Source organism: Rhinoderma darwinii, chromosome 4 (assembly GCF_050947455.1).
Source record: "Rhinoderma darwinii isolate aRhiDar2 chromosome 4, aRhiDar2.hap1, whole genome shotgun sequence".
Lineage (NCBI taxonomy): Eukaryota > Metazoa > Chordata > Amphibia > Anura > Rhinodermatidae > Rhinoderma > Rhinoderma darwinii.
The window spans coordinates 95,266,296-95,338,384 of record NC_134690.1 but is presented as its reverse complement, the minus strand read 5'-3'; the positions used below and the strand labels follow the sequence as shown (position 1 = coordinate 95,338,384).

At 44.1% G+C, this 72,089-nt stretch overlaps 3 long non-coding RNA genes across 5 annotated transcripts; all 3 read left to right on the top strand.

The window, feature by feature from the left end:
• Positions 1-12,309: 12,309 nt before the first annotated feature.
• LOC142760788 (uncharacterized) lies at positions 12,310-15,509 on the top strand. The gene is made up of 4 exons (XR_012883402.1): positions 12,310-12,483; positions 13,345-13,473; positions 14,563-14,629; positions 15,445-15,509. It is a non-coding gene; the product is annotated as an uncharacterized LOC142760788 (long non-coding RNA).
• Positions 15,510-16,115: 606 nt separating this feature from the next.
• Positions 16,116-18,156, top strand: LOC142760787 (uncharacterized). Of its 3 annotated transcripts, none has more exons than XR_012883400.1 (4): positions 16,116-16,242; positions 17,044-17,110; positions 17,309-17,373; positions 17,904-18,156. It is a non-coding gene; the product is annotated as an uncharacterized LOC142760787 (long non-coding RNA). The 3 variants fall into 3 exon arrangements; XR_012883401.1 differs by having other exon boundaries at positions 17,290-17,373; XR_012883399.1 differs by having other exon boundaries at positions 17,309-18,156.
• Positions 18,157-37,778: 19,622 nt separating this feature from the next.
• On the top strand, positions 37,779-45,103 carry LOC142760786 (uncharacterized). Its single transcript, XR_012883398.1, has 6 exons — positions 37,779-37,845; positions 41,269-41,332; positions 41,934-42,065; positions 43,548-43,614; positions 43,813-43,877; positions 44,409-45,103. It is a non-coding gene; the product is annotated as an uncharacterized LOC142760786 (long non-coding RNA).
• Positions 45,104-72,089: the final 26,986 nt, after the last annotated feature.

Below are 72,089 nucleotides of genomic sequence, written 5' to 3'. Positions count from 1 at the left end.
TCAATACAAGGACATCTCTCTTGTCCTTGTACTTGACACACAATATGTTGCTGCTAGAATGTGCCCTGCTCTCACCCCTTCTGAGTGTTTACCCAAGCAGAGTCTTAGGGAGGCCTCTCAGATTTTTTTCTAGCAGTGCCGCATGCCACAGTACTTCTGGAAGCGAGGCACTTGAAGAGTGGGACGCTGGTATAAAAATTATCCAGGTAGTGGTGGTAACCCTGGTCCAGCAGTGGGTGCACCAAATCCCACACAATTTTTGCATTAATTCCAAGCAGGGGAGGGCATTCTAGGTTCTGAATACTGCTGTCCTTCCCTTCATATATCCTAAATTTGTACGTATACCCTGATGCACTCTCGCACAGCTTATATAGCTTCATGCCATACCTTGCCCTCTTACTCGGCAGGTACTGGCGGAATTGAAGCCTCCCTTTAAAATGTACCAGGGACTCATCAATAGAAATACACTTCTCGGGGGTGTATTCTTGGGCAAACCGGGCACTGAAATGGTCTAATAGGGGTCTCAGTTTGTACAAACTGTCAAAACTGGGGTCATCACGGGGTGGGCACTGCTCATTATCCATATAATGTAAGAAGCAAAGTATTGCCTCATAACGCATCCTGGACATGGCCATACGGTACATCGGGGTGTGGTATAAGATGTCCGTGCTCTAGTAGGTCCTAATGGACGGCTTTTTCAGAAGCCCCATGTTCAAGTGAAGTCCCCAGAACTTTCCCAACTCTGCTGCATCTACAGGGGTCCACCTGTGGGATTGGGCATAAAATGATGTGGGGTTCTTAGTAATATACTGTTGGGCATTAAAATTTGTCTGGGAAACCATAAGATCTATAAAGTCATCAGTGAAGAAGAACTTGAAAAAGTCAATTCACTGAGCCCTGCCGTATTAAATTTTATCCCTGAGCTACCCGTGTACTCTGGTATTTGGGGCTCATAAATGTCTGGTGTGGGGGTCCAAATGGGGGCTTGAACTGCGGCGGAGTCATTTCGCTCGGGGGCTTCAACTGCAGTGGTGGTCCTCGTGGTCCTGGGGCGTCTCCTAGGGGGTTCCTCTTCTTCATCACTGGATGAGGAGGCAGATAAATAAAACAGAGTCTCACCATCTCAGTGTCGGAGGCAAGAAATCAATATGCCTCTTCGGCACTAAATGTCCGTTGGGACATGTTTGATTGCTTCTCTAACTAGGAGGAATAGGCTGCTACCTAAACCAGCCCAAGAAATTTGTGTTTTTATAGAACGAGTGGGCTTCCCTGAGACTAAACCTAACTAGGGCGAGGGTTCCTAACACTAAACCTAACTAGATTTTATTTGAACTTCCCTGAGACTAAATCTAACTACGGCGACTATTCCCTGACACTAAACCTAACTAGATTATTCCGAGCTTCCCTAACACTAAACCTAACTACGGTGACGGGTGCCTGACACTAAACCTATCTAGATTATTCCGAGCTTCCCTGACGCTAAACCTATCTACGGTGATGGACCCCTAACACTAGATCTAACTACGGTGATGGATTACTGACGCTAAATTCCCTGACGCTATACCTAACTACGCTTTTTGACGGTTCCCTGACACTAACTAACACTAATACTAAACTAACTAGTTAAATTGTCTAAATGAACAGTTTTCTTTTAATTGTTTTTTTATTTTTATATATTTTTTTATTTTATATGTTTTATAAAGAAAAAAAAGAAAAAATTAATCCCCAGGGACCAAGAAATTGGTCCTGAAGACCATGAAGTGGTCAGTGATAAGAGATCACTGACCAAAAACGTGGGGGGAAGAAAAGGAAGAAGGGTACAGGACTGGGTAGTGGATTGGGGAGGTGGGAATCAGAAAAAAGTTTTTTTTTAACTTTTCTTTTCACTTTTTTTCACTCTTTTTCTTCTCTCCCTCTTCTCACAACCGCTCTGAACGCCTCGCTATCTCCAACAGAGGCGTTCAGGGCGGGTGCGGCAGTATGTGATGTCAGGGAGAGGAAGTGAAGAGACCGATCGCCACTATTGGACAGTTACTCATTGACTGACCTATAGGGGCGATCGTGGAGGCGGGACCATCGCGATAGGTCCCGGCATATTGAGCTGTGATAGCCTGCTCTCGGAAACAGGAGCTGTCACAGCTCGTGCACGCGCCGGTGGAAAATGGCGATGCATTTTCCCTGCGACGTAATATTCCGTTGCTGAGCGCGAATGGGGCGGTCAGCGCGACGGAATATTACGTCGCTGAGCGCGAAGGGGTTAAATACATTGAATACACAGTGTCAAGAAACTTTAATTTCACTTTTTCAATGGTTTTCAATGACTTAAGTGATAAGTTATCACGCTGCAGCAAGTTATCAGAGTCAGGATAAGGATTGCTACATCTGTACATGACACCAAACAAAGAAACAAGAAGTTCATCTGCTCACCAGGACGTCCATGTGTCCAATAAACTCGGTGCGCGGATAATAGTCTGGTAACTTTATGGAGCATTAAAATGGAGACGATCCAGAACTTAGGCTACATTCACACGACAGTGAAAAAAAAATGGCCATTAAAAACTGATCAACTGTCAGTTTTTCATGGCCGTTTTGCATCAGTGTGTCTCCAAATTTTTATACATTTCCAGTCCGCCTGTTCGTTTTTAATGGCCGTTTGACATCCATTTTGCATCCGCTTTTCATGGCCGTTAAAAAAACTGATGAATTTCATTTGTCAGTCTTCTTTTGTCCCAACCCCCTGAAAACACCCAAAGGAAGGTCATTGTCATGATTGTTTCACAGCCTCTGTAATGACGGGGGTGGTGAGACAGACAAGTGAGCCCTAATCTACCTGCCACTCAGTCCCTGCCTACTTGCAACGACCCGCCCTAGGCGACGGGGTACAACTGGGCGATGGTCCCTACGCTCAATAAGTGCACGACAGACAAACAGACAAGGGTACACAGAGCTAGGGGGAGAAAGGGGCAGTTTCCCACGGCAACACCGTGAGCAACAAGAGAAGAGAACAAGCCGAGTCAAACCAGGAGAGTACGAGGTACCAAACGCAGAGCAGGAGAGTAGTCAGCAAGCCGGGGTCAATATGAAGCAAGGACAATGGTACAAGAAGCTGCAGCAGGGCCAGGAAACCACACGAGAAGAATCACAAGCAAAGGAGGAACAGGAAAGGCAGGTATAAATAGACAGAGGGCGGGAGCTAGCTCCGTCTGGCCAGGCTGAGATAGGTTCTCCCACTTCTAAGCCTGCCACCCTGAGTGGTGCAAGATGGAGTCAGTCTCACAGACATAGAAGCAGGTGCAGACTGATTATCTATGGGCGTTAACCCCGAAGCTGTGCCTGGCAGATCCTTTACAGCCCCCCTGTAGATAATGGAACACACACCCCCTGTATATGATGCCACACAGACCCCCTGTAGATGGTGCCACACAGACCCCCTGTAGATGATGGCACACAGCCCCCCTGTAGATGATGGCACACAGCCCCCCTGTAGACGATGGCCCACAGCCCCCCTGTAGATGATGGCACACCGCCCCCTGTAGATGATGGCACACAGCCCCCTTGTAGAAGATGGCACACAGCCCCCTGTAGACGATGGCACACAGCCCCCTGTAGATGATGACACAGACACCTCTCCGGAGAAAGCACCACGACCCCCCCTCCCTGTGGTAATCTTTTCCGGGACTCTCTCTGTAAATTCAGGACAGTCCCGAAAAATTTGCTACAGTGACAACAATGCCCCCTGTACTAGCGCCATGCTACCCTTGTAGTGAGCGCAACAATACCCAACATTTTTGTCCGCCTGAATGCCCCACATACTCACCGATGCATGACCGTCTACATCACGAGTGATCTCTAGTCTCACCGGGTCTGCGAATACGACGCGATGACGTAATCTCGTCGCCTTCACAGAACCCATGAGACTAGAGACCACACCTGTAGAGGACGGCGCTGCATCGGTGAGTATGTGTCATTGCGCCGCCGATAGCCAGCAAGGGAGCCAATAGTTCCCTTACCTCTTGAATCCCCATATCACAGAACCGTTTTTAATGGCTGTTACATGTATTGACAGCCGTTAAATATTGATCCATTGACTTCTATGGGGGCCGTCTGGCCGTGAAAGCAGCCAAAAATAGGACATGTCCTATTTTTTGAGGGCCAATATTCACGGGTGGTTAAAAAAAAGGCTGTGTGAATACACCCATAGAACATCATTGTTCTGAAAGCGGATGTTTTTTTACTGTCGTGTGAATGTAGCCTAAAACGAAATTCAATAAAATGTATCCTTTATTAGTTTAGATGTTGCCGTCTTTACCTTGACTTTTAACGCATTAAATAAACAATCCCTTATCTTGACCTTTTCAATGGCTTTTGTTGTGCGATATCACACTGCAACAAAAGATATTGTATTTCACATATAGCGAAAAGTAGTAATCCAAAAATAGGTTTTTAACTTTCGGTCTATACATTCAACCTTCTTTAGACACGGATTACGACCGAGGATACGGATATGTGGCGCTTGTGACATCGGTCGCTGTTGGATAATGGTGCCATTATTTTTGGATTACTACTTTTCGCTATATGTGAAATAAAATATCACTTATTGCATAATACCTTACAGTGTTGAGTTCCCATTTTTTATACATTGGCGTGGAAGCCTACTCAAGCACCCTTGAAACACGGAGTGCTGTGGGATCAAGAAAGTATCACACTGCAACAAGATATCAGAGTCAAGTTAAAGATGGCTACATCTGTATAACAGTATAAAATCCATCTAGTAAGGCCCCATGCACACGACCATATTTTTGTCCACCCGTAAATACGGGCGTAAATACGGGTCCTTGGTCACGCGTATTCGACCCGTATTGCACCAGTATTTACTGACCCGTGCCCGTAAATACGGGTCCGGAGTCACCCGTATTTACGGGCACGTTTTCGCTGCAAAATTACACTGCACTAATCGGCAGCCCCTTCTCTCTATCAGTGCAGGATGGAGAGAAGGGACAGCCCTTTCCGTAATAAAAGTAAAAGAAATGCATACTTACCCGGCCGTTGTCTTGGTGACGCGTCCCTCTCTTGACATCCAGTCTGACCTCCCTGGATGACGCGCAGTCCATGTGACCGCTGCAGCCAGTGATTGGCCTGTGATTGGCTGCAGCGGTCACATGGGCTGTAACGTCATCCCAGGAGGCCGGACTGGAGGAAGAAGCAGGGAGTTCTGGGTAAGTATGAACGGTTTTTTTTTTTTTACAGCTTTATCTATATTGTGATCGGTAGCCACTGTCCTAGGTGCTGAAAGAGTTACTGCCCATCGTTTAACTCTTTCAGCACCCTGGACAGTGACTATACACTGACGTCGCCTAGCAACGCTCCCGTAATTACGTGTGCACACACGTAGTCACCCGTAATTATGGGAGCCCCATAGACTTCTATGGGCTGCACGTGCCGTAATTACGGCCTGAAATAGGACATGTTCTATATTTTTCAACGGCACGGGCACCTTCCCGTAAGCATACGGGGAGGTACCCGTGGCCAATAGAAGTCTATGGGCCCGTAATTACGGGCCGTAATTACGGCCCGTGATTACGGGCATTTTTACGATCGTGTACATGGTGCCTAACAGATTACACGTTTCATACATTACATGTTCTTAGTCGTAGCCCCTATAATCACACATGTGTCTTTCTTCCATGTTTATAAAACAGCAGCCCCATGTAACGCCTATATCCAGTGTATACACAGACAGTCTATCCAAGCAGTAGGAGATAATCGATCATGTAACTGATACTTTAGCCGCTTGTGATGTCACTGATGATGTCATAGACAGTACTAGTCGTTAGGTTCTATGTGCAGCTGGATTACACTCACTTTGCACTTGATATTCGATCAGTGTGTATCCTACAGATCACGATTTTCTTGACTTCTTCTACAATTTCTGGCAATGACATCTGGACCAGGACTGTGATTGACTGTGTGATTGACAGGTAAGATGCAGCATTTTATCATTCATTCTACATGTTACTGGACACATGAAATATATACGCTCTAGAATTCTCATATAAGGCCAGATTCACACTGGACATTACTGCAGCAATTTCTAACCACACCAACACCTCACCACAACTACATGGTTGTAGAAGGATTTTTTTTTCTGGTGATTGTCGGGGGTTGTTTTTTTTTTAGACAAACAGTTCAAGTTCCAGTAAAATGTTTCTATTAATGCAAGTAACAACTGAACATTTTACATTCAGATTTCAATGTTTCATATTTTCTCATTAAAGTTACAACTTAGTACAACAGAATATCTTCACACAGCCTATTTTCAGCCGTTTTCCTGGCCGTAAACACCCCGAAAAACAGCTGAAAATACGGAGGCGGAACGCCTCCAAACATCTGCCCATTGATTTCAATGGGAAAAACGGGGGTTTGTTCGGATGGTGCGTTTTACGTGGGCGTTTGATAAAGCGGCGCATAAAAAAACGCCCTGTAGAAAGTTTACATGCATGTCACTTCTTGGGCCGTTTTTGGAGCCGTTTTTCATTGTCTCAATAGAAAAACAGCTCCAAGAACGTCGGTAAAAACGCCTCAAAAAACGTTTGTGGTTTAAAAAACGGCTGAAAATCAGAGGCTGTTTTCCCTTGAAAACAGCTCCATATTTTAGAGCCGTTTTTTGTTAAGTGTGTGAACATACCCTTACCATTGTCTGAGAATTGCAGCTGTCAGTAATGTCCGGAAAACAAACATGTCCGGAGAGATATCAGATACTCTATAATTTTATACTTTTTCAGTTTTCAATATGACGTCTAATTTTTCTGCTAAGTCTTTGTTTACATCTGTGTTGCAGGCTCTGTTAGTGGTTCTGCTACTATGATAAAGGAGTACAGCGAAAATAGCAACGCACATGTGAACAGAGCCTTTGTTGCTAGAGGGAACTCATTTATTGTATCTTCACTGTTTACATATTTTATTATATCCTAATTAAAATTAGATATTATTTGTATTTTCTCAGTTACAATGGAGAATTTGGGGAGAGGTGATTCTTCTGACTGTCTTCCATCTAGATAATTGTAGCTTATCAAACAAGTTTACATGTGTGTACAAAAAGCTGATCTCTAATATATAAAACTATTATTAGACTTATATATCACCTATAAAGAATATCATTTTTCCATATAAAAAAACATATCTTTGTTAAAAGTATACAAATATCAATATCGATGGAACAAACCGGATTCAAGCCGGCATCAGCTGATCACATAAATACACACTCATAAATGTGACTCATGCAAAATCCTCTATAATAGCTAGGGGAGAAAAATAGGAACAAATATTTACCAGATGGCTGTGAATAGTCTTAAAAAGCTACCGTATATTATCCTAATAAGGCTCAGCAGTAGACAGGGCCGGCCTTAGGGGTGTGTGACCTGTGCCATTACATAGAGCACATCCCTCCAGCAGGTGGAACGGGGCGCTGGCTCCCTTCCACTGCTTGTGTTTTAGAAGCGGCCGGGAAACTCAGCAGCTGCCTTTCCGCCTGGGTGCTTCTCTCACTGGCGTGGCGTCTCTAGCAGCGACACCGGGCATGAGGGTGCCCACCATGGCCGGCGGGGCCGTTAGCAGCCGATGTGGCTGCTACAGTGGTAGTGACGCCACATTTAATAGTATCTGCATCTTTAAGACGCAGATACTATTGAACACTATAGCAGAGCAGGGAGTATCTACCTGCTCTGCTATCTACCAGGCCAGTGATTGCCAACAAGGGGTGCTATGAGAACACTCCAGGAGTGCCGCGACACACAACTCCCTTGTAGGTAGTGCCACACACCCCCTTGTACTCCTGAAGCGCAATTCCCATTCATAGCATTGCCTGCGCGGTGGGCGGTGATTCGGCTCCAGGAGAAGCCCCTGACGTCACTGTCCATAAATAGACAGAGACGTCAGGGGCTTCTCCTGGAGTGGATTCCCCGGTCACAGCGTCGGCAATGCTATAGGCGGGGGGGGATTCCGCTATAGGAGTTGCCCCTGATGTCACTGACCATATATGAACAGAGACATCAAGCGCTCTGTCCAGGAGCAGAATCCCCGGCCACAAGGGGGCTGTGTGCCACTACGTACAAGTGGGTGTGTGGCACAACATACAAGGGGGCTGTGTGGCACTATGTACAAGGGGGCTGTGTGGCACTACCTACAAGGGGGCAGTGTGGCACTACCTACAAGAGGGCTGTGTGGCACTACCTACAAGGAGGCTCTGTGGCACTACCTACAGGGGGTTGTGTTGCACTACCTACAAGGGGGCTGTGTGGCACTACCTACAAGTGGGCTGTATTTAACTACCTACAAGGGGGCTGTGTGGCACTACCTACAAGGGGCTGTGTGGCACAAAAAAGGGGGCATCTGTGAGTGATGGGCTGATGGTCATTTTAGTGAGAGTTGGGGGCTGATTGTCATTTTACTGTGAGTGGGGGGCTGATGGTTATATTACTGTGAGTGGGGGGCAGATGGTCTTCAAGTGGTTTCCACATCTGACCTCCAATTGAAATTAATAGGAGGCAGAATATACCTGTGGCGCTCGTTTGGAGCTTTTTTGCCTGCGTCTTTTGCATTACACCGCATTCCAAATTATTATGCAAATGTTATTTTTCGCTGATTTTCCTAAATAGTCGCTGCAAATGACAGTCAGTCTGATCTTCAAGCCTTCAACCGTTGGAGATCAAAACATTTTAAAGGTTGTAAAGAGAACTAAAATGGTAATTTGTTGAATTTGCAGCATCAGGAGGTCATATTTACAGAAATCAAAAGCTCTTTCAATCAAAAAAAACTTAACAGGCCAAGTTACATGTTAACATAGGACCCCTTCTTTGATATCACCTTCACAATTCTTGCATCCATTGAATTTGTGAGTATTTGGACAGTTTCTGCTTGAATATCTTTGCAGGATGTCAGACTAGCCTCCCAGAGCTTCTGTTTTGATGTGAACTGCCTCCCACCCTCATAGATATTTTGCTTGAGGCTGCTCCAAAGGTTCTCAATAGGGTTGAGGTCAGGGGAACATGGGGGCCACACCATGAGTTTCTCTCCTTTTATGCCCATAGCAGCCAATGACAGAGGTATTCTTTGCAGCATGAGATGGTGCATTGTCATGCATGAAGATAATTTTGCTACGGACGGCACAGTTCTTCTTTTTGTACCATGGAAGAAAATGGTCAGTCATAATCTCTACGTACTTTGCAGAGGTCATTTTCACACCGTCAGGAACCCTAAAGGGGCCTACCAGCTCTCTCCCCATGATTCCAGCCCAAAACATGACTCTGCCACCTACTTGCTGATGTCGCAGCCTTGTTGGTACATGGTAGCCATTCACCAACCATCCACTACTCCATCCATCTGGACCATCCAGGGTTGCACGGCACTCGTCAGTAAACACGGTTTGAAAATTAGTCTTCATGTATTTCTGAGCCCACTGCAACCGTTTCTGCTTGTGAGCATCGTTTAGGGGTGGCCGAATAATAGGTTTATGCACACTTGCAAACCTCTGGAGGATCCTACACCTTGAGGTTCGCGGGACTCCAAAGGCACCAGCGGCTTCAAATACCTGTTTGCTGCTTTGCAATGGCATTTTAGCAGCTGCTCTCCTAATCCTATTCTGCCTTACAAAAAAAAGTTGTTTTTAGCCATTTTCTGTCTTTCTATAAACAATCTTTGGTAGGGGTGCCCTGAGAAATTTTTATTTTTCAAGGGGTGCCTCGAGTCCGAAAAGTTTGGGAAACTCTGTACTGGGCTATCAGGCACAGGGACGGGATCCCTGCGCAGGCCGTCGTGGTAACATCACTGGATCACCTTGGCCTACGCAAGGATCCTGTCGTCGGCGTTGTGGATCAGCTCCATTCATCGAGGGAGCGGGCGCTGTATGGCACTGTCAACAAGGCGGTGGTGGGGGCTCTATGGCACTGTCTACAAGGGGGAGGTGGGGGGGCACTGTGTACAAGAGGGAGGTGGGGGCTGTATGGCACTGTCTACAAGGGAGAGGTGGGGGCTGTATGGCACTGTCTACAAGGGGGAGGTGGGGGCTGTATGGCACTGTCTACAAGGGAGAGGTGGGGGCTTGATGACACTGTCTACAAGGGGGAGGTGGTGGACACTGTATACAAGAGGGAGGTGGGGGGCTGTATGGCACTGTCTACAAGGAGGAGGTGGGAAATTATGGATGTATGGGATAACTAAAGGGGCGGCCAGTGGCATTATACTGTGTGAGTGGGGCACTATACTGTGACCCTGCACTATATAGGGCATTATACTGTGGGGGGCATTATACTTTTTTATGGGGCAATTTTTTTAATATGGGGTGGGGTGACTAAAGATTATTTCGCACGGGGCAAATTCTATCCTAAGGTCGGCCCTGGCAGTAGCCATTAGTAACCTCATACATAACCATGATCCGGTGATGTGAGTACAGTACTATTCTCCAAAGGAAAAACAAGTCTTTCCGGTATAAACATCAACAGTAGTAAAAATAACCAGTTACTTCACCTATGACAGTGAAAGATATGTCCACTTAGGATCTGATATTGATGGCCTTCGCTAAGGATTGGCCATCAGTATCAATGTCCCGGAAAATCCCTTCAGTGTTCATGTTTCCCATTTGCCAGATTACAGAGGTATTTTCTCATCTTTGCTTCTGCTTCCTTATGTTCACTATAGTTTGATTCATGAACTCATTGAGTGAATATGTGATGGTGAAAGTAGCGACTCCCCATACTCCCCGACAAAAGTTCCAACTCTTACATATGGCTTATTCCGTTCCTTTATATGATTGAGGCAGATAGGTAACTTCTAATACTTGGAGTCAGTCATAGTTATCAGTCTAAAGGGAAAACCAAGTATCTCACCTTTAAGGATTAAGGTAGGATGATATAGTCCTCCTAGAGTCCATTCAGGTGGTTCTGTGACTGCCTGTACAAGGTAGAGAAATTCTTTAATAAATAAATTACATTTCCGCTTTGGTGTAACTTCTTGTAACGTGACAACTACTCTTGTATCTACCCTGTGATTAGAGGTTTTATATTTTATCTTGGATTTTGTCTGAACAGAGCCCTCGATTTATACCAGAACTGCTGCTGCCGGGGAAGCCTCCCGAATACAGACTCAGGCTTGATCTATCTTTACATTAATTTATCTTTCATTTATACTGATGTGTCTTTCCCTAACTTGTCTCTAAACCCGACATATCCTGAAATGTATGGCACGAGATGTTAAGCAGAGTATACCTCCGACAGATGCCACCTATCAGCCTCCGTCACACATATACTCCCATGTTAAAAAAAATTGTATAGATTCAACATACTGTACATGTTTTCTGACTGGATGGCTGTGACGGACGCCTCTGATAGATGTCATATGTTGGTCATTTGTCACCCATAGACTCCAATCTTAAAGAGGCTCTGTCACCACATTATAAGTGCCCTATATTGTACATGATGTGATCGGCACTGTAATGTAGATTACAGCAGTGTTTTTTATTTAGAAAAAAAATCATTTTTGACAGAGTTATGACCTATTTTTAGCTTTATGCTAATGAGTTTCTTAATGGACAACTAGGCGTGTTTTACTTTTTGCCCAAGTGGGCGTTGTGGAGAGAAGTGTATGACTCTGACCAATCAGTGACCAATTAGCGTCATACACTTCTCTCCACTCATTTACACAGCACATAGCGATATAGTTATATCGCTATGTGCAGCCACATACACAAACACTAACATTACTGCAGTGTCCTGACAATGAATATACATTACCTCTAGCCAGGACGTGATGTCTATTCAGAATCCTCACACTTCGCTAACACAATCCTGACACTACAGCACAGAAAGCGTAATCTTGTTTTAAATGACAGTTTACAGCGTAATCTCACGAGATTACACTTGCTGTGCTGTTGTGTCGGGATTGTGTTAGCGAAGTGTCAGGATTCTGGATAGACATCATGTCCTGGCTGGAGGTAATGTATATTCATTGTCAGGACACTGCAGTAATGTTAGTGTTTGTGTATGTGGCTCCACATAGCGATATAGCTATATCTCTATGTGCTGTGTAAATGAATGGGGAGAAGTGTATGACGCTGATTGGTCACTGATTGGTCAGCGTCATACACTCCTCTGTACAACGCCCACTCCATTAAGAAATTCATTAGCATAAAGCTAAAATAGGTCATAACTCCGTCAAAAATGATTGTTTTTCTAAATAAAAAACACTGCTGTAATCTACATTACAGCGCCGATCACATCATGTACAATATAGGCCACTTATAATGTGGTGACAGAGCCTCTTTAAAAAATGTATACGTTTAATATATAAATTTATAAGTGTAACTTGTTGTGACATGACAACTACGCTTGTATCTATCCTGTGATCAGAGGTTTTGTATTTTATTTTGAACAGATCTCTTAATTTGTCCCAGAACTGCTGCTGCCGGGGCAGAGTCCTGAGTACAGCGCTCTGGTATTGATCTATCTTTCCTTTCATTCACCTTTCCTGCATATTACCCACACACATCACAAATTATCTTGTCAGAAAACAGACGGCACTGTTGTGTATGAGTGACCCCATTGCTTCATGTCACATAGGCAGTCATGACACTTGGAGAAAGTCATAGTTATCATGAATACTCTTAGTCTTTTGACACCAAAAAGTTCACCAAACAGTCACATAATCTTACTCATGGATTCAGAGCCATACATAGAAGATAGGGGTCCTCATAACAAAGATCAAACTGGGCCCTCCATTATGATGCGCCAATGTAGCTACTGAGGACAGACGGGCCAGATGTTTGTTTGCCTCTCCATTTTCTTCCCATGACCTTTGGGCCAATTCTCCGCCACCTTGCCTGCTAACAATGTAGTTCCTCTGGAGAGAGTAGTCCTGCGCAGGTTGTCACCACCCAGCCGCAAAGAGGATAGGACCAACCAGGCCCATAGAAGCCGCATGGTCTATCTCTATGTATGACCGGCCTTGGTTAACTATCCTTTATTGAAACATATAATACGAGGAATTTTCAGGCAGATAAGTTGTCACCTATATCAGTATCTGTCACTTAAAAAACTCCTTAAGCAACATTCACCTGATACGGTTCATTTCTATTTTTTTGTGAAAATTAAGGCAAGATACATGAATTGACCATGTTTCACCGTGCGTTTTGGCACAAAGTATTGCCGTTTTTTATGCATTTTTACCATACAACAATTATAGGCCATGTCCCTAAACATTCTGAAACTATCAGCACTGATTGTATAATATCAGACCATGGATATGGACAAAAGGAAATAGCAGCACCCGGTTGTCAATTTCTGCTTACATTTCCAGGAGTAATAAAAGAGGAACGGGCACAATGAAGAGCTCTATCATGATCTCAGGTCCAGGTGTAGGGGGGCTGCTCAAAGAATAAGGAGAGCGCCCAACTAATGCCCAGCATATAAAGTAGGAGAGTCCAAGGTAAGTGCCGAATATTTCTTGTATCTCTACACAAGTTATATCACATATTTACTGGCTGGATGCTTTTTAGTAATCATGGATATTTTCTCTGGTACCGAAATCCAAGAAGCCAATTTCAGTTTTTTCAAATTGTCCCTCAGAAAATAAGGTTGTACTTCCTAATATTCCTCGCTTCAATGCTGGGGGTGGTAGATGGAAGAATAGAAAAAATGTCCCTCACAAGATGTACTGAGCGCTTATTACTGACAATCTACAAACCTGTAATATATTAGGAAAAGGGACCAAGAGCCTGGAAACCCGATGTGGTCAACTATGGATCCAGACTAAGCTGCCACCTAAACTAATTTGTTGTCAGCAAACTTGGTGCATGCCCAGTATATTCATTACATGTATCCACATTATATGTGTCCAGAGACGCCACAAAACAAAAAGAGAACGTCAGAAACTCCACATTTCTCCATGGTTTCCCTTTAAGGTTTGGTTTATATAGAGACATAACTTTTAGCTCCTTGGCCTTGATGTCAAATCTATACCAGGTCCTGCCAATCACCATATACCATATATAATCTGGACACCACAGACACAAAAGGCTGGTTTTATGGAAAATGTGGTCCTAGGCAACAAGCAAATTAGACTCGCACCCACCCCCATCCCACCACAAAATCTTTTTATACAGTTTTTTTTTCAAATTTATCTGGTGGTCTAGGGCAGTGATAGGGTTCAGTGTAAATTCACTGGTGGTTTAAGGATGTTAAGGGATTATTTTTACATTATCTGGTTGTCTAGGGCAGTCAAGGGGGTCAAAAGTAAAATCAGGATTCCTCTAGGAGATGGGGGCATTGGGGATTAGCATTTGTAAATTGCCCAGATTGTGACCCCCCTAATGCCAGTCATGGACACCAGGGCCTGGGTGTGACTGAAACCTCTTCACCCCTATAATTATGTTCTCTGGGTTTACACTAACATTACAAAATGTGTTCAATGTCTGACTCGTCCTGTGATAGAAAATGAAATGTGTGAAAGTAAATATATTATTATTCATTCTAGATATGGGGTTATTTTATGTTTATTCCATTATGTATTTTACAGACATTTATAACATCTGATTATGTGGCACCAGTGACAGCCGACATGCTAGAAGATCCACTGTAGATGTGTAAGTATTAGAGCAAATAACAACCTATATAAATTCTATAAACTGATGTCATCCAGAATGTTCCTATAGAGACACATGACAAGATTGTGGGAACAAATTCCCCAATGTTGTTAAACCAGGGCCGGTCTTAGGGGTGTGCGACCTGTGCGGTTACACTGGGTGCATCACCTGTCACTACTGAATGGGGCGCCACTGGTCTTGATGTCTGAGGCACCCATTGCTTGAACTCTCAATCCCACTCTTCATGTAAAAAAAAGTAAAGGGCACTGCTCAGGGTGCAGATACATTCCCTTGATAATGGATTACATGACAGTATGGCAGACAATATCTGTCTGGCGGTGTTATTTGGGCACTGTATGATTGCATTATTTGAGTACTATATTCTACGCCATAAAGCTGAATTCACACTCTGCAGATTTGCTGCGCGTCAAAATTCACAAGTGTTACAGGTGAATAGTTACAGTTTCAAAACCTCATCCACATGTAGCAAAAGTAAACGCTGGGAATTTTGCTGCTGCTCTATATTATTATTATTATAGACATGCTACATAAAGAGGATATTATGATATTAGTAATATATAAGGGACTTGTTATTTATGTAATTTCCTAATACATTGTTGGACTATGGAGGCAGTACACAGCGCACACAGAGTCTACATTACCGGTACTGCAGTCTGTGCACCACATACAGGTCTGTCCACATGAAATTGCTGTGTACATGAGCCCCAGTGTATATTTCCTTCATTGTTGGGTTGTCTATACTGAGCACACGTCAGTCTGGAGAAATAAAACTACACAATTATTGTTTTTTCCAGAACACCTTAAGATCGGCTGCCTGCTGCCAGGGGGACTCTCTGAGCCAATATTTCATCTATGCAAGGTGCGTCTATTATTAGTTACTATATGCCGTGTCCACAAATACCCTCCACAGATACAATGACACTTTTTGTATGTCCTGGGTCAGAATGCCCCTTTTGTATGGCCCCACAGTAATGAAGCCCCCTTTTGTAAGCCCCGACTCAGTCCTTTTATTCCTCATATTAATAGTGCCCCCTTTGCGCCTATAAAATAAAAAATTATACTCACCTAATAGACGACCAACCGGGTCAGACATTCTGCTTCCTACAAAATCAGTGGCCTGGCGCAGACGGCGTGAATCAGTGACGTCATCATGCTGGGCCGCTGATATCATTATTATACTCCGGGTGCCTCGTTGGCTACAGGTCTGAACTAGGCCATGGCCTACGAAATCATACGGCAGGGCAGGAAACCAATGGCTCACTGCGCCGTTATTGTTTGTCCAATTTCAGGGGCGTATGGAGCCCCAGAGCTGTGGGCCACCCCAAATCCCTGGACCCCAGGCGATCACCCTATTTACCCCTTTGGTAATCTTACACTGGTTGGGGACTGGACGCTGTTCTAGATGAAAATGTTGCCATTGATTGAGATTTGTCCTAATACATTGTCTTTCCTTCTACTAGAATTAATTCCTGATAAGAGTTAATGATAACCACACGTCCCAGGAGGCCAGATCAAAGATTAAGCAGAGCCCTCCACCTCACCTCACATAACGTTCTACATTCAGCCAGATGTATTCAGTAGGAGAGTCCAAGGTCAGTGTATTTTATTAACTGCATCTTTAAATGATTGCATAGGGCGTATTACTGGTCAATACTGAAGAGGGCACTACCACCATAGATGGCCTGAGCACCCTCAACTTACACTCCCGATCCGGCATTTAGGGCCCAAAACCTATAATATAAAAAAACAGAAAGATTCAATCCCTAGTTTATTGACTGGGTGATGTTATTTGGGCACTATATGATTAAATTATTTGGACACTACATAGTGCATCATAAGGGGGAGGACGTCACAGATACTGCACATGGATGTGACACAATAGCTGCCACGTGACATGCCATCCACACTGACATGACCGCTGTGGCCTAGCAAGTAATAACAACCACCAGCGCAGGAGCAACAGGGAATTTTAAAAATTAGTAGGGACTATTTGTTCTTTTTAGCCATATGTGGCTCATACTAAGGTTTATGAAACTGTCAGAAAACCCCTTTAATAATTATTTTGTCTGTTGAATCCAGAAACCCAATTTAACATTTTCTGCTCTCTCTACTCCAGTCCAAAAGACTCCACAAAAGACAAATTAGAAGTTTTCCATTAAAAATAAGATTATATAGGAGAATAACGATAAGCTCCTGGTCCCTGATACAAAATCTATACCAGGGTCCTTCAACTATCATGTGCCATTATACTGCTGGTGTTATTTGTGTGGCAGAGGGGCATTGGAATCGCCCTGTGATAGAAAATGAAATGTGTGAAAGTAAATATATTATTATTCATTATAGATATGGGGTTATTTTATGTATGTGCATTAAATCCATTATGTATTTTACAGACATTTATAACATCTGAATATGTGGCACCAGTGACAGCCGACATGCTAGAAGATCCACTGTATATATGTAAGTATTATAGCAAATGACAACCTATAGAAATTCTATAATCTGATGTCATCCAGAATGTTCCTATAGAGACACATGACAAGACTGTGGGAACAAATTCCCCAATGTTGTCAATAGGCTGAACATATATTTGTTGATATGATGAACCATACTAAGCGCTTGTCATAATATCTTCACAGTTTATACTTTTTGTTCCAGAATTTCTTGAGATCGGCTGCCTGCTGCCAGGGGGACTCTCTGAAGTAATATTTCATCTATATGCGGTATGTCCATCATTAGTTACTATATACTGTACCCACCAGTAGCTCTCTACACTGAAAAAGTGATGAGCAGGCAAAATGCCAAGAAAGGCGTAGCAGTGGGGAACCTTGGATAGTTGGTAGGAATAGGCATAATGTAAGTTAGGAGTATCTTTGTCCAAAATGCTGGCCACATGGCTCGGTTTGGGACTGAACGTAGGTGTAAGGTAATTGGGTGAGGGAGTGTAGGGGGATTTTAGACAGCTTTGGTCTGCCAAGAACATTTGCGATGTGTCAAGGCCAGGTTAAAGTATCTACAATGGCTTCAGGAACGGAGCGTGGTAACTAGGGGGCCCGTCAATGCCCTCAATTTCATGGTGCCACAGGCTGGACGTTCAATAGGCCTAATTTAGGCCTAATATTTTGGTGTGAAACTGGAGGCGGTCATACCACTACGATGCAATAGACAAGGACTTAAGTGAGTTACATTACATAGTCATAATCTGCGGGCATAGGTGATAATGGACACCGGCAGAATGTTTTTATATTTACAGCACTCAAGCGGAAAGCAATGGAAGGTGCTGGGATATTGCCACGTATAGAGCCCCCACAAGTCATGCGGCACAAGAACCTGGACTTGGGGTATACTGGATTGTTTGGAGCCGATGGCTGGAAGTAAGAAGTGTCCTGGCATCAAGGAAGCAAGGCAGGTATCCTCAATGGTATCATTCTAGCAAAAATTTGAGGGAACATGGCACGATGATGGGCCAAGTGCCAGGGTCCTTGCGCAGGGTTCCAGGGTCGGTGAAGGCAGCATTATCCCAGGAGGGCCTCATAATCTCAACATGGGAGAGGGACACCTTGGGGGGGTTGCCAAAATGATTATAACACGGGGTACTGGCACAATGTTTGTTATTACAGGAGCAGCGCATCTGGATGTAAAGAGAAGGAAAAGAAGGCAATGGCAGCTGATTGAGTCTGATTCTGATCTGTCAGATGATAATAAGTGGTCTGATGTTGGGGATAGATGGGCTGATGGGCAAGACGTTTAAGGTGCTGAAAAAAATGTTTAAGCAGGATAAAGTAAAAAGGTAAAATCGAGGAGGCGTGATACCGAAAGCCAATCCTTTACTGGAAAGAGGGGGTAAAGTTTGGGGCCAGGAAACATGTTTGTTGATTTCCACCTGCACACACTTGTCCCAGGAAATGTTGGGAAAGATAAGGGAGGAAAGGCTTGTCTAGTTTTTGTGATGTCTATGGAAGATTTTGTTTAGTATTGCAGTGTTATGGTGGTGGAGCAGGACTTCCTTACTGATCAGGTGCCAATCAAAAGGGATGGTGCCTGTGAAGCAGGCTGGTAAGTATAAAAAAAATACATCTGTCGCATCTAAAAGAGGCATCAGTAAACGATGCAATAGACAAGGAGTTGAGTGAGTTGCATCATTAAAGCAGAATCTGCAGGCATGGGTAAACAATGGATACTGGCGGAATGTTTTTGTGCCTACAGGACTCAAGCGAGAAGCAGTGGAAAGGACACGGATATCGCCACGGATAGAGCGTCCACAAGTCATGCAGCACAAGTAACTGGACTTCTGATGTAATTGACTGTTTGGAGGAGATGGCGTACATTTGCGAAGAACGTAGTTGGCTTTCGAAGCGCGTAAGCAGTCTTGTATCATCACTTCAACATGCCATGTCGTTTATAAAATGTTTTTCTAATAAAGTCATCACATTGTCATGAGGATTGCTGGACCGTATTTTCTTCTGTTTACTGTACATTTGTTGGACAGTGTGGTCAGGGGATCATGAAGATTGGTCAGGGTGATCTATGGCTACCTGGGTAGGGGGACAGTTGGATGCAGGCAGCCACGGCTGGCCCTAGAATTGGGATTGGTTACCTGATGGTGCAGAACAAGGATGGGTTTGAGAAGGGTGGTGAGCAGTGAGACTTGTATAACACACCATGGCAAATTATCCAGCTAGTGAAGACAACTTCTAAATACAAAAGTTTAGTGTACAAATACAATATCAGAATCAAGCGTATAGATATGTATAGCATAGAGACGGGGCTAGATATAAGGTCAGTACATATATACAACACCAAAAAAATCTCAGTGTTATGGCTGCGGACCTTTGTCGCTCACCCTTTGATGAACGGCCGAGACCACAACTTCCTGGCCGCCTCTCCAGAGACCCCGGCTGCAGCGACCTTCCCTTCCTGGAGTGTGCGAGGAGTATCTTAAAGTGCCAGCGTGTGCACTTCCTAAAAGTTTTCTATCCTACCCCAGTGCACCCTGGATTATAAAAAGGGCTCTGCCCTCCCACTCCTTGATTGAGCGTTGTTTGTACTTTTCTTATGTTTGTATTGCAAATGGTCCCTTAGTATTTTCCTGCTTGCTCTCAGTGTCCCCGTTCCCTGCATCCTATCTCCTGTATCCCGTGCTCTTTCCTAACTGTGCCTGCGTTTTATCAGAGTCGTGTGGTACCGCCGGCTGGATATGCCACGTCTGTGTGTCATCTGCCATCCCTGGTGCCATCCGCTTCATCTGGCGCAACTTGCCACACCTAGCCCTATCTGTGTCAGAGCCCGCTACGGTGGAGCGGCCTAGTGGGTCCACATACGGATGTAGCCATCTTTAACTTGACTCTGATAACTTGCTGCAGCGTGACGCAACAATAACCATTGAAAAGTCATTGAAAAAGTCAAGATAAGGGATCTTTCCACTGGGTATTTATTGTGTTATAAGTCAAGCTAAAGTCGGCTACATATGTTCCCTAGATCATGACAGTACGCTCAGGCAATGGAACCTGCTGGCCAGCCTAAGACCACAGTTCAGGTCATACAGATGGATATGCGTGACCTATATGCACGCCAGGATCAACTCCTCGTGGCTGTAAATGCCATCAACGCCCGACTGGATCAACTCCCTGTTCCTTCCCCAGAGACTGCTGCCGTTCCACTGCCCATTACTCGTACTGTGTGCTTTCCAGAACCACAGTTGCACTGCCTCTTCCTCCTCGCTATGACTGCATGCTCACCATTTCTCCTCTGATGAGGCCAAGGTAGCATTCATTATTTCCCTCCTCGGTGGCAAGTCCCCTGCATGGGCGAACCCCATCCTGGAATGACAGGGGCCAGAATTTTCGGACTTAGCCCTGTTCTTACAGACTTTTCGTGACGTGTTCGACGAGCCGGGTCGAACATCCTCAGCAGCAGTCACTCTGCTAACCCTCAAGCAAGGGGTTCCACAGTAGGAGAGTATGCCATCTCCTTCCGTACCCTGGCAGCAGAGTTTGCATGGAACAATGAAGCATTGGTGGCGACCTATGGCATGGACTTGTCCTCACACACCATAGACGAGCTGGCAGCCCGCGACCTTCCACCTACCTTGGATGCCCTTATCCTGTTACCTGGGTCAACATGAGGATCCAGGAACGCGTTTAGGAGGTTCGGGGGAGAGACGTTTTCACAGATTGGCACCCTCATTCCAGAGACCACTACTGCCCCCTCCTGTTGCTCTACCTAAGGAACCAATGCAGGTAGACAGAGTCAAGTTATCAGAGCAGGAGAAACAGCGCTGACGCTCTTCAGGTCTGTGTTTGTATTGCTTTAAGTCCATTTCGTGCGCCAATGTCCACAAAAGCCGGGAAACTCTCATCTCGGGAGAAACATCACAATTCTCCTCTGCCTATCTTGACTCCAGGCCAGCTGCAGATTTCATCCAGCAGGATTTAGTGGACTGTCTACATCTACCCACAGTTCTTCTAGAGACACCCCTTGCTGTTGCTTCTGTAAATGGACTACCATTGCCCGATCCTATTGTGGCTATCGTGAAACCACTGACGTTACAAATCGAAGTCTTTCACTCAGAACAGATCAACTTCCTCGTCCTGCCTAAAGCCATCAACCCGGTTCTGCTGGGTCTGCCTTGGCTTCTTCTACACGCGCTGGTCCTTCACTGGAGTTCTGGAGAGGTCCCCCAATGGGGGCCCAGATGCCTTAGCCGCTGCCTGCAACAGGTCCGCCCTGTTTTGCCTCCACTGCCTCAGTCACTCTCCGATCTACCATCTCATTAAGCTAGTTTTGAGGACATCTTCAGTAAGAGCAGGTAGATAAAAACAGTGGGAACCAGGTGGGATCCACTGTAAAATGGAGACACCATGCAGGCGCAATACTTCAGGGAGTCCAACACGTTTTTGAGAAAAAAATATATATAATTCAATGTCTAAAACAATAGATCATAATAAAACATACATAAAAAAGAGAGATAGCACTATGCACTTTATAAATAAGATGTATCCGTATTGTTATGGGCATGTGTTCACCCTGTGTATTTCACTCCGGAGATGTTGCTATATCTATTGTGTGACTATTTTTATTCATTTGTCCTCTATATTTGATAAAGCTTTTTGATACTTTTCAAAAGCATCAATATTGGTGCTTTGTGCCATTATTGTTTAGGTCAGGTTCGCCCCCTGCCGCTAAGGGCTGTGGGGTAACACAGGAGGAGGCATGTGTAGATGCCTGAGGGACTCAGTGGGGTGCCTGCTGAACATGGTGGGGCGGTTCCCTGGTGAAGGTCCTGTAAAGTCTGGGTAGGAAGGCGGTTTTCCACATTTTCCCTTGTTAACTCTCTTCTGGTGAGTCATGAGGCGGTTGCAGTCTCCTCAGTCCAGACTGAGACACCTAATGAGGTAAATGGGGATCAGTTGGCTGTGTATGTCTGCTTCAAGGGATCGGTGCCCATCTTAAGCAGAAGGTCAGCAAACGTATAGGGAAGGATGAGTATGTGGAGATGTTCTCCCTCCTCCCCTTGGAGAAGTTCTATCTGGATCAGGGGAAGAGGGACTAGAGCAAAAAAGGAGGAGGAGAAAAGGCATTATCTTCTGATTCCACAAACTTTTACCAATTGGTTAATATGGTAAACGTTTGCATTTGCGATTCTAGCTAGTACGATTTGCGAAAAGACGCCGGAGCACTGCTCGGTCCTTTTATGTTTTATGGATTCTATTGGGTAAGCACATAGGGTGTATGAGGGCCTGGTATGGCTCCGTTATGATAAAGAAGTCACAGTACAGACAACGCAGCTGACACTAAGCTTTATGCAGAACATAGTGGAATGTCAAAAACAGCAAGAAAAATCAAGAGAATCAAAAGAAATTTAATAAAACAACACCAGTCCCAAGTGAATATAATTCGTAATGTTGTAATGTTGTAGGGGGGGGTAAGGGAATAATAATGCTGGGAACTCTCTCTGTTATACTCTACTTAAACCCTGCCCACCACTGCGGGATAGCTGCTCTGATAACAGCAATCCAACACTCGAGCCTACAGTACCTATTATACGCTAGATCCACCCAGATAATTATTAGTGGGACCAAAGAAATGGTGACCAAAAACGTCCACTTCCAATGCCATTCCCTATGTCTGAAGGTTTTAGTTCGTTAGGGAAGCAAATATAGTTACTGGCCATATTAATGTGTCAGTATAAGACAGCACATAGTGAACAACGCAGTGTCACTATGTGCTGACTAAATGAATGGGAAGAAGTGTATGACGCTGATTGGTCACTGATTGGTCAGCGTCATACACTCCTCTGTACAACACCCACTTGGTCTAAAGTAAAAACACGCCCAGTTGGGCATTAAGAAAGTCATTAGCATAAAGCTAAAATCGCTCCTAACATGGTAAAAATAGATTGTTTTTCTAAATAAAAAGCACTGCTGTCACCTATATTATAGCGCCGATCTCCTTATGTAGGAGATAGGGCACTTATAATGTGGTGACAGAGTCTCTTTAAGCCCGCCTGAATGCTCTACATACTCACCGATGCATTACCGTCTACGTCACGTGTGGTCTCTAGTCTTACCGGTTCTGCGAAGGCGGCGCGATGACGTCATCTCGTCGCCTTCGCAGAACCCATGAGACCACACCTGTAGAGGATGGCGCTGCATCGGTGAGTATGTGTCATAGTTCCCTTGCCTCTTGATGGACATGTGTCTTTTTTCAGCCGTACTAACTATGTAACTATGTAACTATGTAACTATGAATCCCCATATCACAGATCTGTTTTTAGCGGTTGTTACATGTATTGACAGCCGTTAAAAATGGATCCATTGACTTCTATGGGGGCCAAATGGCAGTGAAAACGGCCAAAAATAGGACATGTCCTATATTTTGAGGGCCAATATTCACGAGCCGTTAAAAAAAAGGCTGTGTGAATACACCCATAGAACATCTTTGTTCTGAAAACGGACGTTTTCACTGTCTTGTGAATGTAGCCCAAAACGAAATTCAATAAAATGTATCCTTTATTAGTTCAGATGTAGCCGTCTTTACATTGACTTTTAACGCATTAAATAAACAATCCCTTATCTTGACTTTTTCTGTTTCAATATGTCTTTATTAAACAGTTGAGACATCAGAAAATATATGTGTATAACAGTTCTACTCGCAGGTAGAAGTAAATAGTTAGTCTCAAATAATAATTAACCTATAAGTTTTAACATTTTGAGAAAATGGGATTCAAAATAATATGGATAATAAAAGAAAGGTAAATAAAATAAATGTTGTGAAGAACGTATATAGGTCATCATAAAGAAAAAATAAAATGTATACAATAGACAACGTATGAGCTCCCACTAGAAAGGGAGAGGTACGGCATATACAGAGTTATTCCAGCACATCCAATCTTTACAGAACCGGTCATGTCTTTGTATGCTACAGGCATAAATATATTCATATTGATAGTTTGTATTGACTTTTTTTAATGATGTCTGTGATGGTCGGGACGTTACATATTTTCCATCTGAACGCTATAGCTGATGTGGCAGATATTAAAATATGACATATTACAATTTGGAATTGTTTGGGAATAACATCAATTCCAAGCCGTAATAACCCAAGTTCCGGCGTGAGGTTGATATTTTGAGTTGTAATCTCATTTAGTAGTGCGCTATCTTGACTTTTTCAATGACTTTTCAATGGCTTTTGTTGTGTGATATCACGCTGCAACAAATGATATTTTATTTCACATATAGCAAAAGGTAGTAATCCAAAAATAGGTTTTTAACGTTTCGGTCTATACATTCGACCTTCTTCAGACACAGATTATGACCGTGGATAAGGATATGTGGCGCTTGTGACCTCAGTCGCTGTAAGGTAATTGTCCCATTACTTTTGGATTACTACTTTTCGCTATATGTGAAATAAAATATCACTTATTGCATAATACCTTGGAGCATTGAGTTCCCATTTTTTATACATTGGCGTGGAAGCCTACTTACGCACACTTGAAACACGGAGTGCTGTGGGATCAAGAAAGTATCACGCTGCAACAAGATATCAGAGTCAAGTTAAAGATGGCTACATCTGTATAACAGTATAAAATCCATCTAGTAACAGATTACACGTTTCATACAATACATGTTCTTAGTCCTAGCCCCCATAATCACACATGTATCTTTCTTCCATGTTTATAAAAAAGCAGCCCCATGTAACGCCTATATCCAGTGTATACACAGAAAGTCTATTCAAGCAGTAGGAGATAATCGATGATGTAACTGATACTGCAGCCGTTTGTGATGTCACTGATGATGTCATAGACAGTACTAGTCATTAGGTTCTATGTGCAGCTGGATTACACTCACTTTGCACTTGTTATTGGATCAGTGTGTATCCTACAACTCACGATTTTTTGACTTTTTCTACAATTTCTGGCAATCACATCTGGACCAGCACTGTGATTGACTGTGTGATTGACAGGTAAGATGCAGTATTTTATCATTAATTCTACATGTTACTGGATACATGAAATATATACGCTCTAGTATTCTCATATAAGACCAGATTCACACTGGACATTACTGCAGCAATTTCTAACCACACCAACACCTCACCACAACTATATGATTGTAGAAGGATTTTTTTCTGGTGATTGTCAGGAGTTGGGGTTGTTTTTTTAGACAAAGTTCGAGTTCCAGTAAAATGTTTCTATTAATGCAAGTAACAACATTTTACATTCAGATTTCAATGTTTCATATTTTCTCATTAAAGTTACAACTTAGTACAACAGAGTATGTTCACACAGCCTATTATAAGCCGTTTTCCAGGCCGTAAACACCCCGAAAAACAGCCGAAAATACGGAGGCTGAACGCCTCCAAACATCTGCCCATTTATTTCAATGGGAAAAACGGGGGTTTGTTCCAATGGTGCGTTTTACGTGGGTGTTTGATAAAACGGCGCATAAAAAATGCCCCGTAAAAAGAAGTGCATGTCACTTCTTGGGCCGTTTTTGGAGCCGTTTTTCATTGTCTCAATAGAAAAACAGCTCCAAGAACGTCGGTAAAAACGCCTCAAAAAACGTTTGTGGTTTAAAAAATGTCTGAAAATCAGAGGCTGTTTTCCCTTGAAAACAGCTCTGTATTTTACAGCCGATTTTTGTTAAGCGTGTGAACATACCCTTACCATTGTCTGAGAATTGCAGCTGTTATTAATGTGGAATGTGACTTCTCAAGTATTTTCTAGAACAGACATGTCCGGAGAGATGTCAGATCCTCTATAATTTTATACTTTTTCAGTTTTCAATATGACGTCTAATTTTTCTGCTGTCTTTGCTTACATCTGTGTTGCAGGCTCTGTTAGTGGTTCTGCTCCTATGATACAGGAGTACAGCAAGTATACATGTGAAAAGAGCCTTAGTTGGTAGAGGGAACTCATTTATTGTATCTTCACTGTTTACATATTTTATTATATCCTAATTAAAATGAGATATTATTTGGGGAGAGGTGATTCTTCTGACTATCTTCCATGTAGATAATTGTAGCTTATCAAACAAGTTTACATGTGTGTACAAAAAGCTCATCTCTAATATATAAAACTATTATTAAACATATATCACATATAAAGAATAGCATTTTTTCATATAAAAAACATTCTTTGTTAAAAGTATACAAATATAAAAAAATAACAATCGATGGAACAACCGGATTCAAGCTGGCGTCAGCTGATCACATAAATACACACTCATAGATGTGACTAATACAAAATCCTCTATAATAGGTAGGGGAGAAAAATAGGAACAAATATTAACCAGATGGCTGTGAATAGTCTTAAAAAGCTACCGTATATTATCCTAATAAGGCTCAGCAGTAGCCAGGGCCGGCCTTAGGGGTGTGCGACCTGTCCCATTACATAGGGCGCATCACTCCAGCAGGTGGAATGGGTCCCTGTGCTGGCTCCCTTCCCCTGCTTGTGTTTTAGAAGTGGCCGGGCAACTCAGCAGCTGCCTTTCCACCTGAGCACTTCTCTTAGTGGCGCGGCGTCTTTAGCACCGACATCGAGCATGAAGGCGCCCCACATTTAATAGTATCTGCATCCTTAAGATGCAGATAATATTGAACACTATAGCAGAGCAGGGAATATCTCCCTCCTCTCCTATCTACTAGGCCAGTGGTTCCCAACAAGGGGTGCCATAAGAACCCTCGAGGAGTGCCGCAACACACAGCTCCCTTGTATGTAGTGCCACACACCCCCTTGTACTCCTGAAGCGCAATTTCCGTTCATAGCATTGCCTGTGTGGTGGCCAGTAATTCGGCTCTAGGTGAAGCCCCTGACGTCCCTGTCCATAAATGGACAGAGACGTCAGGGGCTTCTCAAGTAGTGGAATCCCCGGTCACAGTGTCGTCAATGCTATAGGCGGGGATTCCGCTTTAGGAGTTGCCCCTCATGTCACTGACCATATATGGACAGAGACATTAAGTGCTCTGTCCAGGAGCAGAATCCCTGGCCACAGGGGGATTTCGCTCCTTTAGGGAGCTACAGTTGCGCTATGTACAGGAAGGGTGAGGGGGTGTTATCTACAAGGGGGCTGTGTGCCACTACGTACAAGTGGGTGTGTGGCACTACATACAAGGGGGCTGTGTGCCCCTACCTACAAGGGGGCTGTGTGGCACTATGTACAAGGAGGCTGTGTGGCACTACCTACAAGGGGGCAGTGTGGCACTACCTACAAGAGTGCTGTGTGGTACTACCTACAGGGGGTTGTGTTGCACTACCTACAAGGGGGCTGTGTGGCACTACCTACAATTAGGCTGTGTTACACAACCTACAAGGGGCTGTGTGGCACTATACAGGGGGCATCTGTGAGTGGTGGGCTGATGGTCATTTTAGTGAGAGTGGGGGGCTGACATCATTTTACTGTGGGGGGGGGGCTGATCCTCATTTTACTGTGAGTGGGGGGCTGATGGTTATATTACTGTGAGTGGGGGGCTGATGGTCTTCAAGTGGTTTCCACATCTGACCTCCAATTGAAATTAATAGGAGGCAGAATATAGCTGCGACGCTCGTTTGCAGCTGTTTTGCCTGTGTCTTTTGCATTAGCTTCAACTGCTTAAATAAACCGCAAAACGAATTTTGAGGCAGATTTTTTTCTGCCTTACAAAAAACGTTGTGTGAACATACCCTAAGAGTGTGGGCTTGTTTTTAGTCATTTTCTGTCTTTCTCTAAACAGTTTTTGGTAGGGGTGCCTTGTGGAATTGTTTTTTTTTTTTCAAGGGGTGACTCGAGTCCGAAAAGGTTGGGAAACTCTCTACGTACTATCAGGCCCAGGGACGGGATCGCTGCACAGGCCATCGTGGTGACATCTCTAGATCACGCCGGCTTACGCAAGGATCCTGTCGTCGGCATTGTGGATCAGCTCCATTCGTCGTGGGAAGGTGGGTACAATTTTTTTTTGTTTGGTGGCCATTGTCTACCACTGTCTACAAGGGGGAGGTGGGGGGCTGTATGGCACTGTCTAAAAGGGGGAGGTGGGGGCTGTATGACACTGTCTACAAGGGGGAGGTGGGGGGCTCTATGGCACTGTCTAAAATGGGATGTGGGGGCTGTATGACACTGTCTACAAGGGTGAGGTGGGGGACACTGTGTACAAGAGGCAGGTGGGGGCTGTATGGCACTGTCTACAAGGGAGAGGTGGGGGGCTGTATTACACTGTCTACAAGGGTGAGGTGGGGGGCAATGTGTACAAGAGGGAGGTGGGGGCTGTATGGCTCTGTCTACAAGGGAGAGGTGGGGGGCTGTATGGCACTGCCTACAAGGGGGAGGTGGAAGGCACTGTGTACAAGAGGGATGTGGGGGGCTGTATGGCACTGTCTACAAGGAGGAGGTGGGGGCTGTATGGCACTGTCTACAAGGTGGATGTGGGGAATTATGGGGTCACTAAAGTGGCCAAGGGCATTATACTGTGTGTGAGGCACTAAATGGGCACTATACTGTGTGGGGGCACTAAATAGGGCATTATACTGTGGGGGCATTATACTTTTTTATGGGGCATTTTTTTTTATTATGGGGTTGGGTGCCGAAAGATAATTTCGCACAGGGCGCAATCTATCGTAAGGTCGGCCCTGGCAGTAGCCATTAGTAACCTCATGCATAACCATGATCCGGTGATGTGAGTACAGAGCTATTCTCCAAAGGACAAACAAGTCTTACTGGTATAAACATCAACAGTAGTAAAAATAACCAGTTACTTCACCTATGATAGTGAAAGATGTGTCCACTTAGGATCTGATATTGATGGTCTTCGCTAAGGATTGGCCATCAGTATCAAAGTCCCGGAAAATCCCTTCAAGGTTCATGTTTCACATTTGTCAGATTACAGAGGTATTTTCTGATCTTTGCTTCTGCTTCCTTATGTTCACTATAGTTTTATTCATGAACTCATTGAGTGAATATGTGATGCTGAAAGTATTGACTCCCCATAACTCCCCAACAGTTCACACTTTTACATATGGCTGATTCAGCTCCTTCATGTGATTTAGGTAGATTGGTAACGTCTAATACTCTGAGTCAGTCATAGTTATCAGAGTCTGAAGGGGAAACCAAGTATCTCACCTTTTAGGACTAGGGAAGGATGATATAGTCCTCCTATAGTCCATTCAGGTGGTTCTTGTAACGCGACAACTACTCTTGTATCTACCCTGTGATTAGAGATTTATACTTTATCTTGGATTTTGTCTGAACAGATCCCTCGATTTATACCAGTACTGCTGCTGCCGGGTAAGCCTCCCGAATACAGACTCAGGCTTGATCTATCTTTACATTAATTTATCTTACATTTATACAGATGTGTCTTTTCTTAACTTATCCCTAAACCCGACATATCCTGAGATGTAAGGCACGAGATGTGAAACGGAATATACCTCCGATAGATGCCACCCATCAGCCTCCGTCACACATATATTCCCATTTAAAAAAAATTGTATACGTTCAAAATACTGTACACTGGATGGCTGTGGTGGACACCTCTGATAGATGTCATATGTGTCACGGACACAGACTATGTGGACCCACTAGGCCGCTCCGCCGTAGCGGGGAGGCAGCTGACCAGGTCACAGTCTATGCGAAAGTCAATGGCAGACAGTAATGCTTGGGTACCTGAAATAGTCCGGACGGTGGCTGTGGCTACAGCACGGATGGAGGCTGGTGCGGCAGGTGGCGCCAGACGTGGTGGGCAGTATGCGATGAAGCATAAGACTTTGGACGTGGCAGAAGACACTGGACGTGACAGAAGACACTGGACGTGACAGAAGACACTGGACGTGGCAGGAGACACTGGACGTGGCAGAAGACACTGGACGTGGCAGAAGACACTGGACGTGGCAGGAGACACTGGACGTGGCAGAAGACACTGGACGTGGCAGAAGACATTGGACGTGGCAGAAGACACTGGACATGGCAAACGACACTGGATGTGGCAGAAGACACGACTCCAATGCTGGTAGCCACAGGAACTGGAACAATACGGAATACAGGAACGGGTAACAGGGTACAGGTAACAGCTGGAACGGGAAACACTAAGGGACCATTTGCGAGACAGACTGGGATAGACTAACAACGCTCAGGCAAGGATTAGAAGGCCTGGGGCCTTCTTATAGACCAGGAAATCGTGGCAGTTGATGATGATGACGACTTCCTATTTGCGCGCGCAGGCCCTTTAAGGCCGGGCGCGAGCCTGCGCGCGCACCCTACGGGACACAGCCGAATGGAGCGGAAGTGAGCCCTGGCATCTCCTAGGAGGGAGACGGGGACCAGCGCTCACGGATCCATGGCTGCGGGCGTCGGGAGGTGAGTAAACCCGACGGCCCGCGGCCATGGACGCTACAGTATCCCCCCTCTTACGCCCCCTCTTCTTGGGGCCAGAGCGAGAGAGAAATTTTTTAATAAGAGCAGGAGCGCTGAGGTTCTCTTCTGGCTCCCAGGACCTCTCCTCAGGACCAAACCCTCTCCAGTCCACCAAATAGAAAGTCCTTCCTCCTATCCTTTTGCAGTCCAGGATCTATTTTACCTCGAATACATCAGAAGGACCGCTGGGGGCAACTGTGGAACTAGAAGTCTTGCTGTAGCGGTTCAGGACCACTGGTTTCAGGAGGGACACATGGAAGGAGTTAGGGATTCTGAGGGTAGGAGGCAGCCGCAATTTATAGGAGACAGGGTTGATCTTTTGCAGAATCTCGAAAGGACCAAGAAACCTGGGGGCGAACTTGTATGAGGGTACCTTCAAGCAAATGTTCCGAGAGGACAGCCAGACTTTAGTCCCCGGAAGATACTGAGGCGGCTCTCTTCTCTTAGTATCTGCCTTTCGCTTCATGCGATCTACTGCCAGCAAAATAGAGGACTTGGTCTGTTGCCAGATTTGCAGGAAGTCCCCATATGCAGAGTCAGCAGCAGGTACCTGAGATGAAGTCGACACAGGAAGAGGGACTCTGGGATGTTGACTGTACACCATGTGAAACGGAGTGGAAGTGGTGGACTCACTTGTGTGGTTGTTGTATGAAAACTCGGCCCATGGAAGAAGCTGTACCCAGTTATCGTGCTGTGAAGAGATGAAGTGGCGGAGATAATTTTCCATGATCTGGTTGATCCTCTCAACTTGCCCATTGGATTGGGGGTGATAGGCAGAGGAAAAGTCCAAACTCACATCCAGGAGTTTACAGAGGGCTCTCCAGAACTTAGAGGTAAACTGAACCCCCGGTCGGACACAATGTGAAGAGGCAAGCCATGCAAGAGAAAGATGTGCTGAATGAAGAGACTCGCCAGTCGGGGAGCAGAAGGTAGGCCGGTCAGCGGGATAAAATGTGCCATCTTAGAGAACCGGTCCACCACCACCCAGATGGTGTTGCATCCTGCTGAGGGAGGAAGGTCTGTGACGAAGTCCATTGCGATGTGCTGCCAGGGGGCACTGGGTACAGGCAGAGGTTGATCAAGGCCGGCAGGCTTGGAGTGAGTCACTTTGTTAGAGGCACACACAGAGCAAGCAGAGACAAAGTCCAGAACATCTTTAGGTAGCGTGGGCCACCAGAAGTGACGGGCAATCAGGTCTTGGGTTTTACGGACACCAGCGTACCCAGCTAGTTTAGAACTGTGTCCCCAGCGGAGAATTCCTTTTCTGTCTGCCAACCGAACAAAAGTCCTCCCCGGAGGGATATTTCTAAGCTGCAGAGGATTAGCGGTGACAACGCAGGATGGGTCTATGATAGTCTGAAGGGACTCCACCGTGTCTTCCGTCTCAAATGATTTGGACAGGGCATCGGCCTTCACATTCTTGTCAGCGGGACGGTAGTGGAGCAGAAATTGAAAACGGGTGAAGAACAGCGACCACCTGGCTTGACGGGGATTTAGTCTTTGAGCAGACTGAAGGAAGGTGAGGTTCTTGTGGTCTGTGAAGATCAGGATGGGGTGAGCAGCGCCCTCCAGAAGATGTCTCCACTCCTCCAGGGCCAATTTGATAGCCAGTAGCTCCCGATCTCCAATGGAGTAATTGCGCTCAGCATAAGAAAACAGTCTTGAGTAGTAGCCACATACCACTGCCTTTCCTTTGGAGCTCCTCTGGAACAGAAGTGCACCTGCACCAACAGAGGAGGCGTCCACTTCTAGTGAGAACTGCCGAGACACGTCAGGGTGATGGAGGATCGAAGCTGAAGTGAAGGCTTTCTTGAGACTAATAAATGCGGACTCTGCCTCTGGAGTCCACACCTTGGCATTCACACCCTTCATGGTAAGGGTAGAGATGGGAGCCGTCAGAGAAGAAAAGTTCGGAATAAATTGCCGGTAGAAATTGGCGAATCCCAGGAACCGTTGTATGGCCCTTAGGCCTTGAGGACGTGGCCATTCCAGGACAGACTTTAGTTTCTCAGGGTTCATCTTAAGGCCTTGATCCGAGATGACGTAGCCCAGGAAGGGCAAAGACCTCTTTTCAAAGGTGCACTTTTCCAACTTGGCATACAAGCGATTCTCTCTTAGTCGCAGAAGAACTTGACGAACATGCCTCCGATGGGTCATCAGATCTGGGGAGAAAATTAAAATGTCATCGAGATAAACTACAACACACATATAGAGGAGATCTCGGAAGATATCATTAACGAACTCCTGAAATACTGCGGGAGCGTTACACAGTCCGAAGGGCATCAGTAGGTATTCGTAGTGCCCATCGCGGGTGTTAAATGCCGTCTTCCATTCGTCACCCCGGCGAATCCGGATTAGATTATAAGCCCCCCGCAGATCTGGCTTAAAAAAATGTTTCGCTCCTCGTATGCGATCGAAGAGCTCGGAAATAAATGCCAATGGGTATTTGTTCTTGACCGTGATCTGATTGAGACCATGGTAGTCAATGCAGGGTCGAAGAGATCCATCTCTCTTTTTAACGAAGAAGAAGCCTGCCCCGGCCGGGGAGGAAGATTTTCGAATAAAACCCCTCTCCAAGTTCTCCTTGATATAGGCTGACATCGATAAAGTCTCTGGCAAGGAGAGAGGATATACTCGTCCACGGGGAAGAGAAGCATTGGGGACCAATTCAATGGGACAGTCATTATTCCGATGAGGAGGCAACGTCTCAGCCTCTCGTTTGCAAAAGACATCCGCAAAACTGGCATACTGAGATGGTAGACCGGAAAGTGACTGAGGCAGAGGGGGCACAACTGGACGGACTTGTGACAGGCAATGGCTATGGCATCTGGAACCCCATTGAAGAACCTCTCCAGAATTCCAGTCAAGTGTCGGGGCGTGTAGACAGAGCCATGGCAGACCCAGCAGGATAGGATTGATAGCCTTGGGTAGCACCAGGAAGGTGATCTGTAATGAGTGAAGAGCTCCGACACGTAGTGTCAATGGCTCTGTGATGAGCATGATCGGATCAGGCAATGGTAGACCATTCACGGAGGCAACAGCCAGGGGTCTCTCCAGACAGACTGTGGGTAGACGAAAACGATGTACTAGATCCTGCTGGATGAAATTAGCAGCCGCTCCAGAGTCAAGATAGGTGGAAGAAGGATGTGATGTTTCTCCGGTGACGATGGCCACAGGAATCGATAATCTGGAAGAGGTTTTAACGTTTGGAGACATTCCACCTAGAGTTGCCTCTTCAATCAACCCTAGGTACTGGAGTTTCCCGGTTTCTGTGGGCATTGGCGCACAAAATGACCCTTGAGGCCACAATACATACATAGTCCAGAGGAGCGTCTGCGCTGCTTCTCCTGTTCAGATAACCGGACTCTGTCTACCTGCATGGGTTCTTCAGGTAGCGCACTAGGAGTGGACAAATAGTGGTCTCTGGACTGATGGTGCTGGTCTGTGGACCCGGCTCTCCTGTCGAACCTCTTGAGAGCGCTTCCAGATTCTCATATCAACCCGGGTGGCTAACAGGATGAGGGCATCCAAGGTAGAAGGAAGGTCGCGGGCTGCCAGTTCGTCCTTGATGTGAGAGGACAGTCCCTGCCAGAAGGTCGCCACCAGTGCCTCATTGTTCCATGCCAGCTCGGCTGCTAGGGTACGGAAGGAGATAGCATACTCCCCTACAGTGGAGCCTTATTGCTTGAGGGTCAACAGAGTGGCTGCGGCAGAGGATGTTCAACCCGGCTCCTCGAACACGGCACGAAAGGACTGCAGGAACAAGGCTAGGTCCGCGGATACAGGTCCTTGTTGCTCCAAGATTGGGTTCGCCCATGCGAGGGCCTTGCCAGCGAGGAGGGAGATAATAAACGCCACTTTGGCCTCCTCGGAGGGGAAGAGATGAGGCCGTAGCCTAAAATGCACCGTGCATTGATTGAGAAATCCTCTACATGCTCTGGAGTCACCGTCGTAGCGAGGAGGAAGAGGCAGAGGAACTGTGGATCTGGGACAAACAGGAGGAGCAACGGGCAGCGGCACAGCAACAGCTTCAGGAGGAAGAACCGGAGGTGGAACAGCGAGTTGATCCAGGCGGACCATGATAGAATTCACCACCTCAAGGAGTTGATCCTGACATGTGCGTAGGTCATGCATCTCTGTCTGAATCTTCTGGACTGCGGTCTTGGGCTGGCCAGCGGGTTCCATGGCCTGAGCGTACTGTCACGGACACAGGGTATGTGGACCCACTGGGCCGCTCCGACGTAGCGGGGAGGCAGCTGACCAGGTCACAGTCTATGCGAAAGTTAATCGCAGACAGTAATGCTTGGGTACCTGAAATAGTCCGGACGGTGGCTGTGGCTACAGCACGAATGGAGGCTGCTGCAGCAGGTGGCGCCATACGTGGCGGGCAGTATGCGATGAAGCAGAAGACACTGGACGTGGCAGACGACACTGGACATGGCAGAAGACACTGGACGTGGCAGGAGACACTGGATGTGGCAGAAGACACTGGACATGGCAGGAGACACTGGACATGGCAGGAGACACTGGACATGGCAGAAGACACTGGATGTGGCAAATGACACTGGACGTGGCAGAAGACACGATTCCAACGCTGGTAGGCACAGGAACTGGAACAATACGGAATACAAGAACGGGTAACTGGGTACGGGTAACAGCTGGAACGGGAAACACTAAGGGACCATTTGCGAGACAGACTGGGATAGACTAACAACGCTCAGGCAAGGATTAGGAGGCCTGGGGCCTTCTTATAGACCAGGAAATCGTGGCAGTTGATGATGATGACGACTTCCTATCTGCGCGCGCTGGCCCTTTAAGGCTGGGAGCGAGCGTGCGCGCACACCCTACGGGACACAGCCGAATGGAGTGGAAGTGAGCGCTGGCGTCTCCTAGGAGGGAGACGGGGACCAGCGCTCACGGATCCATGGCTGCGGGCGTCGGGAGGTGAGTAAACCCGACGGCCCGCGGCCATGGACGCTACAATATGTTGGTAATTTGTCGCCCATAGACTCCAATGTTAAAAACTGTAAACGTTTAATGTATAAGTTTATAAGTGTAACTTCTTGTGACATGACAACTACTCTTGTATCTATCCTGTCATCAGAGGTTTTGTATTTTATTCTGAACAGATCCCTCAATTTGTCCCTGATCTGTTGTTGTCGTGGCAGAGTCCTGAATACAGCGCTCAGGTGTTGATTTATCTTTCCTTTCATTCACCTTTCCTGCATATTACTCACACACATCACAAATTATCTGTTCAGAAAACACTGTTGTGTATGAGTGACCCCATTCCTTCATGTCACATAGGTAGTCATGACACTTGGAGAAAGTCATAGTTATCATGAATACTCTTAGTCTTTTGACACCAAAAAGTTCACCAAACAGTCACATAATCTGACTCATGGATACAGAGCCATACATAGAAGATAGGGGTCCTCATGGCAAAGATCAAACTGGGCCCTCCGTTATGATGCGCCAATGTAGCTGCTGAGGACAGACTAGACAGATGTTTGTTTGCCTCTCCATTTTCTTCCCATGACCTTTGGGCCAATTCTCCGCCGCCTTGCCTGCTAACAACGTAGTTCCTCTGGAGAGAGGAGTCCTGCGCACCCAGCCGCAAAGAGGCTAGGACCAACCAAGCCCATAGAAGCCGCATGGTCTATCACTATGTATGTCCGACCTTGGTTGACTATCCTTTATTGAAACATATAATAAAAGGAATTTTCAGGCAGATAAGTTGTCACCTACATCAGTATCTGTCACTTAAAAAACTCCTTAAGTAACGTTCACCCATTACGGTTCATTTCTATTTTTTGTGAAAATTAAGGCAAGATACATGAATTGACCATGTTTCACCGTGCGTTTTAGAACAAAGTATCGCAGTTTTTTTTTATGCATTTTTACCATACAACAATTATAGGCCATGTCCCTAAACATTCTGAAACTATCAGCATTGATTGTATAGTATCAGGCCATAGCTATGGACAAAAGGAAATAGCAGCACCCAGTTGTAAATTTAGTCTTACATTTCCAGGAGTAATAAAAGAGGAACGGCACAATGAAGCGCTCTATCATGGTCTCAGCTCCAGGTGTAGGGGGGCTGCTCAAAGAATAAGGAGAGCACCCAACTAATGCCCAGCATATAAAGTAGGAGAGTCCAAGATAAGTGCCGAATATTTATTGTATCTCTACACAAGTTATATCACATATTTACTGGCTGGATGGTTTATAACAATAATGGATATTTTCTCTGGTATCGAAATCCAAGAAGCCAATTTCAGTTTTCTCACATTGTCCCTCAGATAACAAGGTTGTATTTCCTAATATTCATCGCTTCAATGCTGGGGGTGGTAAATGGAAGAATAAAAAAATGTCCCTCACAAAATATACTGAGAGCTTATTACTGACAGGCTACAAACCTGTAATATATTAGGAAAAGAGACCAAGAGCCTGGAAACCCGATGTGGTCAACTATGGATCCAGACTAAGCTGCCACCTAAACTTATTTGTTGTCAGCAAACTTGGTGCATGCCCAGTATATTCATTACATGTATCCAAATTATATGTGTCCAGAGACGCCACAAAACAAAAAGAGAAAGTCAGAAACTCCACATTTCTCCATGATTTTCCTTTAAGGTTCGGTTTAAATAGAGACATAACTTTTATCTCCTTGCCTTGATGTCAAATCTATACCAGGTCCCGCCAATCACCATATACCATATTTAATCTGGACACCACAGACACAAAAGGCTGGTTTTATGGAAAATTTGGTCCTAGGCAACAAGCAAATTAGACTCGCACCCACCCCATCCCACCACAAAATCTTTTTTTACCGTTTTTTTTTTAATTTATCCGGTAGTCTAGGGCAGTAAAAGGGTTCAGTGTAAATTCACTGGTGGTTTAAGGCCAATAAGGGATTATTTTTAAATTATCTGGTGGTCTAGGGCAGTCAAGAGAGTCAAAAGTAAAATCAGGATTCCTCTAGGAGATGGGGCATTTGGGATTGGCATTTGTAAATTGCCCAGATTGTGACCCCCCTAATACCAGTCATGGACACCAGGGCCTGGGTGTGACTGAAACCTCTTCACCCCTATAGTTGTGTTCTCTGGGTTTACACTAACATTACAAAATGTTTTCAATGTCTGACTCGTCCTGTGATAGAAAATGAAAGGTGTGAAAGTAAATATATTAATTCATTCTAGATATGAGGTTATTTTATGTTTATTCCATTATGTATTTTACAGACATTTATAACATCTGAATATGTGGCACCAGTGACAGCCGACATGCTAGAAGATCCACTGTATATGTGTAAGTATTATAGCAAATAACAACCTATAGAAATTCTATAATGTGATGTCATCCAGAATGTTCCTATAAAGACACATGACAAGACTGTGGGAACTAATTCCCCAATGTTGTTAAACCAGGGCCGGTCTTAGGGGTGTTCGACCTGTGCGGTTACACTGGGTGCATCACCTGTCACTACTGAATGGGGCGCCACTGGTCTTTATGTCTGGGGCACCCATTGCTTGAGTACTCAATCCCACTCTTCATGTAAAAAAAGTAAAGGGCACTGCTCAGGGTGCAGATACATTTCCTTAATAATGGATTACATTACAGTGTGGCAGACAATATCTGTCTGGTGGTGTTATTTGGGCACTGTATGATTGCATTATTTGAGTACTATATTCTGCGCCGTAAAGCTGAATTCACACGCTGCAAATTTGCTGCGCGTCAAAATTCAAAAGTGTTACAGGTGAATAGTTACAGTTTCAAAAACTCATCCAAATGTAGCAAAAGTAAACGCTGGGAATTTTGCTGCAGCTCTATATTATTATAGACATGCTACATAAAAAAGATATTATGATATTAGTAATATAAAAGGGTCTTGTTATTTATGTAATTTCCTAATACATTGTTGGACTATGGAGGCAGTACACAGCGCACACAGTGTCTACATTACCGGCAGTGGCGGATTAAGTAGACCATGGGCCCTGGGCTGTTACCCAAACTTGGGCCCCTCTTCCTCACCGCCGCCCTGCCGCGCCGTAACTATTTTTAACACTACCTTTTTGGGCAAGCATTAACAGTGTTACGATTTCCCTTGTCACAGCGCGGTGTCCCTACATACTGACAGTATCACACTGTGCAGGGACACAACCTCCTGACAAGGGGAATTGTCTATCAGTCCTGGACTGCAGAAAGACTTTTTGTGAAATACAAGGAATTTCCTATAATAAACATGTCAGGAAAGGTGACAGATTCTCTATAAATCTAGTGACTCACAGGTGACGACATCTCAGATTCTAGTAGTTTTTTTCCTCTTTTCTTCTCCATCCGGTCCAGCGCTCATGACGACTTCTCCCGGCCATGACTCATTTCTGCAGAATTTGCCACTCAGACGTCTCCTCACTTTTCCAACATTTCCACACCTATAAACGAAAATAAAGTTATCATGGTGCCACATACCGTACCCCTAAATATAATAGCACCAAACACTGCGCGCCTGAATATAATACCACACACTGTAAAACACCACATACACACAGCCCCCTGTACATAGTGCCACACACAGCCCCTGTAGATATTACACACCCCCATAGATATCGCCATACACAGCCCCCTCTATATATCACACATCCCCCTCGTAGAGAGCGTTACACACAGCCCCATATAGATAGTGCCATACAGCCCCCCTGTAGAGAGCGCCACACAGCCCTCCCCCTCTTGTAAATAGCACCAAAAAGCCCCCCCTATAAAGAGCGCCACACACATACCACTGTGGATAGCACTACACAGCCCCCCCTTGTATATAGTGCCACACAGCGCTACCCCTTGTATATAGTGCCTCACAGCGCTCCCCTTGTATATAGTACCTCACAGCGCTCACTCTTGTATATAGTGCCTCACAGCGCTCCCCCTTGTATATAGTGCCTCACAGCGCTCCCCCTTGTATATAGTGCCACAAGGTTATGTACACATTTAAAAACTTTATATTATAATTATATATATATATATATATATATATATACATACATATATATAGTATGTGTGTGTATCAGTGTGATTGATTGATTTTATTAAAAAAAATTTTTACTTTTTGAGATACAGCTGCTTTGTATCCTGTATCCGTCAGGTCAGCAGGACTGACAGGATCAGTGACACGCAGGATCCACCTCAAATCTATCACATTCAAGATGATAATTTAGTGCAGGGCCCGTTTCACTGATCCCGTCAGTCCTGCTGACCTGATGGATACAGGATACAAAGCAGCTATATCTCAAAAAGTGAAAATATTTTTTAATAAAACGTAATTACAAAGTTGCCCCAAACACACATTTTTATTAAAAATAAATAAAACCGCCGTGATTTTTGCGACGTTTTTTCCGTAGACAATGCAGGTTTCGTTTTTTTAGCGTTTTTATACACACCTTTTTTGCTATTTTAGAATTTTTATTCATAAAGTTTGAAAATAATAGTTAAAAAATAAGCTTTTTTACGTTTCAGCTATTTTTTTTGGGCAATATCATAGTTTTACCTTAAAATAGACCTTTTATTTGTAATCGTCATTGTCTACCGTAAATTTTAATATATTACATGTCTATATTAGGGTAATTGGGTCAGCGCTAGCATTACAACAATCATTGGCGAGGGGAACGTTTTTTTTGGGGTGTGTATTTTATGTGTATTTATTATTTTATTTTTTTTTGCACTTTACTATTTTTTATTACTATGGTCTGTTCCTCAAAGGTCAAAAAAGACCTTTGGGGAACTTTATATATTTTTTTTCTTTGTTTTACACCATGTTTTTCCACTGTAACTGGAGCTGCACAGCAGTCACAGTTACTGGGGAAATCAGCCCTCTCACAGTGACGATTGTCACTAATAGGGCTGTGCTGGGTCTAGTAAGACCCAGCAACAGTCTGCCACTAACGGCACCCGGCGATCATGTGACCAGTCACATGATCACCGTGAAGAATAGAGACAGCGCCGCTGCTGCTGTCTCTATTCCTTTACACAGCGTTCATTGAGCGCTGTGTAAAAGAGATCAGAGAAGACAGAAGCAGCGAAAGCTGCTCCTATCTTCTCCTCAGGGTCCCCGGCAGTCACTGACAGCCGGAGACCCGACATTCAGCTGCCCGATCGCGCGGGCAGCAAGTTAAAACCCGAGCCGTAGAAAGTCTATGGCTCGGGTTTTAAGGACCGGTCCCTGACCGCTGGCGGTAAAAATACAGCCAGCGGTCGGGAACCAGTTGGGCAGGAGGATAAGCCTGTACTGACCTCAGCGCCGGTGACCGCCCGCCCGGCTCTTCTCTTGCTGCTTTGGAGTAACAGAACAGCCGTCCGTCGCTGTTCTGTTACTCAATGGGGTCGGCCCGCACTTGTCAGGGAGGCGTGTCCTACCCCTTTCCCGGCCAATTCCCTGCTCCTCCTCATCTTCGGCAGTTAGCAGCGCTAGCGCGCTGAATAGATTTAGGAGATGATGTGCGGTTCGGGCTGCCATGGGCCCCCTGGGAGCCTCGGGCCCCGGGCGGCCGCCCGAAACGCCTATATGATAATCCGCCACTGATTACCGGTACTGCAGTCTGTGCGCCACAAACAGGTCCGTCCACATGAAATTGCTGTGTACATGAGCCCCAATGTATATTTCCTTCATTGTTGGGTGATCGATACTGAGCATACGTATGTCTGTCTGGAGAAATAAAACGACACAATTATTGTTTTTTCCAGAACACCTTAAGATCGGCTGCCTGCTGCCAGGGGACTCTCCGAAGCAATATTTCATCTATGCAAGGTGCGTATATTATTAGTTACTATATGCAGTATACACCAATACCTCCACAGTTAGAATGACACTTTTTGTATGTCCTGAGTCAGAATGCCCCTTTTGTGTGGCCCCACAGTAATGAAGCCCCTTTTTGTAAGCCCCCACTGAGTCCTTTTATTCCCTATATTAATAGTGCCCACTTTGCACCTATAAAATAAAAAATTATACTCACCTAATAGACGACCAACCGGGTCAGACATTTCGCTTACTATGAAATCAGCGGCCTGGCGCAGACTGGCGTGATTCAGTGAAGTCATCCTGCTTGGCCACTGACATCATTAGTATACTCCCGGTGCCTCATTGGCTACAGGCCTGAACTAGGCCATGGCCTATGAAATCATGCGGCAGAGCAGGAACCCAATGGGTCCCTGCGCCGTTATTGTTTGTCCAATTTCAGGGGCGTATGGAGCCCCGGACCGGTGGGCCACCCCAAAGCCCTGGACCCCAGGCGGTCACCCTATTTACCCCTTTGGTAATCTTACACTGGTTGGGGACTGGACTCTGTTCTAGATGAAAATGTTGCCATTGATTGAGATTTGTCCTAATACATTGTCTTTCTTTCTCCTAGAATTAATTCCTCATAAGAGTTAATGATAACCACACGTCCCAGGAGGCCAGATCAAAGATTAAGCAGAGCCCTCCACCTCACCTCACATAACGTTCAACATTCAGCCGGATGTATTCAGTAGGAGAGTCCAAGGTCAGTGTATTTTATTGACTGCATCTCTACACGATCGCACAGGGCGCATTACTGGTCAATACTGCAGAGGGCACTACCACCATAGATGGCCTGAGCACCCTCAACTTGCACTCCCGATCCGACATTTAGGGTCCAAACCTATAATATAAAAAAATTGAAATATACAATCCCTAGTTTATTGACTAGGTGATTTTATTTGGGCACTGTATGATTAAATTATTTTGACACTACATGGTGCATCATAAGGGGTAGGACGTCACAGATACTGCACATGTCACCATTAAACCTAAGGCCGGCCCTGGATGTGACACAATAGCTGCCATGTGACATGCCATCCACACGGACATGACCGCTGTGGCCTAGTAACTAAAGACAACAGAACCACCAGCGCAGGAGCCACAGGGAATTTTAAAAATTAGTAGGGACTATTTGTTATTTTTAGCCATATGCCTCATGCACACATCCTTCACCATTTTCATGTCCGTTTAAAACGGATCCGTGTGCCGTCGTGACATGGATGTGGTTTTCGTTGTCACTCCGCATCTCTTCCGTTGTTCCATTTTAAATGGATGCTGTGCTTCAGTTTGTCTTCCGTTTTAAACGGTCTGTTAAAATCCATCCTGTGTGTTGAATGCAGGGAACTTTTGCACGCACTGCCGTTGCTTAGCAACGGATCCGTGAAAAACGGGCGGCACACGGTTTTTTGGACGGACCCATAGACTTCAATGGGCCCCACGGTCACTGAACGATGGACAAAAGTAGGACATGCACTTATTTTTACGGAATGGACGAACAGAACCGTCAAAACAACTGAAGTGTGCCTGGCCCCATAAAAATGAATGTGTCAGGGTGCTATCAGTCAAAAAAACATATAGCACCCTGATTAAATTACTGAAGTGGGCATAAGGGCTTTTAACTGAAGTGGGCATGAGGCCTAAGGCCTCATGCCCACTTCAGTTATTTTCTTCAGGGTGCTATTCGTTTTTTTAACTGATAGCACCCTGACACATTAATTTCTATGGGGCCATGCACACTTCAGTTGTTTTGACGGTTTCGTTCGTCCGTTCCGTCAAAAGTAGTGCATGTCCTAGTTTTGTCCTAGTTTTGTCCGTCGTTCAGTGACTGTGGGGCCCATTGAAGTCTATGGGCCCGTCAAAAAAACGGACGGCACACAGACTCTCTACTCTCTACTCTCTCTACTCCAGTCCAAAAGACTCCACAAAAGACAAATTAGAAGTTTTCCATTAAGGATAAGATTATATAGAAGAATAACGATAAGCTCCTGGTCCCTGATACAAAATCTATGCCAGTGTCCTCCAACTATCATGTGCCATTATACTGCTGGTGTTATTTGTGTGGCAGAGGGGCATTGGACTCGTCCTGTGATAGAAAATGAAATGTGTGAAACTAAATATATTATTATTCATTATAGATATGGGGTTATTTTATGTATGTGCATTAAACCCATTATGTATTTTACAGACATTTATAACATCTGAATATGTGGCACCAGTGACAGCCGACATGCTAGAAGATCCACTGTATATATGTAAGTACTATAGCAAATAACAACCTATAGAAATTCTATAATCTGATGTCATCCAGAATGTTCCTATAGAGACACATGACAAGACTGTGGGAACAAATTCTCCAAGGTTGTCAATAGGCAGATCATATATTTGTTGATATGATGAACCATACTAAGCGCACGTCATAATATCTTCACAGTTTATACTTTTTGTTCCAGAAATACTTATGATCGGCTGCCTGCTGCCAGGGGGACTCTCTGAAGTAATATTTCATCTATATGCGGTATGTCCATCATTAGTTACTATATACAGTACCCACCAGTAGCTCTGTACATTGAAAAAGTGATGAGCGGGCAAAATGCCAAGAAAGGCGTAACAGTGGGGAACTTTGGATAGTTGGTAGGAATAGGCATAATGTAAGTTAGGAGTGTCTTTGTCCAAAATGCTGGCCACATTGGGACTGAACGTAGGTGTAAGGTAATTGGATGAGGGGACTTAGGGTAGTGTAGTGGGATTTTAGACAGCTTTGGTCTGCCAAGAACATTTGCGATGTGTCAAGGCCTGGTTAAAGTATCTACAATGGTTTCAGGAAGGGAGAGTAGTAACTAGGGGGCCCGTCAATGACCTCGATTTCACGGCGCCACAGGCTGGAAGTTCAATAAGCCTAAATTAGGCCTAATATTTTGGTGTGAAAGTGGAGGCGGCCGTACCACTACGATGCAGTAGAAAAGGACTTAAGTGTGTTGCATTACACAGTCATGATCTGCAGGCATAGGTGATAATAGACACTGGCAGAATGTTTTTATATTTACAGCACTCAAGCGGAAAGCAATGGAAGGTGCCGGGATATTGCCACGTATAGAGCCCCCACAAGTCATGCAGCACAAGAACCTGGACTTGGGGTATACTGGATTGTTTGGAGCCGATGGCTGGAAGTAAGAAGTGTCCTAGCATCAAGGAAGCAAGGCAGGTATCCTCAATGGTATCATTCTAGCAAAAATTTGAGGGAACATAGCACGATGATGGGCCAAGTGCCAGGGGTCCTTGCGCAGGGTTCGGTGAGGGATAAATTATCCCAGGAGGGCCTCATAATCTCAACATGGGAGAGGGACACCTTGGGGGTTGCCAAAATGTTTATGACATGGGATACTAGCACATTGTTTGGAATTACAGGAGCAGCGCATCTGGATGTAAAGAGAAGCAGAAGAAGGCAACCAGTAGCTGGTTGAGTCTGATTCTGATCTGTCAGATGATTATGAGTGGTCTGATGTTGGGGATAGAAGGGCTGAAGGGCAAGAGGTTTAAGGTGCTGAAAAAAAATGTTTAAGCAGGATAAAGTAAAAAGGTAAAAGCGAGGAGGCGTGATACCGAAAGCCAATCCTTTACTGGAAAGAGGGGGTAGAATTTGGGGCCAGGAAACATGTTTGTTGATTTCTACCTACACACACTTGTCCCAGGAAATGTTTGGAACGATAAGGGGGGAAAGGCTTGTCTAGTTTTTGAGATGTCTATGGAAGCCGTTGCAGCTTAAAGAGGCTCTGTCACCACATTATAAGTGTCCTATCTCCTACATAAGGAGATCAGCGCTATAATGTAGGTGACAGCAGTGCTTTTTATTTAAATAAACGATCTATTTTTACCACTTTATTAGCGTTTTTAGATTTATGCTAATGAGTTTCTTAATGCCCAACTGGGCGTATTTTTACTTTAGACCAAGTGGGCGTTGTACAGAGGAGTGTAGGACGCTGACCAATCAGCATCATTCACTCCTCTCCATTCATTTACACAGCGCATAGGGATCCTGTTAGATCCTTATGTACTGTCTTATACTAACACATTAACAATACTGAAGTGTTTAGACAGTGAATAGACATTCCACGGGATGTCTATTCACAATCTCTGCACTTCGTTACTGTTTCTATGGTAGTTACAGCAGAGGAAGCGTGATCTCCTTGTAACCTGTCATTTACCGCGTAATCTCGCAAGATAACGCGTCCTCTACTGTAACTACCACAGACAGAGTAACGAAGTGCAGAGATTGTGAATAGACATCCCGTGGAATGTCTATTCACTGTCTAAACACTTCAGTATTGTTAATGTGTTAGTATAAGACAGCACATAAGGATCTAACAGGATCCCTATGCGCTATGTAAACGAATGGAGAGGAGTGCATGATGCTGATTGGTCAGCGTCATACACTCCCCTGTACAACGCCCACTTAGTCTAAAGTAAAAATACGCCCACTTGGGCAGTAAGCAACTCATTAGCATAAATCTAAAAACGCTAATAACGTGGTAAAAATAGATCGTTTTTTTTAAATAAAAAGCACTGCTGTCATCTGCATTATAGCGCCCATCTCCTTATCTAGGAGATAGGGCACTTATAATGTGGTGACAAAGCCTCTTTAAGAGGTTGGGTAGCTGTCAGACGGAAAAGAGGCAGAGGAGGTTATTAGGGATTGTTTAGTATTGCAGTGTTATGGTGGTGGAGCAGGACCCCCTTATTGATCAGGTGCCAATAAAAAGGGATGGTGCCTGTGAAGCAGGCTGGTAAGTATAAAAAAAATACATCTGTCGCATCTAAAAGAGGCATCAGTAAATGATGCAATAGACAAGGAGTTGAGTGAGTTGCATCATTAAAGCAGAATCTACAAGTACGGGTGACAATGGATACTTGCAGAATTTTTTTGTGCCTACAGGACTGAAGCGAGAAGCAGTGGAAGGGACCCGGATATCGCCACAGATAGGGCGTCCATGAGTCATGCAGCACAAGGAACTAGACTTGGGATGTAATTGACTGGAGGAGATGGCGTACATTTGCAAAGAACGTAGTTGGCTTTCGAAGCGCGTAAGCGGTCTTGTATCATCAATTCAACATGCCATGTGGTTTATAAAATGTTTTTCTAATAAAGTCATCACATTGTCATGAGGATTGCTGGCCCATATTTTCTTCCGTTTGCTGTAAATTTGTTGGACAGTGTGGTCAGGGGGTCATGAAGATTGGTCAGGGTGATCATTGGCTACCTGGGTAGGGGGACAGTTGGGTGCAGGTGGCCACGGCTGGCCCTAGAAGCGGGATTGGATGCTTGATGGTGCAGAACAAGGATGGGTGTGAGAAGGGTGGAGAGCAGTGCGACTTGCATAGCACGCCATGGCAAATTATCCGGCTGTAATGACGGGGTAGGGAGACAGACAGGTGAGCCCTAATCTACCTGCCACTCAGTCCCTGCCTACTTGCAATGGCCCGTCCTAGGCGACGGCGTACAACTGGGCGATGGTCCCTATGCTCAATAAGTGCACGACAGACAAACAGACAAGGGTACACAGAAGCTAAGGGAAATGGGGCAGTTGCCCACGGCAACACAGTGAGCAACAAGAGTAGTGAACGAGCCGGGTCAAACCAGGAGTGCACGAGGTACAAATCGCAGAGCAGGAGCGTAGTCAGTAAAGCCAGGGTCAAAAATTAAGCAAGGTCAATAATCATAGCAGGAGCAGCAGAGCCAGGAAACAGAAAAGAATCACAGGCAAAGGAGGAGCAGGAAATGCAGGTATAAATAGACAGAGGGCGGGAGCTAGCTCCATCTGGCCAGGCTGTGATAGGCTCTCCCACTCCGCAGCCTCCCAGCCTGACTGGTCGAAGATCGTGTCACTCTCTCAGACTTAGGAGCAGGTGCAGACTGATTACCCACGGATGTCGACACAGGGGCTGTGTCTGGCAGATCCTTTACAGTACCCCCCTTTTAAGAGGGGCCACTGGACCCTTTCTAGGTGAACCTGGCTTATTGGGGAAGCGAAGACGGAACCTCCTGAGCAATACCCCAGCGTGAACATCCCGGGCGGGTACCCAAGTCCTCTCCTCAGGCCCGTATCCTCTCCAATGGACCAGGTACTGGAGGGAGCCTTGGACCATCCTGCTGTCCACAATCTTGGCCACCTCGAATTTTACCCCTTCAGGGTTGGGAACAGGGACCGGAGGTTTCCTCGAGGGAGCCAAGGACGGGGAGCAGCGTTTAAGGAGGGAGGCATGAAACACGTCGTGTACTCGAAAAGACGGGGGTAACTCCAGTCGGAAGGAGACAGGGTTAAGGACTTCAATGACCTTGTATGGCCCTATATATCGGGGAGCACATTTTTTGGACGGGACCTTAAGGTGCAAATTTTTAGAAGATAGCCACACCAGATCCCCGACCACAAACAAGGGGTTAGCAGAACGTCTTCTATCTGCCTGAGTCTTTTGTATGCTCTGGGACGCCTCTAGGTTCTTCTGAACCTGGGCCAAGACTGTGCACAGTTCCTGATGAACGACATCTACCTCGGGATTGTTGGAACTACCAGGTAAAACGGAGGAGAACCGTGGATTAAACCCAAAATTACAGAAAAAGGGGAGACCCCTGACGAGTTACTGACCCGGTTATTAAGGGAAAATTCGGCGAGGGGAATGAAAGAGACCCAATCATATTGACAGTCAGAGATAAAACACCTTAAATATTGTTCTAGAGACTGATTAGTCCTCTCAGTTTGGCCATTAGTTTCAGGATGGAAGGCCGAGGAGAAGGACAGATCAATCTCCAACTTTTTACAGAAGGCTCTCCAAAACAATGAAACAAATTGTACCCCTCTGTCAGAAACAATATTGACAGGAACCCCATGGAGACGCAGGATGTGTTTGACAAACAAGGTAGCTAACGTCTTAGCATTGGGTAGTTTCTTGAGGGGCACAAAGTGGCACATCTTACTGAAGCGGTCTACTACAACCCACACCACCGACTTGCCTTGAGATGGAGGCAAATCGGTGATAAAATCCATGGAGATATTATATGGGTCCAAGGTCTCTGGGGAATGGGCAAAGAACATAGTAAGCCCGCTGGTCGGGACCTGGGAGTCTTGAACCTAGCACAAGTTTCACAAGCGGCGACGTAGGCCTTAACGTCTTTAAGCAACCCAGGCCACCAATAGTTTCTGGCAATGAGATGCTTGGTACCCAGGATGCCTGGATGGCCAGATAGTGCAGAGTCATGATTTTCCCTGAGTACCCTTAGCCGGAATTGCAGGGGAACAAACAGCTTGTTCTCAGGAAGGTTCCCGGGAGCTGAACCTTGATCAGCCGCAATTTCGGAGACTAAGTCAGAATCAACAGAGGAAATGATTATACCTGGAGGCAAAACACATGCAGGATCTTCCTCCGAAGGAGGGCTGGCCATGAAGCTACGCGACAGTGCATAAGCCTTAATATTTTTAGACCCAGCCGTATAGGTGACCAAAAAGTTGAATCTAGTTAAAAATAACGCCCATCGAGCTTGTCTCGGGTTTAGCCTCCGGGCAGATTCTAAGAAAACCAGATTCTTGTGGTCGGTAAGGACCGTTGCCTGGTGCCTAGCCCCCTCCAGGAAGTGGCGCCACTCTTCAAATGCCCATTTAATGGCTAAGAGTTCGCGGTTGCCAATATCATAGTTACTCTCAGTGGGCGAGAACTTCCTGGAGAAGTAGGCACAGGGACGGAGATGGGTGAGGGACCTGGTACCCTGGGACAAGACAGCACCGACTCCCACCTCGGAGGCGTCAACCTCCACGATGAATGGCTCCATTTGGTTAGGCTGAATCAGCACAGGGGCCGAGATAAAGCACTTCTTAAAGGGAATGTGTTGCCAGAAAAACATGTTTGTTTTTTTTTAATTAAACATTTAGTGTGTGGGTGATTAAACATTGTTCAAATTTTTTTTATTTTTTTCACGAGTCAGGAAATATTATAAATTAATTCTAATTTATAATATTTCCCATTTCTGGTCACTAGATGGAGCTATTCCCAAAATTGCAGCATTGCAAAATTGGGTAAAAAGCCCTCGCTCTAGTGAGCTCTCAGCATCCCCCCCCCTCCTTTATCCTGGCTAGTGCCGGGATAAACGAGGGGTTTGAACGGTGTAACCTCCTACACTGTGTGTCGCCATTTTTTGAGCTAACACACAGTGTAGTAGGTTTACATACAGTAGTAAACACACACAAACACGAACATACATTGAAATCTCTTACCTGCTCCTGCCGCCGCGGCTCCCTCCGGCCCGTCCGCTCCGTCTGCTGCCGCTGGTCCAAGTGCACAAGTCCGGAAGCCGCGACCGGAAGTAGTAATATTACTGTCCGGCCGCGACTTCCGGTCCACAGGAAAATGGCGCCGGACGGCGCCAATTTCAAATTGGACTGTGTGGGAGCGGCGCATGCGCAGTTCCCACACAGACGCCGTACACACAAGTGAATGGGACGGGAGCCGTTCGCAGTCCCTATGGGACTGTGGCTGCCGTATTCCATGTCTGTATGTGTCGTTAATCGACACATACAGAAATGGAACAAAAAATGACAGCCCCCATAGGGAAGAAAAAGTGTAAAAATAAGAAAAAGTAAAACACAAACACACAAATAAATATAAACGTTTTTAATAAAGCACTAACATCTTTAACATATAAAAAAATAATTTGTGATGACACTGTTCCTTTAAGGACCTCAAAAGCCTGGACCGCCTCTGGAGGCCAGTGGAGGAGGTCAGCACCTTTGCGAGTAATATCTGTAAGAGGCTTAGCGATGACAGAGAAGGTAGCAATAAATCTCCTGTAATAATTAGCAAACCCCAGGAAGCACTGTAACGCCTTCAGGGAGGCAGGTTGGACCCATTCAGCCACAGCCTGAACCTTGGCAGGGTCCATGCGGAATTCATGAGGAGTGAGGATTTGACCCAAAAATGGTATCTCCTGCACCCCAAACACACATTTTTCGGTCTTTGCAAACAGTTTGTTTTCTCGAAGGACCTGGAGCACCTTCCTGACATGCTCAATGTGGGAGGACCAGTCCTTGGAAAACACAAGTCATCAAGGTACACTACAAGAAATACCCCCAGGTAGTCTCTTAAAATCTCATTTATGAAATTCTGGAAGACCGCGGGAGCATTACACAACCCAAAGGGCATGACGAGGTATTCGAAATGACCTTCGGGCGTGTTAAACACAGTTTTCCACTCATCCCCCTCTTTGATGCGGATAAGGTTATAAGCCCCCCGTAGATCAAACTTAGAGAACCATTGGGCCCCCTGAACCTGATTGAAGAGATCAGGAATCAAAGGAAGGGGATACTGGTTCCTTACAGTGACCTTATTCAAGTTTCGGTAGTCAATGCACGGCCTAAGACCACCATCCTTCTTCCCTACGAAGAAGAAGCCAGCACCTACCGGAGAAGTAGAGGGGCGAATGTAACCCTTGGCCAGGCATTCCTGGATATACTCTCTCATGGCTTCACGTTTGGGACAAGAGAGATTAAATATCCTACCCTTAGGGAGCTTAGCTCCTGGTACCAAATCGATTGCGCAATCGAATTCTCTATGAGGAGGTAACACTTCGGAGGCCTTTTTAGAAAAAACATCCTGAATAAACTCAGGTTGAGTGTTCACTTCCTCAGGGAGAGAGATAAAATTAACAGAAAAACATGACGTCATGCATTCATTACCCCATTTGGTAAGATCCCCAGTATTCCAGTTAAACGTGGGATTATGCATCTCTAACCAGGGAAGGCCTAAAACCAAATCGGACGATAATCCCTGCATCACCAGTACAGAGCACTGCTCCAAATGCATGGAGCCAACAAGGAGTTCAAAAACAGGGGTATGCTGTGTAAAAGAACCATTAGCAAGTGGAGTGGAGTCGATACCCACTACCGGGACCGGTTTAGGCAAGTCAATCAATGGCATAGCTAGAGGCATAGCAAATTCCACAGACATAATATTAGCAGAAGACCCTGAATCCACGAAGGCACTGCCGGTGCCAGACCTACCCTCAAAAGAGACCTCAAAGGGAAGCAAGATCTTATTAGGTTTCATATATACGGGAAATACCTGTGCGCCCAAATGACCTCCACGATGGTCACTTAGGCGCGGAAGTTCTTCAGGCTACTTATTCTTACGCCTAGGACAGTTGTTCACTTGATACTTGTCATCCCCACAGTAGAAGCAGAGACCATTCTTCCTGCGGAACTCTCTACGTTGTTGGGGAGAGACGGAGGCCCCGAGTTGCATAGGTTCATCCGAGCTTTCCATGGAAGAATGAAGCAACGGAACCTTGGGAGCCATCATGGGGGGGTCAGAGGGGAAGGCACAAAAACGTTCCAGTAGTCGTTCCCTGAGACGTCGGTCAAGATGTACTGCTAAAGCCATAACCTGATCTAGGGAGTCAGAAGAGGGATAGCTAACTAACAGGTCTTTCAGGGCGTTCGACAGACCCAATCTAAACTGGCACCTCAAGGCAGGGTCGTTCCACAGAGAAGCTACACACCACTTCCTAAAGTAAGAACAGTACTCCTCAATGGGTCTCTTATCCTGACGTAAGGTAACCAGCTGACTCTCCGCAAAGGCAGTCTTGTCAGTCTCGTCATATATGAGCCCGAGAGCGGAAAAAAAAAGAATCACAGGCAAAGGAGGAGCAGGAAATGCAGGTATAAATAGACAGAGGGCGGGAGCTAGCTCCGTCTGCCCAGGCTGTGATAGGCTCTCCCACTCCTCAGCCTCCTAGCCTGACTGGTAGAAGATCGTGTCACTCTCTCAGACTTAGGAGCAGGTGCAGATCGATTACCCACGGGCGTCGACACAGAGGCTGTGTCTGGCAGATCCTTTACACTGGCTATTGAAGACAAATCCTAAATACAATAGTTCAGTGTTCAAATATAATATCAGATTCAAGCATAGATACGTATAGCATAGAGACGGGGCTAGAAATAAGCTCAGTTTATATATAAAGCACCAAAAAAAAGATCAGTGTTATGGCTGCGGACCGCTGCCGCTCACCCTCTGCAAATGGCCACGACCGCAACTTCCCTTCCTGGAGTGTGCAAGGAGTGCCTTAAAGGGGCAGCGCGCGCACTTCCTAAAAGTTTCCTATCCTACCCCAGTGCACCCTGGATTATAAAAAGGGCTCTGCCCTCCCACTCCTTGCTTGAACATTGTTTGTACTTTTCCCATGTTTGTATTGCAAGTGGTCCCTTAGGGTTTTCCTGTTTGCTCCCAGTGTTCCCGTTCCCTGCATCCTATCTCTTGTATCTCGTGCTGTTTCCTAACAGTGCCTGCCTTGTATCGGAGTCGTGTGGTACGCCCTGCTGTATCACCACAACTGTGTGTCATCTGCCATCCCTGGTGCCATTTTGCCTCGACTGGCGCAACCTGCCACACCTAGCCCTATGTGTGCCGGAGCCTGCTACGGCGGAGTGGCCTAGTTGGTACACATAGGGATGTAGCCATCTTTACCTTGACTCTGATAACTTGCTGCAGTGTGATTTCACACAACAATAACCATTGAAAAGTCATTGAAAAAGTCAAGATAAGGCATCTTTCCACTGTGTATTTAATGCGTTATAAGTCAAGCTAAAGTCGGCTACATATGTTCCCTAGATCGTGACAGTACGCTCAGGCCATGGAACCCGCTGGCCAGCCTTAGACCACAGTTCAGGTCATACAGATGGATATGCGTGACCTACATGCACGCCAGGATCAACTCCTCGTCGCTGTAAACTCCATCATCACCTGACTGGATCAACTCCCTGTTCCTTCCCGAGAGACATGGGGGCGCATGGTAAGGTGAGCTTATTCCATCTGTTCACTTGTTGTGCTGCTGTGGGGTGGTGTCTATTGCTGTGGTGCTGCACTTGTGGGGGGACTTGGCCCAGAGCCAAGGAGGCTTGGCTTGGCCTGATGGCATGGATGCTTTTGAGCCTCTGGATTGCTCCCTCTGCAGGAGCGGTGCTACGGTAACGGTGACCGCCACGCGGTGGTGCAACCGATAGAGTAGGGACCCACTTTTAAGAGGTCGTCGTGAAGTGGCAAGTGGGCTTGCATACAATTTGATCAAAATGTTACAAAGAACCTCTCGTTCATATTTAATAATTTTGCCTAGCCGCAATTGATCATAGTATACAGTGGATGTGCGGTCCATGTGTAGTCTCCTTCATTGACAAATGTATTAACTCTAGGCACTCTCAGGAGTTTTCAGTGGTGGTCCTCTCCTTTTTTTGCTGTTTTTACCTTCCACTTTGTTCTGTAGTCAGCGTACTGACAGCCCCATGATCAAATCACAGGGCGCTTATAGAGTGACAGAGGGAGCCGCCTCCCGCTGTCTACCCACTTAAATGCTGCGGTTGCCATTGACTACACCATCTAAGAGGTTAAATGGTCAAGATCAGAGGTTTCAATCACAGCCGGGTTCCTCCTGTGCAAACACAATCACTATGATGGAACAGTACGTCACGGTGGCCCTATGTAAGGCAATCCATGACGTACATTTATTTTATGGAGGCTTAAGGGGTTAATTTTATGGCTGAATGGTGTATAATCATCAAGGGCATAATAATAGGGGTTGCAGAGGTAAAAGCCTCACTGGTGCCCTGCTACCTGAGGGGCCCCAAAAGAAGACACTTGAATTATAAATGGAGCACAGTCTAGAAAAATAGTTGCCTGTTCAGTGTCTGTTGTGTCCGGAATAAAAAGAATACGTTGTTTAAAGGTAAAGTTGTTATGGTGAGACGACCCCTTTAAATACAGAAGTGACAGTTTTACACAATGATTACATTTATATAAGTTACACTATTGATATATTTGTTCCGCAATATGTCAGCTTCTATGTACAGATGTAGTGATCTTTAACTTGACTTTAACCCCTTAAGGGCGCAGCCTAGTTTGGGCCTTAAGGCTCAGAGCCCATTTTTTAAATCTGACATATTTCAATTTATGTGGTAATAACGTCGGAATGCTTAAACCTATCCAAGCGATTCTTGGTTGATATATTCAGTGTTTATTGGTGAAAAATTGCTAAATTTTGAGAAATATAGCATTTTTCAGAATTTAAATGCATCTGTTTTTAAAACAGACGGTTATACCACTCAAAATAGTTACTAGTTCACATTTCCCATATGTCTACTTTAGATTTGCATAATTTTTCGAACATTCTTTTATTTTTCTTGGACGTTACAAGGCTTAGAACATAAACAGCAATTTCTCATATTTTTAAGAAAATTTCAATAATTTTTTTTTTAAAGGTACATCTTCAGTTCTGAAGTGGCTTTGAGGGGTCTATGTATTAGAACCCCCCATAAAACACTCCATTTTAAAAACTAGACCCCTCAAAGTATTCAAAACAGCATTTAGAAAGTTTTTTAACCCTTCAGGCATTTCACAGGAATTAAAGCAAAGTGGAGGTGAAATTTGCAAATTTCATTTTCTTGCTGAATTTCAATTTTATTCAATTTTTTTTCTGTAATACAGAAGGTTTTACCAGAGAAATACTACTAAATATGTATTGTACAGATTCTGCAGTTTTTAGAAATGTCCCACATGTGGCTCTAGTGTTCTCGTGGACTAAAACACAAGCCTCAGAAGCAAAGAAGCACCTAGTGCATTTTGAGGCCTCTTTTTTTTAATTAGAATATATTTTAGGCAGCATGCCAGGTTTGAAGAGGTGTTGAGGTGCCAAAACAATAGGAATCCCACAATAGTGACCCCATTTTGGAAACTACACCCCTCAAGGAATTCATTTATGGTTGTTGTTATCATTTTGACGGCACAGTTTTTTCACAGTACCTATTTGAATTGGGCTGTGAAATAAAAAAAATGAAATTTTTTCCAATAAGATGTCATTTTTGATCAAAATTTCTTATTTTCACAGGGAACAAAATACCCCATTTTGTTGTCCAATTTGTCCTTAGTGCGGCAATACCCCATTTGTGGTGATAAACTGCCGTTTGGGCTCATGGCAGGGCTCAGAAGGAAAGGACCACCATTTGGCCTACTGAAGCTTTTCTGGTGCTAAGTCATGTATGCAGAAGCCCCTGAGGTACAAGTACAGTTGAAACCCCCGAGAAGTGACCCCATTTTAAAAACTACACCCCTTAAGACATTCATCTAGAGGTGTAGTGAGCATTTTGACTTCACAGGTAGTGTGTAAAAGATAATGCGCAGCAGATGGTGCAGAGTGAGATTTGCCATTTTCTATATACATATATATATATATATATATATATATATATATATATATATATATATATATATATATATATGCCATGTCAGTGTCCGATATAGTGTGCCCAGCATGTGCCACTGGATATATACACCCCATAAGCTGTAATGTGGGTTCTCCCGGGTACGGCAATACCCTACATGTGGCTGTTATTAGCTGCCTGGGCACACGGCAGGGCTCAGAAGGAAAGGACCACCATTTGGCCTACTGGAGCTTTTCTGGTGCTAAGTCATGTATGCAGAAGCCCCTGAGGTACCAGTACAGTTGAAACCGCCGAGAAGTGACCCCATTTTAAAAACTACACCCCTTAAGACATTCATCTAGAGGTGTAGTGAGCATTTTGACCCCACAGGTATTGTGGAAAAGGTAATGCGCAGCAGATGGTGCAGTGTGAGATTTGCAATTTTCTATATATCTATGCCATTTCAGTCTCCAATATATGCGCCACCAGAGATATACACCCCATAAACTGTGATGTGGGTTCTCCTGGGTACGGCATCACCCTACATGTGGCTGTTATCAACTGCCTGGGCACACAGCAGGGCTCAGTAGGGAAAGATGAGGGGGATAAGCTGTACGGAGTGCGTCAGGTTAGATTAAAAATCTAAGGGATGTATGGTAAAATTTAAAACACTTTCATACAGAGCCCTGGTTTTTCGGGACACGTATCACATCGATATATTGTGTCCTCCCTTATCCCCCTCTTATAGCAGACTTTGCACCTCTTTTGACTTTTTCCCTTCTTGCTAGTTTGTGCGACTTCTTCTGGAAAGTGTTGCCCTGGTACGATGCGTTTGGCCTCGCTTCCAGAAGTACTGGGTGCCCCCTTCTTGGTCCCTAAAGATTAGGTTCTTGATAATGATGTGCATGGCCAGCTTCTTATACCACACCGCATGGCGCTGTAGGGCTTCAGGACTTGATCTGACAAGTCCACCCCTCCCATGTACCTATTGTAGTCCAGGATGCAGTCTGGTTTGGGGGTCTCTGTACTGGTACCTCGTACAGGTACATGGGTACTGGTGTGGCCATGTATTGTTGTCAATACAAGGACATCTCTCTTGTCCTTGTACTTGACACACAATATGTTGCTGCTAGAATGTGCCCTGCTCTTACCTCTTCTGAGTGTTTGCCCAAGCAGACTCTTAGGGAGGCCTCTCAAATTTCTTCTAGCACTGCCGCATGCCGCAGTACGTCTGGAAGCGAGGCACTTGAAGAGCGGGACGCTGGTATAAAAATTATCCAGGTAGAGTTCGTAACCCTGGTCCAGCAGTGGGTGCACCAAATCCCACACAATTTTTGAATTAACTCCCAGTAAGGGGGGGGGGCATTCTGGGGGCTGAATACTGCTGTCCTTCCCTTTATATATCCTAAATTTGTAGGTATACCCTGATGCACTCTCGCACAGCTTATAAATCTACACGCCATTCTTTGCCCTCTTACTCGGCATGGAACTGGCGGAATTGAAGCCTCCCTTTAAAATCTACCAAGGACTCATCAATAGAAATACACTTCTCGGGGGCGTATGCTTGGGAAAACCGGGCATTGAAACGGTCTAATAGGGGTCTCCGTTTATACAAACGGTCAAAACTGGGGCCATCTCAAGGTGGGCACTGCTCATTATCAGTATAATGTAAGAAGCGAAGTATTGCCTAATTTATTTTTCTTAGGTTCCAGTTCAGTTCTGAAGTTGCTTTGAGGGGCCTATATATTAGAAACCCCTATGAAGCACACCATTTACAAACTAGACCCCTCAAAGTATTCACAACAGCATTTAGAAAGTTTATGAACCCTTTAGGTGTTTCACGGGAATTTAGAGCAATGTAGAGGTGAAATTGACATATTTATTTTTTTGGTCAGAAAATCCTTTTTATACCATTTTTTTCTATAACACAAAAGGTTTTACCAGAGAAACGCAACTTCATACTTATTGCCCAGATTCTGCAGTGTTGAGAAATATCCCACATGTGGCCCTAGTGCGGTAATGGACTGAAGCATCGGCCTCTGAAGCAAAGTAGCACCTAGTGGATTTTGAGGCCTCCTTTTTATTAGACACCATGTCCGGTTTGAAGAGGTCTTGTGGTGCCAAAATAGTGGAAACCCCCAAAAAGTGACCCCATTTTGGAAACTAGATACTTTGAGGAATTCATTGTCGTTTTCATGGGGTGCATGCGGCTTTTTGATCAGTTTTTATTCTATTTTTAAGTGGTGTAGTGACTAAAAAACAGCAATTATACTATTGTTTTTTTATTCTATTTTTTTTACAGCGTTCACCGTGCGCTATAAATTACATATTCACTCTATTCTGCGTGGCGATACGATTACGGCGATACCATATGTTTATAGTTTTTTTATGTCTTATGGCGTTTGCACAATAAAATACTTTTTGTAAAAAATAATTTACTTTTTGGTGTTACCTTATTCTAAGAGCCATAAAGTTTTTATTTTTCCATCAATAAAGCCGTGCGAGGACTTGTTTTTTGCGCAACGAACTGTAGTTTCGATCATTACCATTTTTAGGTACATGCGAGTTTTTGATCTCTTTTTATTCCATTTTTTGGGAGGTGAAGTGACCAAACAATTGTGATTCTGGTACGGTTTACTATTATTTTCTTTTACGCCGTTCACCACATGGGATAAATAACAAAATAATTTAGTAGTTCAGGCCATTACGGACGCGGCGATACCAATTATGTATAGTTTATTTGTTTGTTTATATATTTTTATTAATAATAAAGGACTGATAAGGGAAAAAGGGGGATTTTTACTTTTATCACTTTTGAAACTTTTATTTTCTTATTTTTACGCATCTTTTTTTTACTTTTTTTTTTACTTTATTACTTTGTCCCACTAGGGCACTTGAGGGCAGGAGGCCCTGATCGCTATTCTAATACACTGCACTACATGCATAGTGCAGTGTATTAGAGCTGTCAGCTACTTACTGACAGCAAGCATAGTGGGTCCTCACTTTGTCAGGACCCACTAGGCTTCCATCGATGGCATAGCCGGACGCCATAGTCACCATCGCCGGCCGCTATCGTGTAGCAGGTCGGTGATGGTAGCTGAACCCCTAAAAAGCCGCGATCGCTATTGAACACAGCTTTTAAGGGGTTAATCAGCGGGGACACAGCGATCGGTCCCCGCTATAGGAGCTGAGGCAACCGCTGTACAAGACAGCAGCTGTCACAACTCCTGCATGTGTCAGGAAGACGGCCGAAATGGCCGTTACTCCCGCAACGTACTATTCCGTCACTGAGCGTGAACGGGGCGGTCAGCATCACGGAATAGTACGTCGCTGAGCGTTAAGGGTTTAAAGAATAATACCTGATGTGACCCAGTGATTCGTCTTGTGGCATCCCGGACATTTGCCAACTTCAGTTTTAACGAACTCTGCGGCATGACTCTCCATTTTATCCTGGGACATAGAAGACCGCCGGAAGTGAGACACTCGCCGGAGCAGTGGGGACGCCGTTCTCGCTCCTCTGCAGAAGTGACAAACACAAACCCGTCAGGTACACAGGATATCTTTATATCGGTCGGTAGCCTCTTCTCTCCTCTGGCTGGACTGCTGGTTCCATAAAACAATTTCTGTTAAGTCCGTGTCGCTGGCCGTTACAGTTGGCGGGAAAATCCGCCATTTTCTTCTCCATAGCATAGGTCTGGCATAGCTTCATATATCTGGTGCTATATTGCTTGCACATCATTTTTGTGGACTGTTTCCAATTATTTAGAGCTTCCATGGGGAGTGATTTACCGGAAATGAGGAGTAGGAGAATACGATAGTGGGGGAGGAAACCAAAAAAAAACAACAAAAACCTGTATGTTACAACAATACTAAAGGTATATTTTGTGAAGATCTAAGATGGGTGGTACCACGAGAAAGAAGGATACCAAAACAAAAGCCCCTAAACTGACAGAGTTCTTCAATAATTCACAGTCTCAACAGCTGGCGGCTCACAGACGCTTGTCTATGCCCCCCTCATCTCCTACCCCGTCTACTAGAGCAGATTCTCTTGATATAGAAACAGGAGATCACCTAGACTCCCATCCTGTGTCGGAATCGGCAATCAAAAATTTGCTCAATTCCCTGAGAGACTCCCTACACTCAGATTTAAAGCAATTGATAGGTGACCCGAAAACAGATATATTGGCTATAGCGTCACATACAGACCATAATGAACATAAAATGGAAGCCTTTGCCAAATCACACAACATGTTAATTGATGCTAACTCGATGTTGGAAGAAGAAGTTCACAGATTGTCTAACAAAGTCCTTGATCTAGAGGATAGGTCACGCAGAAATAATGTGAGAATTAGGGGGATTCCGGAATCGGTTTCGCCTGACTTACTCTTACAATATCTTACTGATCTGATGGCTCTGATGCTACCCCAAAAGTCTACTTTGGATCTCACGATTGATTGGATCCATCGTATTCCTAAGCCTCGGCATATTGCAGCTCATCTTCCTAGAGATACTATAGCTCGCATCCATTTCTACCATGTAAAAGATGAATTCCTCCGAGCACTTAAAACATCTCCTGATCTTCCAGACAGATTTAAAGATATCGCTTTATACCTAGATTTGTCTGCAGCCACGATGATGCGTTGTAGAGAATTTTTACCTGCCACTGAGATCCTGAGGGAAAAAGGCATACTATATAAATGGGGATTTCCAGTAAAGCTTATAATTTCTAGAAATGGTGGTCATCAAGTCTTGTACGTCTCCTGATGCAGCTAGGGACCTACTTCACGACTGGGGCCTCCTTCCGTCTCCCTCTGGCAGTCCTCCTCGTAGGAATGAATCACGTCCGGAAATCATGACTCCCTTGTGATCGGAGAAAGTCATTCGCACAAAACATAGATCTGAGAACTGACCTTTACTTCGTGATCAAGTTTTTTCTGCACTGCTTCAGCTTCAGTTGGGATTGTAGCTGTTGTCCGATTGTCCACTGAGCCTCATACTCGTAGGCTTTACAGTCCTTTAAGTTTGGGTCGTCCCCCCTTTTCCCTGAAAGATTGATATCAAGTGCTCCTTCCCTTTGAAGGAGTGCCATGTTGTTACTTGTTATAATTTGATTTATATATCTTATTTTTTGACCGCATCATGTCAGTTGAGAATTTGGGATTTTATTCACAACGTTCACATGAACTATGATGGGTCTTAAAAGAATTTCAACATCTATCAATGTCCATGGCTTAAATTCTACATTCAAGCTTTCATTGTTATGGAAGGAAGCTACTAGGGCCAACTGTGATGTGTTATGTATACAGGAATCTCATTTATGTCAAAAAGATGTACATCTTCTCAAGCATTCTAAATTTCCACCTATCATTTCGGCTTCTGTAGCTGTTAAAAAAGCAGGGGTCATTGTTGCAATCAAGAATTCTGTTATTTATGAAAATGTTCACACATATATTGATCCTGGGGGTAGATTTGTAATTGTGGTATGTAAGTTAAATTTGGTTCCCTATACTATTATCTCTCTGTATGCACCGAATTCTAGGCAATTACCATTTATAACTAAAGTTATTTCTAAAGCTAAGTCTATGCAACAAGGTGGTTTACTTATCTGTGGGCATTTCAATGCTGTGATGAACTCTAGATTAGACCGATCTTCTTTTGGGAATAGACTGACTTCTGAACCAAATACCTTAGCGACCAAAGAAAATTTGCATGTTGTGTGGAGATACTATCATGCTTCCGAGAGGGATTATACCTATTTATCCTACCCATACAACATTTACTCCAGAATAGACATGTTTTTACTGGATAGGGAGGCTTTATTGAATGTGTCTGTGTCCGGAGTGGGATCTATCACTTGGTCTGATCATGCTCCTATCTATCTGACCATGTTGGGTGGATATAGCTTGGTGCCTAGGCCGCCGTGGAAATTGAATACACACCTTCTGAAATCCCCACATACGAGGTCTGCTATTAGTTCGGCTCTGAAAGTATTTTTTATTATAAATTCTCCCCCATCCTCATCTCCAGAGTTATTATAGTGTACTCATAAAGCTTATGTGAGGGGACTATTTATTCAACATGCAGCTAGAGCCAAAAGAGAAAGAAATAAGGAAATTGATTCTCTTCTTTCGGAGATCCACATAAATGAATCCCAGATTAAATTTACCCCTACAGATAGCCTTAAAGACAAACTCAAAACTTTGAGAGATAGACTTAGATCTTTAAACCTTATACATTATGAAAAGACTCTAAAACTTCTTAAATGGTACTTTTATACTTAAGGAGATAGACCCATCAAAATAGTAGCGAAAAAAGTGAAACAATAATAGCCAAAGCTAAGATCCTTTTTTTAACCAGTTCAGGACCATGCTATTTTGAGCCTTCACGACCAGACACCGTTTAGCCATTTTTAGTACGCGTTAGTTAAATGGCTATAACTTTTTTATTTGTTGGGCTAGCGACGTGATTTTTGCGATGTTTATTTCCGTAGACAATGCAGGTTTTTTTTTAAATCATTTTTATACACATCATATTTGCTATTTTAGAATTTTTATTCTTATATTTTGAAAATAATAGTAAAAATATAAGCTTTTTTACGTTTCAGCAATTTTTTTTTGGTAATAACATAGTTTTACCCAAAAATAGACCTTTTATTTGTGATCGTCATTGTCTACCGTCAATTTTAATGTATTACATGTCTATATTAGGGTAATTGGGTCTGGGCTAGCGTTACGACAATGATTGGCGGAGGGGAACGTTTTTTTTTGGGTTGGGTATTTTATGTGTATTTATTATAAAATAAAATTGCAATTTACTTTACTTTTAATTTTTTATTACTATGGTCTGTCCCTCAAAGGTAAAAAAAGACCTTTGGGGGACTTTATATATATTCTTTCTTTATTTAAAAAAAATGTTTTTCCACTGTAACTGGAGCTGCACAGCAACCCCAGTTACAGGGGAAATCAGCCCTCTCATAGTGACGATTGTCACTAATAGGGCTGTGCTGTGTCTAGTAAGACCCAGCAGCAGTCTGTCACTAACGGCACCTGGCGATCATGTGACCAGTCACATGAACACCGGGACCAATAGAGACAGCGGCGCAGCCGCTGCCTCTATTCCTATACACAGCGTTCATTGAGCGCTGTGTAAAAGAGATTGGAGAAGACAGAAGAAGCGAAAGCTGCTTCTATCTTCTCCTCAGGGTCCCCGGCAGTCACTGACTGCCGGAGACCCGACATTCAGCTGCCCGATCGCTCGGGCAGCAAGTTAAAACCTGCGCCGTAAAAAGTCTATGGCGCGGGTTTTAAGGACCCTGACCGCTGGCCGTAAAAACACAGCCAGCGGTCGGGAACCAGTTAAATCCCCAGATGGTCGATCTATTTATGATCCACGGAAGATTGTGGATTCTTTTGCGGATTATTATAGTAAGCTTTATCATTTAAAAACAGACCCATCTTTACCTCTTATTTCAAAAGAAGTGGCTAATGATTTCTTAATTTGCCGAAATTATCTGACGCTCAAATTCTTACTCTCAATAAATCTTTCACAGACTTAGAACTTAAAAAATTACTCAACAGCTTAAAGAGGCTCTGTCACCAGGTTATAAGTGCCCTATCTCCTACATAATCTGATCGACGCTGTAGTGTAGATAACAACAGTGTTTTTTTTATTTTGAAAAACAATAAATTTTGAGCAAGTTATGCACAATTTTAGATTTATGCTAATTCGTTTCTTAATAGACAACTGGGCGTGTTTTTACTTTTTTACCAACTGGGCATTGTAAAGAGAAGTGTATGACGCTGACCAATCAGCATCGTACACTTCTCTCCATTCATTTTTAGCAGTACTCGCAACACAGTGTGATCTCGCGAGATCACTCTATGCTGCCACGTACACCCAAATTATCTTTACCGAAGTGTCTTGAAAGTGAATAGACATCGCTTCCAGCCAGGATGCGATGTCTATTCACACTCCCGACACTTTGGTAAAGTTTCTGTGAATGACAGCACAGCGTGATCTTGCGAGATTACATCGTGCTGTGTGAGTAAGTCTCCAAGAAACTTTACCGAAGTGTCGGGAGTGTGAATAGACATCGCATCCTGGCTGAAAGCGATGTCTATTCACAGTTAATGTGGGAGTATGTGAGATCACGCTGTGTTGCGAGTACTGCTAAAAATGAATGGAGAGAAGTGTATGGCGCTGATTGGTCAGTGTCAGACACTTCTCTTTACAACGCCCAGTTGGTAAAAAAGTAAAAACACACCCAGTTGTATATTAAGAAACGAATTAGCATAAAACTAAAATTGTGCATAACTTGCTCAAAATTGATTGTTTTTCAAAATAAAAAACACTGTTGTTATCTACATTACAGTGCCGATCAGATTATGTATGCATTTATAATCTGGTGACAGAGCCTCTTTAAAGCAACATAAATCTCCGGGACCTGATGATCTATCTAATGATTATTATACTATATTTGGAGAGGGTCTACTCCCATATATGACAACTACCTTTAATGCAATAGTTTCTAAGGCAACACCTCCTGCTGAAATGCTTCAAACGGTTATTGTCAGGCTGGGTTCACATGACCTATTTTTAGACGTAAACGAGGCGTATTATGCCTCGTTTTACGTCTGAAAATAGGGCTACAATACGTCGGCAAACATCTGCCCATTCATTTGAATGGGTTTGCCGACGTACTGTGCAGACGACCTGTAATTTACGCGTCGTCGTTTGACAGCTGTCAAACGACGACGCGTAAATTGCCTGACTCGGCAAAGAAGTGCAGGACACTTCTTTGCAACGTAATTTGAGCCGTTCTTCATTGAAGTCAATGAAGAGCAGCTCAAGATTTACGAGCGTCAAAGAAGCCTCGCATAATGCGAGGAGGAGCTTTTACGTCTGAAACGAGGCAGCTGTTTTCTCCTGAAAACAGTTTGTCTTTTCAGACGTAAAAGACAGTTCACGTGTGCACATACCCTTACTCTTCCCAAAGCAGGTAAATCGACTGACTCTCCAGAAAATTTCCGATCAATTCCTCTGCTGAACAGCGATATTAAGATATTTTCTAAATTATTAGCTACCAGGATAAGTTATTACTTGCCATCTTTAATTTCTTTAGATCAGGTTGGCTTTGTTCAGGGCCGCCAAGCTATAGCTGGGACTAGACGAATGTTAGACTTGATACAAGTGGCGTATGACTCAACGGAACCCACGGTGGTACTTTCTTTAGATGCTGAAAAAGCATTTGAAAGGGTAAACTGGAATTTCTTAGAAGCGGTTCTTGACAAATTTGATTTCAATCTTTCATAAAACAAGCAATTATTTCCCTTTATTCTAGTCCTTCAGCGATAGTCTTATCCTAGGGCTTTCTTTCCAAATTCTTTTCAATTAGCAATGGCACTCGGCAGGGGTGTCCACTTTCGCCTTTAACTTTTGATTTATGTATGGAACCTTTTGCGGAATTCACCAAATATTTCAGGTATTATTATAGGTGATAAAGAACATAAAATAGGATTGTATGCGGATGATGTGGTTCTCGTCTGCACTTCTCCCTTTTCCACTTTAACAGAGATTACCAAAGTCATAGCGGATTGTTCTAAAGTATCCTTATTATAAATTAAGTATCGTTAAGTCTCTGCTAATGCCTATACATGTGCTGGTAATTCTAAAATCACTTCTTTCTAGTTTCAATTTTACGTGGGCAGATAAAGGTCTTATATATTTGGGTATGAGGCCGGATTCACACGAGCGTGTGCGTTTATTTAGTATTTCGAACAAGCTTTTTTTTTACAATTTCTTCAAGGTGAGACATCTACATCAAATAAACTTTCCAGCAGCTCCAGGTTGCTTTACCACTTTTCATAAATTTATGGGTAATTGGCAAGGTCATAGAAAAGGCCTTACTTGTAGTTATGATTTGGTACTTGCTGTAGGTATGAGAGGAAGAGCGAAATATATGGAAAGGTGGGAGGGAGAGATGGGAGTATCCTATTCAGATCAGCAGTGGCTACTGGTCTCTAACTGGCCTTCGAAACACTCTAAATGTGTGAATCACATAGAATTAATGTGGAAAATTAATCTTAGATGGTATTTAACTCCATCCAGATTGGCACATATGTTTGCAAATGATTCTAATTCTTGTTGGAGAGGGGGTGGCCGAATATGCACTACCTTACATATGTGGTGGTCATGTCCAATTATAACTAAGTTATGGGAAGATGTGTAGCTTTAATGTCAGAATTTTCTAACAAGCCTCTAGAAAGACATCCTGCTCTTGCAATTTTAGATATATCCTTAGACCAGATCCCGTCATCTTCCAGAGTTGTCATACACCACATTTTAATTGCTACCAGACTAGCTATTGCACAATCATTGAAGTCTCCCATGTCTCCCTCCTTATCTGACATTATACGCAAGGTTAATTGTCAATGCTCTCATGAATCCTCCTTGATCTTTGATATTAAATCTCATGATCGCATCCGAATGCTATGGTCCGCTTGGATTACTTCTACGTATTTCATGTGAATGTATTTCTTATTATTGTATTCTCTGTAATGTGAGGTGATGTTTATATTGTTTTGATGTAATTTGTGTTTTCTGTCTGCAGTTCTCCTCTAGTTGAGCGAACTTTGGATTGTATTTGTGAAAAATTTTCAATAAAAATTTAAAGATAAAAAAAAATTAAAAAAATGAAATAATAATTTGACATGTTTTCCTATGTTGGCCACCAGAGGGAGCACTTCCCAAAATTACAGCAAGGTGAATCAGGCGAAGCAACCTGACTCACAGCTGCTGTAAATGTGCGAGGGAGACTCACCCCCACCCTATTTTTGGCTACAAATAGCCAAGAATTATCTCCATTTTGGGAGTGATGGTACAATTGTAGAATGTGATTATCACAGCAGCTATAGGACACATCAAAAGGCTAAGAATGATCAAAGTCAAGAGGGAGACCCTGTGGTGAATGACATTTCAGTTGGTAAGTTTACACGGCGTGTATTAAACGCATTTTTTTGGTGCATGAAAAATGTATCAAAAAACGTATGATTAAGCTTCCCATTTACATCAATGGAAAATGGCACCATTAGCACATACAACCCGCTTTTTTACACATGCGTTTTTAAAAAAACGCGTTGCGGAAAAAAAGAAGCGTCGGGTCAATTCTTTGGCACGTAAAATGTGCCACATGTTTCCATAGTCAATGGGAGTCCTAATTACGTGCCAAAACAATGCACAAAATGTGTCAAAAAACATGTGAAAAACGTGTAAAAAACGCTTGATTAAGCTTTCCATTTACATCAATGGGAAAGCGCGCTGTTAGTACAGACAATGTGCTTTTTTTACGCAAGCGTTTTTTTTAAAAACGCATAGCGGAAAAAAAGAAGCGTCGGGTCAATTCTTTGGCACGTAAGGCGCGCCAAATGACCGCACAGACACAGAGTCCTTAATATGCGCCAAAAAACATGCACAAAATGCGTCAAAAACAATTAGTTCAAAAAAAGTTTGATTAAGCTTCCCATTTACATCAATGAAAAAGCGAGCCATTATTACATAAAACGCGCATTTGTACAAATGCGTTGCGTAAAAATGAGGCGTCGGATCAATTCTGTGGTCCGTAAAACGCACCAAATGTTCCCATAGTCAATCGCAGTCCTAATTACGTGCCAAAAACGTGCGAAAAGCGCACACAAAATGCGCAAAAAAACACGCAAAAAACACGTCAAGATCACTTGTATTTTAAAAAGGGCTCCACAAGACACGCTAGTGTATTTGACACGTTCACATGTTGTTTTTTTAAGCACCATGTGAACATGCCCTAAGGGATTAATATTTAATTGGCCTCTAGTTCTATTGCGGCGCAGGGGAGAAGACAGAAGACTGCTGTAGGTGAGCATAAGTATTTTATTTTTCATATTACTAACTTAATTTTTTTGTTTTACAAGTTCTACTGCACCGTTTGGACTACGTCGTAGATTTGTTAGACTACTTCGATGATCTAAAATTTTTTTATATTAAAATGGTTAACGAGGGTTGTGTGTGGGAGTTTTTATTTCAATAAATAAATATTTTCTTAGGGTGTATTCACACAGTGCAGTTTTGCTGCATTTTTGCCGTGCGGCCGAAAACCACATTGAAAAATCATGTTAAAAATGTATTTGTTTTTCGATGTGGTTTTCTGCTGCGTGGGAAAAAAGCAGCAAAACCGCACTGCATGAATGCATCCTTAGGCCCTGTTCACACTGAGTTTTTTTTGCATGCAGAGTTTTTCTGCCTCAGAATCCTTTCAGGAATTTTGAAGCAGGTTTTGAACTGACTGCGCTTTTTTGTGTCGCAGTAGCTTTCGCCATTTAAGCTAATGCAAGGACGCCACGAAAAAAAAGCTCGGAAACAAGCGCCGCAGGTGTTTTCTGCCTCTCCTTGACTTCAATAAGAGGTCAGAGGCGGAAGCTGCGGCAAGAAAGGTCACGCCACTTTTTTCCCCCCCTGAGCGGCTAAAAGCCACCCGGGGGAAAAAACGCCTCTGCCTCCCATTGAAATCATTGCGGTTTCGGGGGTTTTATGGCTCTGATTCTGACGCGGTTTCCGCTGGAGTTATGTCTCTGTTTTTTAATACTTTATTAGCGCCTTAGTAATGGTAGTTGGCTATAGTACTGTGAACCCCTGCTAGAGGGATATTCACAGTAGGAGCAAGGAATGAATGGTCAGCAGCGCCAGTACGCCGCTGCTCCTTAAAAGCTGCCAATCAGCTGTTTTGAAGGAAACAGCGGCTTCTACGCCGCTGCTACTTCACTCCTTGCTCCTATAGTGAATCGCCTAGTAGCGGCGGTTCACAGAAATACAAGCCTTCTCCCATTCGCTTGAAGGCTGCAGTACTGTGAACTGCCGCTAAACAGCGATTCACAGTAGGTATGGGGACTAAGGGGTGCAGCGGCATATTAGTGCCACTGTTTCTTCAAAACATGAATTGCCGGGCAGTCCTGTATTCACATCAGGCAGGGACCGAGATTTCATTTGAATTAGCGGCAGCTCCTGGAATGGCTGCATGGGCTGCCGCTTTTCAATAAAATTTCTCCTGTCCCTAGTCTCCTATGCCCTGGGTGCGCCGTCTAGCACCTGTGTATGTGTCGTGAAGAGATACATACACAGATGCTAATAAAGACGGCTGCCCCCACAAAAGTAAAAACACACACCTGAATAAAATTACATTAGGGAACACTTTAAAATAATTTAAAGAAAATAGGCCCATAACTTAAAACACATCAAATATATAAAAGAAAAAATAAATTAGTGGCACCTTTAGTTTACAAAATGTTTTTTTATGGGTGTTTCTAATGTTTTGGTACTTCAAGGCCTCTGAAAACCTATAATGGTGCCTGTAAAACAACCTAACAAAAAGAGGCCCCAAAAACCACAAGGTGCTCCTTCAATTTTGATGCCTATGTTTCAGTTAAGTAGCAAACTAGAGGCATATATAGGATATTTCTAAAAACTGTAGAATCAGTTATTCTGGATATTGCAAAACCTGCAGTAAGAAATATGCAGTTACACTTCTCTGTTAACACCTTCTGTAACAACATTTTATATTTACAGAAAAACATATTTTTTACATTTTACCTCCACTTTGCTTTCATTTTTGTGAAATGCCTTAAAAGTTAACAAACTTACCAAATGCTGTTTTGAATACTTTGAGTGGAGTAGTTTTAAACAGGGTGTTTTATAGGAGTTTCTAATATATAGGTCCCTGAAATCCACTCCAGAACTGATTTGGTCCCTAAAAACATATTTTCTTAGGAAACTATCTTGACAATTTGAAGAATTGCTGCTAAAATTATAAGCTTTCTAACTTCCCCAAAAATTAAAAGGATGTTTAAAAAATTATGCAAACGTAAAGCAGACATATTGTTAATGGTAATTTGTAACTATTTTGTGTGGTGTGACTATCTGTCTTTCAAGCATAAAAATGCAAATTTAGAAAATTTTTATTTCTTCCAAATTTTTTAATACATTTTGGTATTTTTCACAAATAAACACTGAATGTATCGACCAAATTTGACCACTAACATAAAGTACAATGTGTCACGAGAAAACTATCTCAGAATGATTTGCTTACCTAAAAGAATTCCAAGGTTGACCACATGACCACATAAAGGGACATCTCAGATTTAAAAAATGAGGCTCAAAATCGGCTGCGGCGATGAGGGGGTTAAGTGAACTCTTGCATTCCATATGTAACAACATCACATAACAGTGTCACACATGGGGATCAGAAGACCATGACTTACGACTATTGAGAATTCCAGTGAGGCAACTTACGCAAGAAAAATTATATATCAAGAAGAAACAAAACTTTGACTTGTTTTTTTATTTTCACATCATACATTATTTGTTTAGATTATACAAAATGGAATCATCGTCAGGTGACAAAGTCCTACTGAAAAGTAGACACAACTCTTTGCATCTATCATAAGACTAAATGAATAGGCTGTAGAAAATTATTAGTATTTTGTTAATTTTTTTAAATTAAATTGAATTATTTCAGTCTGTTAATATTTATATATACACAAATGACAAAATGATGGGTAATGTTATATTATATACTACAATTGTAGATAACCAAGAACTACACAAAGATTCCAGCTATAAACTACAGTTTGTAAAAAGCCAACCGTGTGTCAAAACCACATACAGTGAAGGAAATAAGTATTTGCTCCCTTGCTGATTTTGTAAGTTTATATAAGAGATAGATTATATAAAAAAAAAAAAAAGAAAATCACATTGTCAAAATTATATATATTTATTTGGATTGTGCACTGAGAAATAAGTATTTGATCCCCTACCAACTCCTTCCCGACCACCCACTGTCTTTTGACGTCAGGCGGTGCCGGTGCTTAGTCTACAGAGACGTCTTTTGGCGTCGCTGTAGAACAGGCTGATGAGCGCTCGTGAGAGCGCTCATCCTCTAAGCAGGAGCTGTAACTAACAGCTCCTGATATTAGAGCAGCCTCCTGAACACAGCTGGGGTCGTCAAACATTCGGACCCCAGCTGTTTAACCCTTTGATTACCGCTGTCCGTGACCGCGGCAAGATCAAAGGGAATTCCCCTCTTTGATCGCATCACCGGGATTCCAGTGATGTGATCAAACAATGGGGAATCCCTCTGCAGTCAGCACTGGGGACCTACAAAGGACCCCAGGGCTGTATGTTCCGTTTGCCTGCTGTTCGGGCACACTATGTGCTGCCCGATCAGCAGCCTGTGTCATAGTGACAGTGTAATGTATTAGCGTACAGAAGTATGCTAATACATTACAAGTAAAAAATAAAGTTACAAATAGTTACAAATAGTTACAAATAGTAACAAAACAAGTAAATAAATAAAAAAAGTCCCAAAAAGAGTCTTTATTTTGCATTAAAACCTACACATATTAGGTATCTACACGACCGTAATAACCTGAAGAATTAATCTAATGGGTTATTTAGTGTGAAACGGGATAAAAATAAACACTATTCCGAGAATCGCTTTTTCCTATATTCACGCCATGAAAAACAAATTTTTTACCCCCAAACTGTGGGGGAAAAAAATACTATTTCTCTCGCATAAAACAAGGCCTCATACAGCCACGTCAATGAAAAAATAAAAAAGTTATGGCTGCTGAAACGCAGAGAGGCAAAAACAGAAAAATTGAGCTGCTCATTAAGGTCTTTTCAGGCCCGGTCATTAAGGGGTTAAGAGTTCAGCCTCCTCCAGACCAGTTACACGCTCCAAATCAACTTGGTGCCTGCATTAAAGACAGCTGTCTTAAATGGTCACCTGTATAAAAGACTCCTGTCCACAGACTCAATTAATCAGTCTGACTCTAACCTCTACAACGGGCAAGACCAAAGAGCTTTCTAAGGATGTCAGGGACAAGATCATAGACCTGCACAAGGCTAGAATGGGCTACAAAACCATAAGTAAGACGCTGGGTGAGAAGGAGACAACTGTTGGTGCAATAGTAAGAAAATGGAAGACATACAAAATGACTGTCAATCGACATCGATCTGGGGCTCCATGCAAAATCTCACCTCGTGGGGTATCCTTGATCCTGAGGAAGGTGAGAGCTCATCCGAAAACTACACGGGGGGAACTTGTTAATGATCTCAAGGCAGCTTGGACCACAGTCACCAAGAAAACCATTGGTAACACATTACGCCGTAATGGATTAAAATCCTGCAGTGCCCGCAAGGTCCCCCTGCTCAAGAAGGCACATGTAGAGGCCCGTCTGAAGTTTGCATATGAACATCTGGATGATTCTGAGAGTGATTGGGAGAAGGTGCTGTGGTCAGATGAGACAAAAATTTAGCTCTTTGGCATTAACTCAACTCGCTGTGTTTGGAGGAAGAGAAATGCTGCCTATGACCCAAAGAACACCGTCCCCACTGTCAAGCATGGAGGTGGAAACATTATGTTTTGGGGGTGTTTCTCTGCTAAAGGCGCAGGACTACTTCACTGAATCAATGGG